At 41.7% G+C, this 67,673-nt stretch overlaps 3 protein-coding genes across 4 annotated transcripts; all 3 read left to right on the forward strand.

Moving 5' to 3' along the window:
* The first annotated feature begins 4,989 nt into the window (after positions 1 to 4,989).
* On the forward strand, positions 4,990 to 5,946 carry LOC105814179 (olfactory receptor 10G2-like). The gene has a single exon (XM_012649082.1). It carries the CDS (start codon positions 4,990 to 4,992, stop codon positions 5,944 to 5,946), a length of 957 nt encoding a protein of 318 aa, XP_012504536.1.
* Positions 5,947 to 14,109: 8,163 nt separating this feature from the next.
* On the forward strand, positions 14,110 to 15,051 carry LOC105814340 (olfactory receptor 10G3). Its single transcript, XM_012649269.1, has one exon. It carries the CDS (start codon positions 14,110 to 14,112, stop codon positions 15,049 to 15,051), a length of 942 nt encoding a protein of 313 aa, XP_012504723.1.
* A 31,783-nt stretch (positions 15,052 to 46,834) lies between these two features.
* SALL2 (spalt-like transcription factor 2) lies at positions 46,835 to 59,361 on the forward strand. 2 transcript variants are annotated; one of them, XM_012649526.1, is made up of 2 exons: positions 46,835 to 47,204; positions 55,995 to 59,361. In XM_012649526.1, the coding sequence occupies exons 1-2, from the start codon at positions 47,132 to 47,134 to the stop codon at positions 58,937 to 58,939; spliced, it is 3,018 nt and encodes a 1,005-aa protein (XP_012504980.1). In that variant the 5' UTR covers positions 46,835 to 47,131; the 3' UTR covers positions 58,940 to 59,361. The 2 variants fall into 2 exon arrangements, with proteins under 2 accessions (XP_012504980.1, XP_012504981.1); XM_012649527.1 differs by lacking the exon at positions 46,835 to 47,204 and adding an exon at positions 55,143 to 55,594.
* The last annotated feature ends 8,312 nt before the right edge of the window (positions 59,362 to 67,673 follow it).

Below are 67,673 nucleotides of genomic sequence, written 5' to 3' on the forward strand. Positions count from 1 at the left end.
CACCTCAGCCTCCCAAAATGCTGGGATTACCAGGCCTGAGCCACCAGGCCTGGGCTACAATTTTACATTTTAATTGCAAATTTAACAAAGAGCTCACAAAATTTCTGAAATTTTAACAATCAGCTATTGTAAGCCAGTACAAATCAACTCCAGCTCACAACTGATGCCAACTATGGGTAAGAGCAAGTTGCCCCAAATGCCTAGATAACACTATTCTCACCTATCTGGTCCAAAGAGCCTACCAGACCTGCCACACCCCAACAAAGAACAAGTATCCAAAGAACACTCCAACAATTTGAAGCCGTCTCTTTCCCTACTGCTATAAGAACAATGGAATCATTCAAGACTTTTTTTTTTTTAATCTTTTTTTGCACAAATGCGAAGGAGTTTGTACCAAGACTTTTCAAACTGGAGATAACTAAATTCACTCAATTGACCTAAACTTAGGGGATTTTTTTCTCTCGGTGTCCAGAAAGTCGGGAATATGTAAGGAAGATTAGCTCAATTATTGAAGATTAAGTACATTTTCAGTGCACTTCTGAGTATAATGTGGGTAAATATGACCCTCACAATACTTCAAAGAAAGGGATCACGGAAGTAGAGTTCATCCAAGCAAATCATGTTGTCCCTCACAGCTCACTTTCTAGATATGCAAAAGTGATTCCTGCTTGCTGTCAAAACAAAAAATAATGAGGATCTGGGGAATGTAGTTCTCATGTGGGAAATGTTTCAGAGTAGAACTCCCAAGAGGGGATTCATTTTCTTCAAATCTCTTGACAGTGTTTTTAAAGACTGGATCAAAGGAGATCTAGCTAATAATGTAACCAATTCAAGATCATAAGTAGAGAAGTCACGCTCCATAAAGAACCTCCAAGGTCAGGGGGTCTCATAGATTCTCAAATCAGTCAATGAGCTGATCCTCTGCAAGATTTTAGTTCCATTCCAAAGCAAGGATTCTGTAATCCATCACCACAAGCCAAAGGGATATTCTGAAGGACCCTTTCCCTACCTGCTCAGCCATTGCACCCAAGATAGACCAGCCTTCTCCAAGATTTTGCTGCTGTGTCCACGTGAGTCCAAGAAGAAAAGTATTCCTAGAGCTGGGTCAATCCACAATAGGAGCAAATACTTAATTTCCAGACTTTAAAAGTTTTAGCAATTTTGTCAAAAACAATATTTAATCTGTCTCTTCCCCCATCTTCTTCCTCAACTCATCCTCCCAGAGTTATTATGTTAGGCCTGTGCATTTTGAATTAAACTAGGCTTTCTCCAGATTTGGGAACTTTCTTCTTTGAATTGAGAAAAAGAATTTTAAACATTCATCCTTTCTTTTATTTTCTTTATTTTTGGGGAGGTGATAAAGCAATATAGATGATGTATCAGATCCAGTGTTACTATGTAAACACAGTAAGAGAGGGGTTCCTTAACCATTCTTTTCCCAGAACACTCTTAGTCAACCTACTTGAAGATTAGAAGGCCTTTGTTGCAAGTTATCTTTTCTTAAGCAAGCTCTTTTTCTTTTAACTTAGAATGAATGCAAAGACACTGGCAGGATAATCAGAGCAAGAAAACCTGGGCTCTGTCTCCCCATTGTGCCCAAACTCTGTTCATTCTCCTTGCTCTGCCTCTCTGCTCAGGCCACCTAATGGCCTAAAAGAACTATGGTCTGAGTCTGGCCCTAAAGACAAACAAGAGTAAACAACTCAATACTGGATCATTCCTCATCTCTCAGCCTTAGTGATTCATATCTGCTCTGAATGGGGATGGCCCAACTCAAAGATGCCCTGTACAAAAACCCCAGCTTAATGCAGACATGCCAGAAAGAGGGCAAACCCCTCTGGGATAATGGGATATTTTACAAAATGAGAAAAGGCACTGCATGCAAAAGGCTCAAAGTGAACTGGCCTCCTAGAGAAGGGGAGCACAGCAAATAGTCCGTCCTATGGTTTCCTATCTGACGCTGTCTCATCCTCCCTTACCTGGCTCTCTCAGTGCTGCCCTCCTTCCTTCCATCCCTAGGAGCCCCTCCATTATATTTCGAGGCCAAAGTCCCTACATTTCATAATTTCCTATTTTAAATGTTGAATCTAGGCAGGGCAAGGTGGCTCATACCTGTAATCCTAGCACTTGAGAAGGCCGAGGCAGGAAAATCTCTTGAGCTCAGGAGTTACAGACCAGCCTGAGCCCTGAGCGAGAGTGAAACCCGGTCTCTACTAAAAATAGAAAAAATTAGCCGGGTGTGCTGGTGCACGACTATAGTCCCAGCTACTCGGGAGGCTGGGGCAGCAGGATCCCAGGAGTTTGAAGTTGCTGTGAACTATGATGACACCACTGCACTTTACCCAGGATGACAAAGTGAGACTCTGTCTCAAAAAAAAAGAAATTGAACCCCCTCCTCCCTCCCCAGCTTTAAGAAAGAAAAAGAAAAGACAGTTCTCTTTTCAAAAGCCATTCTCTCTCTTAGAATGACTCAGTCCTTCTGCAAACATACTCCCTGCCCCTACAGAGCTTCCACCTTCCGGAATTCTCCTCTACCCAGCTCCTCCTCCATATGCCTTCCTGGCAACCCCTTAAACCACCCCAAATCAAAACCACCATTTTCTGCCGACTCTGCCCGGAAAAGGAGCCTCTCTCCCTCACACCTACCCACTGTAAGCACTGTCAGTATCCCTGTCCTGCCAGCCAGGATGCCCAGGGCCAGACAGGCAAGCGGGGTGAGGGTGGAAGGAGCCCTCTCCCAGCAGAGCATTTGGGAAAATGTGCCCAGATTTGCGCATCATAGCCAGGGGAAAACTCAGATTGATGAAGAAAGATAGCATTTTTAATTTGCATAAAGATTTATTATGTATGAACATCCACATAATGATCTTTTTAGTACAATTCTAATATGATTTGATATTCAAAAATCTAGTTTTCATAAAAAATTTTAAAAACATGTCATTTGCCTAAGGTAGAAGTACATTTATAGTATGTATCTCCTCCTCTTCTATCTCTCTGATAGAAAATAAATTTGGTTCATAATTAGTATCATATATGTGCTCTCAAACTTCACCATCTCTTTCTGTTCTAACCAAAGATAGTTACATCCATCCATCCTAAAAGAAATTAAGGTAACTTTCCTTCTGAAAATAAGATAATAAAAATCAAATATAGTCAGCTACTTGTGGACAAAGTCTATAATTAACATTTCTATGGACCCTATACAGTAGGATACATTCAGTATTATCAATAATTACTGGTTATTTTCAAATGCACTTAATTCTTTTTAAATAATAATGGAGATAAAATATGTTTGAGACTGGTGTTTATAAAAGGGAATTTTTCTAATGGCATCCCAGTGTTTATATCTGTTAATGGTCAAGTCTTTGTATAATTAATTTCTTACTAGTTTAATTGTTGCTTCTTAAAAGATACAAAGTAGCAGATACACAAGACGAACAAATTTGGAGATCTAATGCCAAACATGAGGACTACAGTTAATAATATTTTATTATATTCAGAATTTTTGCTAAATGAGTAGCTTTTAGCTGCTCTTGCCACAAAAAAAATGAATAACTATGTGAGATGATGAATATGTTAACTTGCTTCTCTATAGCCACCATTTTACTATCTATATGTATCTCATAACATCATGTTTAAATATACATAATAAAATATATTTTAAAAAACACCAAACAACCACAAAAAAGAATTATAAGATACTTTAAGAGACAGGTAAAAATATCTAAAACACTCTTTTTTGAACAAATCATTCATCAAAGCGAGTTTTTAAGTAACATCTGGCTCAGATGTTCAACACATTTAAAGGGTTTTTGAGAATCCCATTTCTTGGAAGGCAGATATGGTCTTATTAAAATAACAATGTACTAAAGGTCAAATTCTACAATAATCAATGCTGTTATAATCCAAACAAACAAAGCCAGTAAACTACTTAGGTCAACCAATAAATGTAACTAACATACCAGAGCAAATAGAAAACAGGAATGGAGTCTTAGACTTTGTTTACACTAAGCAGAAGCTCGCATTGCTTGAAGTTCAAGGCTAATCCCTTGTCCTACAGTCCTGACTATGTGCCACAAGTCCTGAGGGGTGTGACTGTGCAGGGAAACATCATGCAGGATTAATAGGAGTTGGTACTATCTACTTAGCCAATCAGCCAGCAAATATTTATTAAGTTACCGTTGCCAAGCTCTGGGGCAATTGCTGCAGACACATCACAGAACAAAGTAGACTTGATTTTTGCTCTGAAGGATCTCGTAACTTAGTAGAAGAAACCAATAAGCATTTAAGCAAATAACTCTTATAACATTGTACTACAATTGTCTTTTATAATATAAGCTCTTATTTCCCAAAAGATTGTCTTCTAGAGGAGGAGAACTCTTCCCAAAGGAGGTGACAGACAAAGTAAATCCTGAAGAATGAGGATAAATTAGATGAATCAGGATATTTCTAGGTCCAGAAGGAAGGAGGGCATTGGTGCTCTGGGGAAACTGAAAGAAAGAAGACTATAGAAATACACAAGGGCCAGATCACAGAGGTTCTTGTAGATCATGGGAGAAGACATTTCAAAGATAGTAAATCCGAAACCAACAAGAGGGATGGTAATCATGGAGTAATTGTTCAACACCACTCCATACTACCAAAGTCCATTTCTCTGTGGTCCACCTTTGGAGCACAGACCTTCATATGCGCTTAACTATTAATATTGTTGGGACACAACTCTGTGCCTTGACTTCCAACACACGTATGCGGCATCTCCCACTGAAGGAGCATTTCAGGGCACCTGGCAACTAATCAGCCTCTGAGGTTGTCTTGACAAGCAAACCCAGATGATTGATGGCAAATGCCTTTCACTTAAAATAAAGAAGTCTTCTGTTTACCTCCCAGACTCTACTCATTAGATGAAAGAAAGCATTCTCTTATCACCTCCCCATGTTGTTTTTTCCCTTGTCAGACTTCACTACTCATCTTAGCAGACTACAAAAAGACATGAGAAAGACCAAAAACACATCCCTGGACACCGTGGTAACAGAATTCATTCTCCTGGGCTTGGCCCACCCCCCAAATCTAAGAATCCTCCTCTTCCTGGTCTTCTTCACCATTTACATCCTGACTCAGCTGGGGAACCTGCTCATCCTGCTCACCGTGTGGGCCGATCCGAAGCTCCACACTCGCCCTATGTACATTTTTCTGGGCGTGCTCTCGTTCCTGGACATGTGGCTCTCCTCAGTCATCGTTCCTCAGCTTATTTTGAATTTTACTCCTGCCAGCAAGGCGATCCCATTTGGTGGCTGTGTGGCTCAGCTGTATGCCTTTCACTTCCTGGGCAGCACCCAGTGCTTCCTCTACACCTTGATGGCCTATGACAGGTACCTGGCAATATGCCAGCCCCTGCGCTACCCCATGCTCATGAATGGGAGGTTATGCACAGTCCTTGTGGCTGGAGCTTGGGTGGCTGGCTCCATCCATGGGTCTATCCAGGCCACCCTGACCTTCCGCTTGCCCTACTGTGGGCCCAACCAGGTGGATCATTTTTTCTGTGACATCCCTGCAGTGTTGAGACTGGCCTGTGCCGACACAACTATCAATGAGCTTGTGACCTTTGTGGACATTGGAGTAGTGGCTGCCAGTTGCTTCATGTTAATTCTGCTCTCCTATGCCAACATAGTCCATGCCATCCTGCAGATACGCACCGCTGATGGGAGGCGCCGCGCCTTCTCCACCTGTGGCTCCCACCTAACCGTCGTCACAGTCTACTACATCCCCTGTATTTTCATCTACCTCAGGCCAGGTTCCAAGAGTCCCCTGGATGGGGCAGTGGCTGTGTTTTACACTGTGGTCACTCCATTACTGAACCCCCTCATCTACACGCTGAGGAACCAGGAAGTGAAGTCTGCTCTAAAGAGGATAACAGCAGGTCGAGGGCCTGTGAATGAAAATAAGTAACTACATCTACACCATCACTACCACCCTTTTCTGCTATTGCTGCATGTGACAAATGTTCAATGAATAGATGTTGATTTAAGCTGAATTGAATGTAATTCTACTAGGAAGAAGTTTCTGGTGCTATATTCAACCTCAAAAAATTGTCCATAGCTACACTTTTCTGACCCATCTCTCAAGAGAAAGCATGTTCTACACATATGTTGACTCTGAGGAATGAATGCCTTATCTGGGAGGAGGGAGAATTATTCCAGGCAAATTTGGGGGAAACCAACATAATACTGCCCCATTGCCCTACATCCACTTGCTTCACTCCTAATTTCCCAAGCCTGTAGATATTCAGGATTGCTTTTCTCACATCAAGGCAAATCCATCCTCCCAAGCACTTAGTGTATTCTCTGTATGTATCATCTCTGTTTTCTTCCAGCCTCTCACTCTCCTCCACGTAGTAATTTACCAAATTCTGTTCATTCTGCCTCAGAAATGTCTCTCTGGCTTCTAAAGTGGTCTCCTTGTCATCCCTACCCTCATCCATACCATGACCAGAGTTTTCTTTCTGAAACATACAACTAAATATTCCATTCCTCTCCTTATAAATACTCACTGACTCGCCACTGTATACAGATAAAGCCATATCTCTTAGCTTGGAATTCAAAGCCCCCCACAGTCTGACTCCAACATACCTCATCTGCCAAAATATCTCTACCTCCCTTTTCTTTCCCAGCCCCATTAATTTACCTGCCATTCCTTAAACATCCTCTATACTTCCCTGCCTTTAGCCTTTGTTTGAGTTATTCTCATATCTGGAATATCTTTCCTCCTCCATATCAGTAAACTGGTGTTTTACGCTTACTTGAAGGCCCAGGAAAAAATCTTTATTCCTACAACAAGTTTTCTCTGATTCTCCCAGTCATAATTTATATCTTTCTCCCTAGATTCCTATAGTCTTTTGAATTTTATAATAGCACTTATCATAGGCTGGAGTGTATTATAGCTTAGATTGGAGTTTCTGGAGAAAGGAAAGCATGTTTTATTGGTGTTCGTGTTGCAGCGCCCTTTTCCCCAATACGTAACTAGTAGCCACTTGTAGTGGAGATGGCTAACTGTCCACCAAAATCCATTCTCTCCTTCCCTAGTTAGAGAGCTGTAGCTGGAATGTGGCTGCTCCTCTGTGGACAAGAATTGAATAAATTAACACTTGTAAGCCTTAAACTTGGTAGGCATTCAATAAATGATAATAACATCATTATTCTTATTGTATTATTAGTAGTAGCATAAATATCTAAAGAGTCTACAAAGTATGTGTCAGAAATTTAAGAACAGGGGTCACAGACTGAGATTGCCCGGCCTGGAGGGCCGTAAAACTAGAAAAATTCTCTGATAAAAGGGTAGATATAAATATCCTTATTTTATAGACAAGGAAACTAAGCTCAGAGAGTTTATTTAGAATTTAGCACAAAGATCACACATCCAGTGGATGGAAGAATCAGGATTTAAATCCACTGTCTTTCTTTAAAACCTGTGCTCTTTCCACTACACTATATCATGGTGTCTCTCTAACGGACATACTAGGAGTCAGTTAGGGAATATTGTTTACAGGCAGGTGCATTTACCAGGTAAAACACTGGGTCCCTCCAGTAAAGCCTTTCTCTTTATATCAGCAACATGATGGCCATATATCTTTCTGTCTTTTTTTTCTTTTTTTTTTTTTTTGTCCCAAAATCTTGTCTTTTCTTTTAAAGCAAGAAACAGAATGCGAGTAATCAGAAATCCCTACAGGAGGCAGAGTGAGTCTTTCTACTGGAGTTGACCAACCAAACCAACAAGATACATTTTTAATAAATTGGTTTATCAGTCACGAAAGGACTGGAAGAAACAGAGATGGAGACCTACCAAGTCACCATAATAGTACAGCACACAATTTGGGCCAAATGATGTCTTAATCTCATGGGAACAAAAAAATACCCCAGTCACCCGGGCTGCCCTATGTCCTCATTCACTCCCAGATTCTGACCAGTCCCAGTCTTCAAGAGGCCCCGCTCCACAGCAGATCCTGTTTGCCTAGGCCACCTGGCTGTCATGAGTTTATATATTTTTTTTATTTTCCACATGTAAACATGCAATAGACTTTATTATTTAAGCTAATCTTAATGTATCTCTGTTCCTTGCCACCTAAAAACAAATCAAAACAATCAATAACCACAACAATCTTGATTAATGTGTTCATTTGGAGATGATCTCCCAGGATCATGCAGAAGAGAACAAGAGAAAAAAATTGAGTTTCCCAAATTACTGCTTGGTATAAACATAATATCTGGGTACATGGCTCAATATAATATTGCATTTCTTACTGAAATGATGCTTCCTGGAATATTAGAAGCACCAAAACATAAGAAAAGACCAAGACGTGAAGAGGAAATACCAACATTTTTGCTTGGCTCCGTCTACCCACCTGCAGCAGTCTTGCATCCACACATGTTGTACAATGAGTGTGGTTGACTGTCTGCCATCACAGTTCAAATTATGCTGCAGGATATGTAGCAACCCTCTTTAAATCAGTCCCAGAGCAATCCTGCTTTCCAACTTAATTCCAGGCTATTTGCAAACTAGTCTACAACCAGGAACAGATCACAATCAAAATTATGAGCTCAGTTTCTCGGAAGGTCAAATCTCAAACTTAGCTTGCAATTCCCGAAGCAAGTTATAAGAATGAGTATGGGCTGTGGTTCTGCACGAAAGCCACATACACCTTTTCGACCATTTCTCATCATAGATTAGTCACAAACACATTTCATGCTTCCCCCGATCAGCTCTGTTCACCTGTGGGCCAAATTTGGCCCATCCCTTTTTTTGCACAGCCTACAAGCTAAGAACAGTTTTTATATTTTTTAAGTAATTGGAAAAAAAGCAAAACAAGAATAATTTTTTATGATACATGAAAATTATATGAAATTCAAGTTTCAGTGCCTATAAATAAAGGTTTATTATAATATAGTCATGTCCATTAGTGCATGTATTGTTTATGGCTACTTTCACAGTGGCAGAGTTGGGTAGCTGCAACAAAGACTCTATGGTCCTCAAGGCCAAAAATATTTATTATCTGGCCCTTTTGAGAGAAAGTTTGCTAACCTCTGCTCAAGACATTTTAACACAAAGGTGGTTTGGGAGACCTCCACAAAAGTTTGGGGGAAAAAATAATAAAACTAGACCACGTTCAAGGTGTCCTCTCAAGACACAGACTACCTTTAGACATTTGAAAAAATTTTGGAAAAAGAATTCAGACAAACCAAAAATAAAACTAGAAGAAAAGAAGTCAGACCAAATTCAAAGTATTCAAAGAAACAGGACCAAGCAATACTAAGAACAATCACTGCTCAGGGAGTATGACTTAAAATACTGTAGATGACAATTGGATTGGGTGACATCTAGTGTCCCTCTAACCCTGAAATTCCATATTTCTTCTAGTCTATGAGCATCTTCTTAGCATCTTAGCAATTCAAAGAAATCTGAATTTCATAAAATGCGAATGCAGCAATAAGAAAATATCTCTTGACTAGTAACAACCACATTAGCTTTTTCTTCTTTTTTTCCTCAAATTTGTTTTGGAAGAGAAAGAAAATCACAGATCTGAAGTCATCAACAAGCCCTGTTAAGCCCCACAGACTCTGTCCCACCTGATGTTACAAAATAGGAAAAAGTTAGAAATTAAGGGAGTCTCCTGGGAAACAGATTATGAATATTGGCTTTGCTTTATCACAGGGGGCTAGTACAATATTCCCCGAGCTAAAGATCTCACACACCATAATTGACTCTGAGAAAAATAAAAGAAGGAGTAAAACACAGGAGAGCCCAACTTTAGCAGTTACCTTCAGTAAGAGCCACAACTCTTTCCCCAGTTCATAAGGAAACTGGAAGAGAATATCCACAAATAAACAGGCAAACAATAATTCAGGTTTCAGTAGTTTGGTTCTTTGCTTTGATCCAGCCAGAACTGATTAATTGGGTCTTCTGCCATGAGCTCTTCACAATCACTCTGCTGACCCTGTGAGATATTAAAATCTCTCTAGGAACAGATTTGTGTCCTTTCTCTCAGATTGCAGAAGGATTTTCAGTGGATGCTGACACCTGCAGGTGATGGTAATTCTCTCTCCCACCCCAAATAGCACCTGCCACTGTCCTAATCCCATTTTCCAGAGTTAAATATGACCTACGAGACTGGATCAGTGATGTGGAGAGGTGCTGAAAAGAGAGGAAGATAGTCCCAAATACAGATGACCACAAAGTAAGTTGCAGATGCAGATAAATGTTGGGTCCAAATACTGTGTAAGGGGGTTTCTCCACTTTCAATCACTTCATCTTTCAATATCTTTCCTTGTTTAATTACTCAAGATTGTTCTCTTTCTAGGCCGGGCACGGTGGCTCACGCCTGTAATCCTAGCTCTCTGGGAGGCCGAGGCGGGCGGATTGTTTGAGCTCAGGAGTTCGAAACCAGCCTGAGCAAGAGCGAGACCCCGTCTCTACTAAAAATAGAAAGAAATTAATTGGACAACTAAAAATATATAGAAAAAATTAGCCGGGCATGGTGGCACATGCCTGTAGTCCCAGCTACTCGGGAGGCTGAGGCAGGAGGATCGCTTGAGCCCAGGAGTTTAAGGTTGCTGTGAACTAGGATGACACCACGGCACTCTAGCCCAGACAACACAGTGAGACTCTGTCTCAAAAAAAAAAAAAAGATTATTCTCTTTCTGCTCTCACAAAAATTTTCTTTACTGTTCTGCTAATCTCACTATCCAACTACCATTTATCTTCTTTATATTGAGGTAATCCTATCTCCCCAGGCCTTTAATTGGCTACATTTTTCTCCAAAGTTATTCTTCATCAGAGGTTCATTCACTGCCTGCCTTTAATTCCAACCAGAGAAGATAAGAGCATCTTGGGGTTCTGCGGTGGTGCCACCTTTGCTCCATTCTGTTTGATCTTTGCCAGGTCCCTTCTCCCTGTAAGACAAGTTCTCTACCCAAAATTTGGAAATTGGATGTAAGTAAAGCTGAAATCTGATTTCTCTGTTGGTGAATGTTTTAAACAGGCAATTTAAACTCATTGCTAATAACGGTTCCATATTTTAATTGAAATTGTTAGTCTCATGTTTCAGATTTAGTAACTCAAACTTTTCTCATTGTATATATGTATATATTCATTTCAGTGTGATTCGTCTGTAAATTATTTTCTGTTTTACATGTCTTATTGTGAAATTTAGAAAAGGGCAACAGATTATATAAGCTTTCTAAATATTTGAGACGATTTTGTAAATAGAAAAAGGAAGTGTGCTTTGAGTTGATTTTCAGAAAATAATGAACTTTTTGAAGTTTTCTTCATGGCCATTTGGGAGATGGGTGACAAGACTTAGGGATGTATTTTGGGACCAGAATTAAGTAAAATTCATTTGCTGAAATGGGAATAAGCCTATGATCTTTGCTTCATTAGAAAAGGTGTCTAATCCTCTTGGTAAATCAGTCACTAACCATTTTTAATGATCAAAATTATAGACTTACATTCAGTTTGTGGTCTACTAATGATTCCCGTATCTTTTTCAAACATATTTGTACTAGGTGACCTTTTATATTTGATGTCAGATCAGAATCCAAAAACACATTGCATCAATATCTTCATAGTCCAAATCTCTGTAAAATGAAGCCCCCGGGTATTGGTCCACCTTTTAAGAAATGCTCAATGTGATAGAATGTCAGACAGTGAAAGAAGTTGGGCAATTTCATGAATTCATGATAACAAAATTTGACTCTTCTTTGATTTTAGAACTTTAACTCCATTCATCTACGTTTTGAAATAGGGTAGCAATATCAGTTTAGAATCCTTGACAGAATGAACCATCATACTTTTTTTTTTGGACAGAGTCTCACTCTGTCACCCCAGGTAGAGTGCAGTGGCATCATGATAGCTCACTGCAACCTCAAACTCTTAGGCTCAAGCAATCTCCTGCCTCAGGCTCCCGGGTAGATGGGACTACAGGCATGAGCCACCGTGCTGGTCTCTGTGATTTTAATTTGCATGTCCCTGATGATTAGTGATGTTGAACATTTGTTGATTTATATGTCTGCTTTGGAGAAATATCTATTCAAGTCTTTTGCCCATTTTTTAACTGTGTTATTTGTTTTCTTGCTATTGTGTTGAGTTCCTCATATATTTTGGATATTAACCCCTTATCAGACATATCATTTGCAGATATTTTCTCCCAGTCTGTGGGCTGTTTCTTCACTCTATTAATTGCTTCCTTTCCCATACATAAACTTTTTAGTTTGATGCAATCCCATTTGTCTATTTTTGCTTTTTTTACCTGTGTTTTTGTGGTCTCATCCAAAAAGTCATCACCCAGACCAATGTGATGGAACTTTTCTCCTATGTTTTCTTCTAGTAGTTTTATAGTTTCAGGTCTTGTATTTAAGTCCTTAATCCATTCCGAGTTGAATTTTCCATATGCTATGAGATAAGAGTCCAGTTTCATCCTTTTGCATATGGATATCTAGTTTTCCCAACATCATTTATTGATGAAATGGTCCTTTCCTCATTGTAGAACCACAAAAGACACCAAATAGCCAAAGAAATCTTGCACAGAAACAACAAAGCTGCAGGCATCACACTACCTGATTTTAAAATGTATTACAAAACTATAGCAATCAAAACAGCATGGTACTGGCACAAAAACAGAGACATCGATCAATGGAACAGGATAGAGAGCCCAGAAATTAACTCACCCATTTAAAGTCAATTGATTTTCAATAAAGATGCCAAACCATGAGTTTAGATATCTGAAAATCATGAAACTAGAAGGAATTTTAAAAGTTCATTATTGGCCATGCATCGTGGTTCATGCCTATAATCCTAGTACTCTGAGAGGCTGAGGCAGAAGATTGCTTGAGCTCAGGAGTTCAAGACAAGCCTGAGCAAGAGCAAGACCCCATCTCTACCAAAAATAAAAAAAACTAGCAGGGAATGGTGGCAGGCACCTGTAGTCCTAGCTACTCAGGAAGTTGAGGCAGGAGGATTGCTTGAGCCCAAAAGTTTGAGGTTGATGTGAGCTACGCTGATGGCATGGCACTCTACCCGGGGCGACAGAGTGAGACTCTGCCTCAAAAAAAAAAAAGTTCATTATCTCATCTTTTTTCTTCAGATGAGGAAACACCAATCAAGCAGTTGGACTAATACGTAAAATAATTCTTCTGCACCGAGAGCCATTTGCTTTACTGTAGCCATCCTCTCATCCTGTTCCTCTCATCCTTTCTAATATCCTTGCTTTTTCTTTAATCTCTGACTTCTCACTACAGCCATCCCTCTTTTCTTCCTCCTCTCCTCTCTTCCTTTACTGTGTGCTAAGGCTAAATGATTACATATAAAGTGACTGAAATACAGAGCACCAAGTACCAACCACAGTGCGTGGTGGTGTTAGTCCTCACTTTACTTATACACTTACAGCCTCCTAGGCATTCTCTTCCTGTGATTTGTTAAGAATTTGTAAAGTAGATCTATACAGCATGAAGCACTGTCACACACAACTAGCCATTTAATCAAAATTCTATTTCATTCTCTGTACAGCAAAGGAGCTAAAAGAGCTCCCTCATTTTCTTTCTACGTAGCCCCACTCTGTATAAGTTTATGTCCTGGCAGACATGAGAATGAGCCAGTGGCCTCTGGAAGATTCTGAACTTGCAGAGCATCTAATGAACAAATACCCTTTCCCTTACATGTCATGTTTCCAGGAACCCCTGGCCTGTGCTAATACAACAGTCAATGATTATTTTCGAAAGATTATTGGAAAAATTGCTCTGGGTGCAAACCCCTAGGAGCAAACTTTTTCTCTAAAGGTTCAGAGAGTTTAGGTTTTTCAGGCCAAACGCAACTACTCATCTCTGCCATCATGGCATCAAAGCAGCGATAGACATTGTGTAAGTAAATGAGCATGGCTGTGTTCCAATAAAATTTTACTTACAAAACACCTGCCAGAGAACATAGTTTCTCCCTGTTTGTCATCTTTCCACATAAGAGAGAAACTTCTCTGCCACTTCCCCTAGTTTTTACAATCGTCTTCACTTTCCTCTCACCTCTATGCCAATTCCTGTTTTGTCTATTCTCTAGGTAAGATCTCTTTGGGAGATGCAAAGAGGTAACAGCACAGTGCTGACTGAGTTCATCCTCACAGGAATTCCCTACCCACTCAGGCTAAGGACATTCCTTTTTGTGTTCTTTTTGCTCATCTACATCCTCACTCAGCTGGGGAACCTGCTTATTCTAATCACCGTCTGGGCAGACCCGAAGCTCCATGCCCGCCCCATGTACATCTTTCTTGGTGTTCTCTCCATCATTGACATGGGCATCTCCTCCATCATTGTCCCTCGCCTCGCGATGACCTTCACTTCAGGCATCAAACCCATCCCCTTTGGTGGCTGTGCTGCTCAGCTCTATTTCTATCACTTTTTGGGCAGCACCCAGTGCTTCCTCTACACACTGATGGCCTACGACAGATACCTGGCAATATGTCGGCCCTTGCACTACCCTGTGCTCATGACTGTGAAGTTGAGTGCCTTGCTGGTGGCTGGAGCTTGGCTGGCAGGGTCCATGCATGGGGCTCTCCAGGCCATCCTGACCTTCCGCCTGTCCTACTGTGGGCCCAACAAGGTAGATTACTTCTTCTGTGACATCCCTGCGGTTTTGAAGCTGGCCTGTGCTGACACAACAGTCAACGAGCTGGTGACCTTTGTGGACATTGGGGTAGTGGTTGCCAGTTGCTTCTTGCTGATCCTCCTCTCCTACATACAGATCATTCAGACCATCCTGAGGATCCGTACAGCTGATGGGCGGCGCCGGGCCTTTTCAACCTGTGGAGCCCATGTAACCGTAGTCGCCGTGTACTATGTGCCCTGTGCCTTCATCTACCTAAGGCCTGAAACCAACAGCCCCCTGGATGGCGCAGCTGCCCTATTCCCGACAGCCATCACTCCTTTCCTCAACCCCCTTATCTACACTCTGCGGAACCAAGAGGTGAAGCTGGCCCTGAGGAGAATGGTAGGAGGCCCAGGGACTAAGAGTGAGGTTTAAAAGTGTCTGTCTTTCACTGGGGAAGCCTTCACAGGTAGAATTTATTATAATGTTTAGGTTTCAGTGGGATTTTTTTCCTCTTGCTTTTTCCCTTTTATATATCCTTGTGATGTCAATACAACAAGATCATCATGGAGTACTATTCAGCTTTAAGAAACAATGGTGATATAGCACCTCTTGTATACTCCTGGATAGAGCTGGAATGCATTCTACTAAGTGAGGTATCCCAAGAATGGAAAGACAAGCACCACATGTACTCACCATCAAATTGGTATTAACTGATCAACACATAAGTGCACATATAGGAATAACATCTATTGGATGTTGGGCAGGGGGGAGGGGGGAGGAGGGAGGAGGGGACGGATATATGCATACACAAAGAGTGCAATGCACACCACCCGAAGGATGAACATATTTGAAACTCGGACTTGGTGGGGGCGCGGCAAGGGCAACATACGTAACCTAAACATCTGTACCCCCATAATATGCTGAAATAAAAAAAAAAAAAGATCAAACAGTTTAAAGTAAAATACCACTTTCTCATAGTTTCTTAGTATCCCCTCCAGACAAACAGCTCTCAGCTGCTACAAGCCTCTAGGCTATGTTGGCCAAGCCCTCGTGAGATGGACTATTGTTCTCTTGATGGGGGAATGTTCTTCAGTTCTGTTCCAATTGGATATATACCTCGGGAGCTAGTGCTAGATGTAAAATTGTTGTGTGCATCTTAACAGGCCTGGTTCTGAAGACTTCCTGAGGCCAGCATGGGTTGTGAAGAGGAACTAAAGTGCTTACTCTATCTTGTCTGCTGAAGGAGTAAGCCTTCTCTTAAATTGATGCTTTTATAAACTAAACCGAATTAAACAATCCAGAAGAAAAGATGCAGTAAAGTCTTTTGAAATGTTTCAATGATGAAGTCCCCCACACCAAAAAGTAAAGCTCAATATGAAATTTTCCATTGAGAGATTATAAGGCAATTGAACAGAGCACCAGCAAGATTTATTCAAGTTAGCATTTCATAACAATTTAGATTTGTGAGGTTGACAAGCTTTCATTGAGTTGGCCAGGCCCTAACAAATGTGGACAAACTTGGTGCAATATCTCTGGTTTCAACCCCTTGGCATCTCCAATCTCATTCTGTTACAGTTCTCTCTCATTCTCCAGCTTTTTAAATTGGATGGTTTCTTTATGTATGTGGTGAAATTGTGTTATCTACAAAGCAAAGTCTCTCTGTCATGGCAGATAGTCAGGTTTGATCATGTGAATGTTCATCCCTAAGTGACTCACAAGTTCATCTAATTTATGGAGACAGAAAACTAACCATTCTCCCTTGGATGAAGCTGACCCACACGATTTCTCAGTATTTTGTTCAGGAAACAGACAATATACTCAGTATCAACATCCTCAAACTATACTATTACTTATGAAATATCTTAATCTTTGCAAATATTTAACATATAAAATGGTTGAATAATGAATTATAAAAATAAGCTTAAATCCATAGCTCATGAACCAAAAACATTTTCAAAGGCTATTATGCATATCATTCTTTTTCCAGTGCTTAGCATAATTGCTATTCTAGCTATTACCTTAACAATTAATAAAATAATGTTAAAATGATCCATAGATATATGATAAAATAAAAAAGATTAATATAGAATAATTCTGAAGCAAACATCTGTTTAAAAAGTGAATTGGGCGGGCACACAAGTATAAACCTGACCCCAATATAGGATTAACCCATTAATGCAATTTAGGTTTAAATCATAAAGAAATCAAATAAAAGCAATAAGCTGTAGATAAAGTTACTCCTTTTTTCTAGTACTCCCTTATTAAATTTGTATTAAGCATCATATTAATGTTTTTGTTTATTTTTTTCATATTAACGTTTTAAATAGAGTTTTGGATATCTTCCTTAAAATTACAAAGATTGCTTCATTAGGGTGATAAAACATCTTTTAAGTCTTTATGTAAAAATGTTGTTCAATGCATCTTGAGTTATTCAGTCAACAAACATCTACTGAGTGATTATCACGTGTTTGGTACTGGTCTTGGCACTGGGAGTTCAGTAGTAAGTACAAAGAACTGATTCCTGCTATTGTTCAGTGTACAATTTATGAGAAAAGACAGATAATTCATAAATAATAAACAAACAAGAAAAATACTAGGTAACAAGGCATGCTATGAAGAAAAGGAAATAGGAATGCACCAAGATGCTTTCAGCAGCAAGTAATAAAAAACACAATTCAAAAACTAATTTTTTTTAATGAGAGTCAATTAACTTATGTTCAGCTGCAAAAATAAGGCAATGATCAGGCAGGGTTCAATCAGGGCTCTTGCTTCACTTCTGCGGTTCTCTTGACTTTGCCCCCTCTGTGTTGGTTATAACCTCGATCTTGTAGTCAAATGACTCTAGCACTTTAAGACTCCAAATCTGCATAGGATGTCTTCCAGGGACTCTTTTTCAACAGCAGAGAAACATTCTTGTCACAGGATGAAAGATCAGCCATGATGAAATTACATGATCTTGGATTTTTTAAAAATAATCTCGTGATAAGATACCATGGCACATTCATCAGGATGGCTACAATCAAAAAAAAAAAAGGCAGAAAATAACAAGTTTTGGCAAGGATGTGGAGAAACTGAAACCCTTGTTCACTATTAGTGAGAATGTCCCCTGGTACAGCCACTATGGAAAACAGTATGATAATTCCTCAAAAGTTGAAAATAGAATTACAATATGATCTAGCAACTCCAATTCTAGGTATATACCCAAAAGAATTGAAAGCAAAGTCTCAAAGCAATGCTTGTACACCCATGTTCATGGCAGCATTAGTCAAAAGGTAGAAGCAACCCAAGTGTCCATAAACAGAGGAATGAATAAACAAAATGTGACATATATATACAGTGAAGTATTACTCAGCTTTAAAAAGGCAGGAAATTCTGCTACAACATGGATGAACCTTGAAGTTCGCATTATGCTAAGTGAAATAAGCCAGTCACAAAAAGACAAATACTGCATGATTCCATTTATATGAGGTACCCAGAGCAGTCAGTTTCATAGAAACAGAAAATAGAATGGTGATTACCAGGAACTGGAGGGAGGGAGGAATGGAGAGTTGTTGTTTAATGGGTATAGAGTTTCAGTTTTGCAAGATGAAAAGAGTTCTAAAGATCGGTTGCACAGCAATGTGAATGCACTTAACACTACTAAGCTATACACACCTAAAAATGGTTAAGCTGGTAAACTTTATGTTGTGTGCATTTTACCATAATTAAAAATGAAAATAAATCTAGTAAGGCAAAGGAGAGGAAGGGATATAGATGAAAAAGATGAGTCATATGTTCATTGAACCTGGGTGAATATAGAGGTTCATTCTACTAGTCTCTTTACTCATGTATATTCAAAAATTTTTATAATAAAAGACTTTTGAAAGCCATAACAAAGAAATCTCAGGAAAAAGTTTTCCAAATAGAGGGAAAGGCTAGTCAAGGCTCTTGGACAGAAAAAACTTGGCACGTTTGAAAGGAAAGCTGGTGTTGTTGAAGGGTCCTGTAGGGAGGAGAGGATACATGATCACGCTACAGGGGCAGGCAAGGGTAGATCATATAAAGCCTCAGAAACTGTGTAAGAAGTTTGGATTTACTCTAACATAATGGGCAATGTGTTAGTTTTCTATTGTTGCATGATAAATTGCCACAACCTTAGCATCTTAAAACAACATACATTTATTAGCTCACAGTTTTGTAGGTCAACAGTCCAAGCACAGCATGACTTAGTTCACTGCCCAGGGCCTCACAAGGCTAAAATCAAGACGTTCCTAAGCTGCATTCTTATCTGGAGTTCAGGGTCCTCTTCCAAGCTTACATGGTCATGGCAGGATTTAGTTCCTTGCAATTACGAGACTTGATCTCTATTCCCCTGCTGGCTGTCAGCTGAGAGCCACTCTCAGCTCCTAAAGGTCATCCACATTCTTTGCCACATGCCCTTCCCCCCATCTTCAAAGTCAGTGTGACATAAAAGAAATACATATTTGGTGTCTGCCCCTGGTTCCTGACACAGAGCTCCTAAATCCCTTGGAATTTCCTGGGTGATAGGAGTGTCTTCTGTTCTGATGAGAAGGCTCTTGGTGGACTCCCGGATAGCTTCAAGGCAAGGACTGGTCACTAGAAAGACCAAGCCATGATTAGAAGCTTAGGACTTTCAGCCCCAACACTCACCCCGCATCCTTGGGGAGGGAAAACGGTCTGGATATTGGTAATCAATCATACCTATATATTGAAGCCTCCACAAAAATCGCTAAAAAACCAGTTTCAGAGAGTTTCCAGATTGGCAAACATATCCGCGCGCTGAGAGAATAGCATGCCCCAACCCCATGGAGACAGAGCTCCTGCGCTGGGAACAATTCCAGACTTTGCCCTGTATATTTCTTCATCTGGCTACTTCCCTGCATCCTTTGTAATATCCTTTCTAATAAACGAGCAAACATAAGTGAATGTTTCCCTGAGTTCTGTGAGCTATTACAGCACCTTCTCAAACCTGAGCAGGAGGTTGTGGGAGCCCCCACTTTAGAGCCAGTTGGTCAGAAGTGCAGGTGACAACTTGGGACTTGCAACTGCCATCTGAAATGGAAATTGCATTGTGGGGCTGAGCACTTAACCTGTGGGTTCTGGTGCTAACCCCTGGGAGACAGTGTAAGAACTGAACTGAATTGTGGGACATCTATTTGGTGTCTGCAGAGAACTGGAGAATTTCTAGGTGTGGAAAGACTTACACATTTGATATCAGATGTGGTGTGAGAGTATGGAAGGAAAATAATTTGTTTTGTTTTTGTTTTTTCTTTAGCCAACAACAGAGAATCTCCCTTGCCCGGAGATCCTCTCATGCTTCCGATCTCTCACTCCAGGAAGAAGCCAATCCTTTCTAAGGGTTTCCCTGACTAGGTTAGGGCTACAGACGCTCATCTTTCTATTTTAAGATTCACTCATATGGAACCTTAATTACATGGGCAAAATTCCTTCACATCAGCACCTGGAAAGAATTTTGATGGTGTTTGATTAAATAACTGGGAGAAAATGTGTACAATAGAGGGGGAATATTGAAGGCCATCTTAGACAGCCAATAAGAGCTTCTCGAATTTCTCTATTTTCAAACTGGGTAAAACATGATTTTCTAGAAAAACATGGAATTATAAAAACTAATCCCAGGAATGCTAAAGAGAATCTAAAAGGCCAGTCACCAAAAAGAATTTGAGAAATTTAGCAAAAAGCAATCCCCAAAAAACAACAGGCTTAAATTAATTCACAAATAAATTATATTAAACTTTTCTTTTTTTTTTTTTTTTCAGAGATAGAGTCCCACTCTTGCCCAGGCTAGAGTGCAGTGGCATTATCATAGCTCACTGTAACCACAAATTCCTGGGTCCAAGCGATTTTCCTGCCTCAGCTTCCCAAGTAGTTTGGAATACAGGCATAGCCTACCACACGTGGCTAATTTTTTTGTAGAGATGGTGTCTCGCTCTGTTTCCCAGGCTGGTCTCAAACTCCTGGCCTCAAGAGATCCTTCCTCCTCGGTCTCCCAAAGTGCTGAGAATATAGGCATGAGCCACCATGTCCAGCCTATCAAACTTGTAAGAACTAATAACTCCAATACTATTTAAGCCATCCTTGAAAAATAAGGAGAGCTTTCAAATTATCCGTATTAAACCACTATAACATTGAGAGCAAACCTGACAAAGAAAAAAATCTACAGTTCATTCTCACTAACAAATGGCAAAGCAAACATTTTAAATAAAACAATAGAAGCAATTACAATCTACAACATATATAAAAGACACTCAGTTATTACTAATGCAAGGATACTTAATATTAGAAAATGTATTAAATAATCAACATACTTGTGGACCAAAGGTAAAAGGAATATGATCATCACAGTAGATGGTGAAAAAACATCTATTAAAATTCAACGTCTGTTCCTCATTTATTGAACTCAATAAAATAAGTTGATACTTTAACAAAATATATAGATACAGCTATATAAATATTCTGTAAATTTACATCTATAAAATATTGAAATATCTCAAAACAAAAGCCAGCTTTATGCTTAGTTATGAAATTCTGGAAGCATTCCATTTATGCCAGAAGATGTCTACTATCACCACTATTAAGTAACATTGTTCTGAAATCACTAACCAAAATTATCAGACAAGTGAAAAAATGAGTGAACATTTGAATGCAGTGTCTATCCTCTGCCCCACAACTAGATTCTTTGAATCTAGTTAAAAGCCACTAGATTTTTGCCTCAAGGCAGCTGTTGAGGAAGTGGGTAATTGATTTCACAGAACAAGTCTTAATGCCTTAAAAGTTCATCAGAAAAATGTTTTAAGCTAATTTTTATTAAATGCTAATTTCTTCCAAGAAGAATTATATCACACGAAATGGTTCTAAAATCTATAACCACACTCTAGAACAGCTCTCCAAATGCTTTGGCAGCCTCACGGTATCTGACCTCCCCAGTCTCTGTCACCTGCCTGGGACAGACACTATCCCAGGGCACTTGGACTCTTATTTGATTCCTTCACAGCATAGACTGCAGATAGTTTTCTCCTAAACAGGCGTAAGCATACGCTGCCACTGTGATTATTAATTTTCTTCTGGATACAATAGAAAGAAAATAGATTTCTTTGCCTCTACTTGTGAAATAACTGTGGAATAATAATGCTGAAGCTCTTCTGGCACCTTCTAGAACCTGCTTTCAGATTAGCTGGGAATAGCTCTATCTGAGCCTCCTAGAACAATCAATAAATAGATTCTTCCTGCCCCCTGTGGTCAGCCAATTAAAATAGTAACTCGTGGAAGGACTATCTATTGGAAAGGAGAATGATTAGATAATCACTGTCAGAAAAGACCCAGAAAGAAAAGAAAATCAAGTTAAAAGCCACTAGATTTTTGCCTCAAGGCAGCTGTTGAGGAGTTGGGTAACTGATTTCACACAAGTCTTAATGCCTTAAAAGTTCATCAGAAAATTGTTTTAAGCTAATTTTTATTAAATGCTAATTTCTTCCAAGAAGAATTATATCGCACGAAATGGTTCCATTCCAGACCAACTTTGGGGCACTTTTTCTTTTTTGATGTTTTTTCTTTAAAACAGAGTCTCACTCTGTCTGCCAGGCTGGAGTGCAGTGGCATCATCATAGCTCTCTGCAACCTCAATCTCCTAGGCTCAAGTGACCCTCCCACCTCAGCCTTCCAAGTAACTGGGACTAAGGGCACACACCACCATGCCCAGCTAATTTTTCTATATTTTGTAGAGACAGGTCTCTATGTTGCCCAGGCTGGTCTCAAACTCATCGCCTCAAGCTATCCTCCCACCTTGGCCTCCCAAAGTACTGGAATTACAAATGTTAGCCACCATGCCAAGCCCTCTTTTATGATATTTTAATATTTTATAATAAGGATCGGGATTAGGGGAAATTTCTCACTCACATATAAACTCTTCCTCTTCTTATAAGAACACTAGTCATATTTGTTATATTGGATTAGAGGCCCAAGCATACGACCTCATTCAACCTTTATTACCTCCTTAAAGGCCTATTGCAAAATGCAGTCACATAGGGAGTTAGGGCTTCATCACATGAATTGGGGGTTGAGAGGGTCAATTTCATTCAAAACAGACCCATTTACCCGGGACCAGTTGGAGCCTCGTGAGTATCTACAGCTGCTCTTTTCGAAGAATGCTGGCTCAACATGACAGTCTTTATCTCTGAACTTTTTGTTAGGGTCCAAGCAGACTATTCCCCTTATGTTTATGAGTGTTTCTTCAGGCAGGTGACAGTGCAATCACATAATCTAGGCTCCTGTTTTTTTAGTTACAAACACATTCCAGCCTGTCTCCCCTCGCTATGCCCTGGTTCCTTGATGCACTTACCTCTTTCCAAGTCCCCTGAGGCACATATCTCCAGACAGTCTATACGGATCTGCAGCTTACACTTTATCTAATTGTGTTCAATATGTGAACATTTTACTAGGTTAAAATTAGCCTAGCATTTTAAAAATTAATCTAGCACTTAAAAAGATAGTGTAGGAGACTGGTTAAGAGCAGATTTTGAGGCCTGACTGGATTCAAAGGACTCAAATCCCAGTTCTGCCACTTACTATATTTATGACTTTTTTTTTTTTTTTTGAGACAGGATTTCGCTCTGTCACCCCAGGTAGAATGCAGTAGCATCATCACAGCTCACTGCAACCTCAAACTCCTGAGCTCAAGCTATCCTCCTGTCTCAGCCTCCTGAAGAGCTGGGACTATAGGCACATTCCACCATACCCAGCTAATTTTTCTATTTTTTGTAGAGACAGGGTCTCACTATGTTGCTCAGGCTGGTCTCAAACTCCTGGCCTCAAGTGATCCTCCAGCCTCAGCCTCCCAAAATGCTAAGGATTACGGGCAATGCAAGCCACCACCCAGCCTACTATCTGTATTACTTTAGGCAAGTTATTTAACCTCTTAGTGCTTTAGTTTACTCATCTGATAAATGGGTACATACTGGTGCCTACCTCATAAACAGGGCCAGAACTAGAGTGAGGCAAGAGAAGCACGTAGGGTGCAAAAATACAGTTGTGCAACCCCAAATCTGTGACTTAAATTTTGTACCCCAGGTGCCTCTGTTGCCTCACACTAATTCCAGCCTTGTTCCTAAGGTTGTTGGGAATGTTAAGTGAGCAAAACATGTAGAACAGGGCCTGGCGTAGAGTAAGGGCTATATAAATGTTAGATAAGCATTAGCTATTATTATTATTTTTAGGAGACTATCATGGAGACAGATCCAGTGCAGGGCTTTGAAGAATTTGATAACAAAAAAACAAAAAACAATTGTTGACCTCTTGCTTCACTGCATCCCTGAAAGCAAGATTGATCACCAACAGACCTACTGAAGCCACCCACAAAAATTTGGCCAAAGTTCTCACTCTTAGCTACATCTGCTCAAATTAGCATGGTCTGGTCTGGAAATACAGACTCAATATATGCCACCAGTATTTCTGGTCAGACACGAAATATATGAGCTTCTTTAAGTTGAACTAAGTGAACTTCCTTGAATGGATTATCCAAAACATCCACCTGATGAAAGAAACAATGCTAACTTTTTGTACATAAAATTTTTTGTAAAGATTTTAATTATAAATGCTGTGAGTGGAATAGTTAATTGGTTATAGTAATCTTCTTTCTAGAAATGTACTACTATCTTCTCAATGGATTTGTCTTCATAACATGTGGCTTACTTTTCTACAGTTATATAAAAGTATTCATGCTGGTGATGGGGCTCAGAAAAAAATGTCCTAAAATTAAGGCCTCAGAAGCAAAAGTTTTTCTCTGAACTTCTCCTGTCCTCCTGCCTCACAATTCCATTCTTCCCTGAGGCTAGCCATAGAAACTTCCTCAAGGTGTATCATAAAAGCGGGAACCCCTTTCCCTGAAAGCCAGCCAAAATACCTAAAATTATTCTTTGTAAAAATTGGCCATAAAGAAATTATCTTCCAGGCATAGTGGCTCACACCTATAATCCCAGCACATTGGGAGGCCAAGATAGAAGGATTGCTTGAGCCTAGGAGAGTTTGAGACCAGCCTGGGCAACATAGTGAGACCCCATCTCTACAAAAAAATTTTAAAATAAGCCAGGCATGGTGGCATGTGCCTGTAGCCCTAGCTACTCAGGAGGTTGAGACAGGAGGATTGCTTGAGCCCAGGAATTCAAGGCCCAGTGAGCTATGATTGTGCCACTGCACTCCAGACTGGGTGACAGAGCAAGACCCTGTCTCATGAAAAAAAAAAAAGAAATTATCTGACCTACTTCGTTTGACCGTAGGTCATAAAACACCCATTCCAGAAAGGGTCCTGCCTCATACCCAGAAGAAGGAATGCATGCTCAGAAAGGCCAAGAAGAATCTGGACAGACAGGCCTTGCTGGGTTTCCCCACTCGGTCTGTTAGCATTAGATCACACACTGTTTGTCCAGTCATATTTCTACATGGCTGTCCATACTTTGTTGAAACTAAGCATTAAAATGGACCATTTTTTCTGTATCTTTGAGTCTTCATTCTGAAGGGTGTCGTATATACATGTTAAATAAAATTTGTATTCCTTTTCTCCTATTAATCAATTTGCCTCATGTCGGTGATTTTTCAATGTACATTTAAGGAGCCAAGAGCCTTGGTCACTACACTGGGGGGAAAAGATAGATACTTCTAACCACAGTACTCTGCTAAATGCCAAGGTGAATAAAAAATAGTCCCTGTGCTTAAAGAACTTCCAGTGCAGCCAAGGAAACAAATATGGACTCCACCTTTAATAAAAGGTAAACTGTGGTTAGTAGTATAATCAAAGTATAAACAATGTGCTGTGCCCTTATGGATAAAGGAGAGGTCAAATGTGTCTCTCATGCAAGTACAAAGTTCCATCTGCAAGTATTAATGGAGAAACTGTAGTGTGTTCAGCCCCAGAGATGTGGCGTTATAGAAGGTGCATAAAAGCCTTGATTTCTTCTCTGACTTCCTTGACTACTTAGTTGGAGTAAATGCACATGATAAAGAGCTGCAAACAATGCTACATGTTAGATTGTGGGGAGAATACTAACAGTACTGTAGCCTTTCAGAGAAATTGATACCATCAGAAGCTGGGGTGGAGCAGGAGGGAAGGAGGGCTTCAGGACGTCAGGAGGTACAGAGATGGGAGTGAGTGTGGGAACAGGAGGAGCCTGGCAGGACTGGAGCTGAGGGAGGCAGAGGCAGGGAGGGAAAGGCAAAGCTATTTGACAAACATGACGCCAAATGGAGAAGAGGCCTCAGGAACCAGGGCGAGTACTTTAGACTGAATGCAGTTGCAACTTGAGAGCAACTAAAGGATTTGGACAGATGAGGGACCCGATGCAAGTGATACTAAAGAAACAGTTTGTACGATGGAGTGGAGAATGAAGATGACAGCGAAGGGGCAGTCTGGCAGTAAGAAAATGGGAGGAGTCCTTCAGTTTCCATGGAAATCAATGTTTGAGCAGCAACTCTGAATTCATTTACTGCCCCTCCAGGCTTGGGGCTGAGCCCAGAGACTAGCTGTGAGGAACAGCAGATAGGTGGAGAAAGAGAGATTTATTTGGAGTAGGAGGGTTAGAGGCGATTCTCCAGAGTGAAGTGGTGAAGCTGTGGACTAGGGAGTACCTGAGGAAATAGAAAGAAAATTATGGATACGAGAAGTATCTTATAGCTGGGCATGGGGGCGAGTGCCTGTAGTCCCAGCCACCTCAGGAGGGTGAGGCAGGAGGATGGCTTGAGCCCAAAAGTCCGAGGTTGCCGTGGAGCTACAATGACGCCACCGCACTCTACTCACGGCAACAGAGCGCGACTGTCTCAAACATAAATAAATAAATAAATAAGAGAAGTATCTTAATAAAAGAACTGATTTTTGTTGTTATTTTGGTTTTTCTCAGATTTCTGGGTTTGATTTTGTTTTGCAGAAAGAATGAAAGTAGAAAAGCCTACAGAAAAGGCACAGTTAGGAGGCAGAGGTGCTTTGAGGGAGAAGATAATTAGTTGTGGCTTTTGTTTGTTTATTTGTTTGGGGTTTTTTTAGGTTTTTTTGTTTTTTGGTTTTTTTAGAGACAGGGTCTCACTCTGTCACCCAGTCTGGAGTGCAGTGGCACAATCATAGCTCACTATAGCCTCGAATACCTGTGCTCAAGGAATCCTCCTGCCTCAGCCTCCTGAGTAGCTGGGATTACAAGTAGGAGCTACTGAGCCCCAGCTTAGTTGTGGCTTAGACATGGTAACATAGTGGAAGGGAATAGCAAACCAGTCTCTTCACCCCAATCCCCCACTCTCTCCCATTAGAGAGGCACTGAATCAAAAGAATTTTGTCAAGGCTGACACCCATTATGACTGAGAGTCAGCTATTAAAACTACGAGGATTTTCTATGATGCCACAGGCTCTCCCAGAAGAGTAAGAAAGAATCGTATGCTCCTTGATGCAAGGTAAGATCAGAGGTTTGCTAAGAGAGAGGTACTGTATCTTCAGCATAGATTCAGATGGTGTCAATCTAATTAATGAAAAATGACAACAATATATGACCTTGAGAAGTGGGCTCGCTTCTCATAGATCAACTCTTAGAGGAACCAGCAAGCTCACAGCTCTCACTGGTAGAAAGATTGAATTTAAAGAACTCACTTAAGAAACTGAAGCCTAGGCTGGGCATGGTGGCTCACGCCTGTAATCCTAGTACTCTGGGAGGCCGAGGCGGGGCGGATCGTTTGAGCTCAGGAGTTCGAGACCAGCCTGAGCAAGAACGAGACCCCGCCTCTACTAAAAATTAGAAAGAAATTAATTGGCCAACTAAAAATACATAGAAAAAAATTAGCCGGGCATGGTGGCGCATGCCTGTAGTCCCAGCTACTCAGGAGGCTGAGGCAGAAGGATCGCTTGAGCCCAGGAGTTTGAGGTTGCTGTGAGCTAGGATGACGCCACGGCACTCACTCTAGCCCGGGCAAAAGAGTGAGACTCTGTCTCAAAAAAAAAAAAAAAAAAGAAAGAAACTGGAGCCTAATTTACTGCACTGGCAGGTCAGGGATGGAGGGAGTACCCGTAGGGAGTCCCAAGTGAAGGCCAGAGGCTTGAGGTGCCTTCTCTTGGACAGTGAAAGGGAAAACACAGGTGAGGTAGAATTTGAATTTTTATCTTTCCTACATTGTATTTTCCTTCTGAAGTTGCCCTAACTTTCCAGCTAAGAACATGGCAGGATCTCTGTTGTGTTTGTCCTGGGAAGGCTAAAGGAAGCAAAAAGCAAGAGGAAGGAGATGGATCTGCCCTTCCTTATTCCCTCCCAGCTCTTCAAGGGAAAGGGGGACAACCTACTGAGGGGGCTATAACTCACAAGTAGCAGCAGAAAGATTCACAGCCTTGGAGGAACCAGAGAGGCTCTATGGAAAAGACAGTGGAGCAAACCTTCTGACGTCCCTTTGTTAGCTGCCAAAGGCCGCCCTCTAGCAGGGAAAGGAATGGAAGAGCACTGTTCAGCTCCAGTATTATACTGAATTTGTGCACCAACCAGACATATAGGTAAGAAATGTCTAGTATGGAGTTGGGAGAGATAAAACTAGACCTTAGTTCTCATATTTAGATTAGATGCAAAAAAAATGAGTCAACATAAAGATGATATTTAAATTTTGAAAAAAATGTACATATGAGAAGGAACAAGTACTGAATGCTGCACTGCCCAACCCCCAGGCTGCGAACCAGTATTGGTCAGTGGCCTGTTAGGAACCGGGCGCACAGCAGGAGGTGAGCGGCAGTCGAATCTTCATTTGTATTTACAGCTGCTCCCCATCATTCACATCACAGCCTGAGCTCCACCTCCTGTCATATCAGAGCAGCATTAGATTTTCATAGGAGCATGAACCCTACTGTAAACCGTGCATGTGGAGGATCTAGGTTGCACCCTCCTTATGAGAATCTAATGCCTGATGATCTGAGGTGGAGCTGAAGCAGCTATGCTAGTGCTGGGGAGCGGCTGCAAATACAGATTATCATTAACAGGAAGGTTTGACTGCACAAAGACCATAATAAATCAATTGCTTGCAGACTCACATCAGAACCCTACCAGTGAGTGGCAAGTAACAATTAAGCTGCATCTGGTGACAGGCTTTATAGTGGCAAGTGAGTTGATGTACTTCAGTTGTACAGCTGTGTCTGGTGGCAGGCTTTAAGTCAGAATCTGACACTTATTTAAGTCCGCATGTGGCCCGATCATTGTTTTATTTACCACTTCCATCTGTGCCTCTTTCCTGCACTGTGCACTTGTCTCAGTCACAATTTCGGTAAGCCCAAAAGCTAACCCTAGCGAAAGTGAGTTTAAAAAAAAAATCACTGGAGGCCCGGCGCGGTGGCTCACGCCTGTAATCCTAGCTCTCTGGGAGGCCAAGGCGGGCAGATTGTTTGAGCTCAGGAGTTCGAAACCAGCCTGAGCAAGAGCGAGACCCTGTCTCTACTAAAATTAGAAAGAAATTAATTGGACAACTAAAAATATATAGAAAAAATTAGTCGGGTATGGTGGCACATGACTGTAGTCCCAGCTACCGGGAGGCTGAGGCAGGAGGATCACTTGAGCCCAGGAGTTTGAGGTTGCTGTGAGCTAGGCTGACGCCATGGCACTCACTCTAGCCCGGATAAAAGAGTGAGACCCTGTCTCAGAAAAAAAAAAAAAAAATCACTGGAAATCTTCCTCGAAAAGGGGGAAAGACCCAATGATGACACAGCAGAAGACTCTAAGACTATCAACAAAATGAACACGGTATTTAAAAGAAAATACCAAGAGTCCTACTTAAATTATGGGTTTATTGTAATAGGTGATTCACATTCTCCAAGTCCTCTTTGTATACTATAATACGTGGTGACTGGCCACATGAAGCCATGAAACCTTCAAAACTGCTTCACCACATGAAGACCAAGCATCCTGCATTAAAAGACAAGCCTTTGGAGTTTTTCAAAAGAAAAACTATGTGAACATGAAGAACAAAGGCAATTACTGAAGACCACCACTTCATCAAATGTGTCTGTACTGAGAGCATCATTCATAGTGGCTAACTGCATTGCTAAAGCTAGGAAACCCTTTACTATTGGTGAAGAGTTGATTCTGTCTGCTGCTAAGAACATTTGCCATGAACTTTTAGGAGAGGCTACAGCTCAAAAGGTGGCACATGTTCCTCATTCAGCTAACATCATAACTAGACAAAATGATAAAATAGCAGAGGATATTGAGGCACTATTGTTAGAGAGGATTAATAAGTCACCGTGCTATGCAATCCAGGTTGACGGGTCTACCGATGTTGACAACAAGGCAACAATGCTTGTTTTTTTGCAATATATTTTTCAGGAGGATGTGCATGAGGATATGTTATGCGCACTTTTGTTGCCAACCAACACCACAGCTGCAGAACTATTTAAGTCTTTGAATGATTACATATCAGGAAAACTAAATTGGTCATTTTGTGTCAGTATATGCATGGACAGAGCAGCTTCCATGACTGGATGGATTTCTGGTTTCGCTATTCAGGTCAAAGAGGTCACTTCTGAATGTGAGTCTACTCACTGTGTCATCCATAGAGAAATGATGGCTAGCCAAAAAATGTCACCTGAACTAAACAACATGTTGCAGGATGTGATTGAAATTATCAACCACATTGAAATGCATGTCCTTTAACTCACATCTGTTCATGAAGCTGTGAGGAGATGAACACAGAGCACACAAGTCTTCTCTTATACACAGAAGTGAGATGGCTTTTTAAAGGTAGATCACTGGCCAGAGTTTCTGAGTTATGAGAGCTGCTCCAGAGATTTCTTTTAGAAAAACAGTCACCACCGGCAGGACATTTCACACACAGAATGGGTCGCCAAACTTGTTTACTTATGTGATATATTCAACCTGCTCAGTGAACTCAATCCATCATTTCAGGGGAGAACAACAACTGTGTTCAAGTCAGTAGATTAAGTGGCTGCATTCAAAGTCAAACAGGAATTATGGAGGCGACAAGTGAACAGTGGGATTTTTGACGTGTTTTGAACATTAGCAGACATCGAAAGAGACTGAGCCAGGGCCTTGTTTCTCCCAGCTGGTGCATGATCACCTATCTCAGCTTTCAAAAGAGTTTGAGCATTACTTCCCAACCACAAAAGACCCCCAAACTGGGAAAGAATGGATCCACAACCCATTTGTGAATAAGCCAGGTGAATCAACTTTGTCTATGCTAGAACAGAATCAACCGTTTGAGGTTGCAAATGATAGTGGCCTTAAAAGTATATTTGAGACAAGATCAAATCTCCATATATTCTGGATTAAAGTCAAGGCAGAATATCTTGAGATTGCCACAAAAGCACTGAAAAGCCTGCTTCCATTTCCAACATCCTATCTTTGTGAAGCAGGGTTTTCTGCAGTGACAGCAACCAAAACGAGATTACAGAGTAGACTGAACATAAGCAGCACATTCAGGTGTCATTGTCTCCCATCATCCCCAGATGGGACCATCTAGTTGCATGAAAACAAGCTCAAGGCTCCCACTGATTCTGCACTATGGTGAGTTGTATGATTATTTCATTATATATTACAATGTAATAATAGTAAAAATAAAAGTGCACAATAAATGTAACGCACTTGAATTATCCCAAAACCATTCCCCTCCCCCCCCAACCCATCCGTGCAAAAATTGTCTTCCATGAAACTGGTCCCTTGTGCCAAATAGGTTGGGGGCCGCTACTAAATGCATCACAGTTAAACACTTTCCTAGGAGTGGTTCCTGAATGTTTGCATCCTCTTCCTTTTGCAGCTACTTGATAATAATGTTCACTTATTAATTAGGTCCTCTCTCTTCTTAGCCGTAACTTGGCATTTTTACCACCAGGTGGAGATATCCCACTGCCTTTCACTTACTCACCGTCAAAAAGAAGAGAGGGTCTTAAATGTGGCGGTGGGAGAAGGGGATCAGGTTATTTCATTCTACTAGTTATATAAATAAGCCCTTGCCTTCATGCCCAAAAGCAAAATTAATTTACAGGGTGAGCTTAAGAGGTCAGGCAGTGGCTGCCTCTTCCTCCCTTTTTGTTTTCTTAGTCCTTTGGTTTCCATGGGAATCAGTGTTTGAGCAGCAACTCTGAATTCATTTAGTGCCCCTCCAGGCTTGGGGCTGAGCCCAGAATCTAGCTGTGAGGAAGAGCAGATAGGTGGAAAGAGAGAAAATTTATTTGGTAAATTTGAATCACAAAAGATGCAGGTACAAGAGGAACAGGAACAAAGTAGGGTGCACAGAGGAATATGAAAAGCAGACAATGTTTATTAGTTCAAATTAAATTTGGGATGGCCAGGAACAGTGGCTCAGGCCTGTAATTCTAGCATTTTGGGAGTCCCAGGTGGGAGGATCGCTTGGGCCCAGGAGTTAGAGACCAGCCCGGGCAACATAGGGAGACCCCATCTGTACAAAAAGTTTAAAAATTAGCTGGGTGTGGTGGGGTGCATCTATAGTCCCAGCTACTCAGGAGACTGAGGCAGGCCTAGGATTTTGAGGTTACAGTGAGCTATGATCAGGCCACTGCACTTTAGCCTGGTCAGCAGAGTGAGACCCTGTCTCTAAAAAATAAAAATACTGCCTCATTCTCTTAAGCTAGGACATTGGTCTTTTCTTGCCCTCATTCAAACTGCAACATCAACACTTCTTGGTTCTCAAGCCTACAGGCTTTTGGACTGAAACTTATACCATTGGCTCGTCTGGTTCTTAGGCCCTCCAACTTGGACTGGAACTATGGCATTACATCATCAACTCTCCTAGGTCTCTCTCTTGCTAACTGCAGATCTTCGGACTTCTCAGACTCCTTAGCCCCTATAATCACATGAGCCAATTCCTTATAATAAATATCCCCATATACATATGTATATATATACACACACACACATATACATACATACACATACATACATACGCACACACAAATGATTGGTTCTGTTTCCTGGAGAACCCTGACTAACAACAAGCATATTATCAATCAATATCTGATCATTCTTTGTGCTAAATGTACCATACTAATGTAAGATGTTAATAATTAGAAACATAGTTGTGAACTATATGGGAACTCTCGGTACTCCATATAAATAAATAATATTTGCAATTATTTCTGTAAATATGAAACTATTCTAAAATACAAATTTTGTTTCAAAAATAAATTGATAGCCCGAGTAAATGAATATTTGTGATATTTGCAGAAATATCAATACTTTTTGATATTTGATCTTTCTCAATATTTGCAGAAAGTGAGGAGTTGGCATAATGTTTAAAAATTACAACATATAGGATATACATTTTGCTATATTATATATTTTCTCTTTGCTTAAGTTTCCAGAAATCTTAAAATTAAAATAAGTGCTCTTATTAATGTAGTTAACTCATCTCAGCACATCACATAAATATTTTCTTCTGCCTTCATATATGTATTTATAATTTTATATTTTACTATTTAATTTTATACCAAGTATAATTTAAAAATCTACTTGAAATTATTTTGAAGTAGTTAGGATAACAGACATAAATAAATAATGTTGGTTAAGAAAAGGCACCACATGTACTCACCATCAAATTGGTACTAACTGAGCAACACTTATGTGCACATATGGAAATAACATTCATCAGGTGTCAGGCAGGTGGGAGCAGGAGGAGGGGATGGGTATATTAACAGCTAATGGGGTCGGTGCACACTGTGGGGGGGATGGGCACAGGCTGTAGCTCTGACTCAGATGGTGCAAAGGCAATATATATAACCTAAATGTTTGCACTCCCGTAATATCCTCAAATTAAAAAAATAAATAAAAAATAAATTTTGAGAGCATCGAAATCTTTTCCCAAACTCTTCAATCAAGAGTACTCTGTCCTCTCCCCATAGATCATTTCAGGACACACTCTGTATATTACCAGGTCCTCTCTATTCCATATCCAAAAACATTGGTAGACAAGTATCAGAACCTGCCTAGGGTTCTCCTGACGTGTCCTCTTGTTCCAAAAGCCCTTTGGAGCAAGAAATGAAAACTCCAAAAAAAGAACCTCCACTGTATTCCCCAGGCATGGGATAGTGCCACACATAGTAAGCTCTCAGTTAAATATTTGTTGAACTAGTGAATGACCAATAAGAACAGGATGACCTTGATTAATCTTACTTAGCTCAGGACAAAGAAAAATTATCCTTTGTAGTCAAAATCATGAGAATGTGAATTCACAGATAGAGTCATTCAAAGATTGAGTAGGATGTTTTGTTGTTGTTCTGCTAAAATCGGATGTTTTTCATATTTGCATTACTAATAGCCCCTGTTTCCAAGAGTATTTGCATTTCAGTTAGTTTGGGCCAATATTGGGTGGCAACTCCCAAACAGCAGTCGATCTACATATGAACAGCTTCCTACTTTAAGACAGAATCAAGTCTTCCTTCTAATCCCTTACCTACTAGCCCCAACCCTCTGGTGGTAGAAAACCTCACTTTCTCTCCCACTACCCTGTTTAATTATCACTCTGTAATTATCTATGTGCTTACATTTTTATTGCTTGCCACTCCTACAAATGACAGATAACAAGCTTCTTTCTGTCTTCCTCACTAAGCCATCTCTTTTATAGTCTAAATGTTTGTCTTACTGTTTTTCGAAACCCCCAATTTAAGTGAATTCTTCATGAACCTGCTTTAATCTGCGAACCCTCCTGCCCTCCATTTGGAAGTGACCTTTCCTTCCTCTGAACTTGCATACACTTGATCAGCAGCTCTCATTGCACTTATCACCTATGCAGGACAACATAATAACATTAGCTATCAAATGTTGTGAGCTTGAAAGATTGGCCAGGCACTAGGCCAAATGCTTTAACTGAGTTTATGAGGTAGGTGCTATTGGCCTGATTGTGCATATGAAGAAACCCAGGCACAGAGAAGTAAAATGCCCAAGGTCATGCAGTTGCTAAGTGGTAGAGGCAATTCAAACTCCAAAAGTCACACAGCAGAATCCACATTGTCTTTAGAGCATAGACTTTGTTGTAAAATAAATGAGTTAGAGCCTCTATTCAAGGCTGTATGAACTTTGGCAAGTTACTAACTTCTCTAAGCCTCAATTTCCTAACTGATAAAATGGGGATAATAACATCTACTTCACAGTATTACTGTAAAAGAAAATGTAAGTAAAGAGCCTCAGGTAGGGCTTGTCACAAAAAAATGGACCATAAAAACAAGTAGCTCTTAGCGTTACCTACTTACCTGTTGTATCTCCTGTACCAGATTAGTGCTCCTTCAAGAAGGTCTGCTTTTATTCACTTTGTATTTATGACATCTAGCACAGTGCTTTATATATAGTAATTAACCATAGACATCTGTGGATTTTTTTATTTTTGTTCTTCGATTTTTTTATTTATGTACATTTATGGGATACAAGTGCAATTTTTTTACATGCATAGATTGCACTGTGGTCAAGTCAGGGCTTTTAGGGTATCCATCATCCAAATAATGTAAATTGCACCTATTAAGTAATTTCTGGTCACCCACCCCCTCACCCTTCCAAATCTCCATTTTTCTATCATTCCACTCTCTATGTCCATGTGTACAAATTTTTTAGCACTCACTTTTGAGTGAGAACATGTGATATTTGTCTTTCTATGTCTGGCTTGTTTCACTTAAGATAATGGCATCCAGGTCCATTCATGTTGTTGCAAAAGACACAATTTCATCCTTTTTATGGCTGAATAGTATCCCATCATGTATATATACCACATTTTCTTTATCCAGTCATCCGCTGATGAACACTTAGGTTGATTTCATATCTTTGCTATTGTGAATACTGCTGCGATAGACATACAAGTGCAGGTGTCTTTTTGATATAATGATTTCTTTTCCTTTGGATAGGTACCTAGTAATGGGATTGCTGGATCCAATGGTAGGTCTATTTTTAGTTCTTTGAGAAATCTCCACACTGTTTTTCTTAGAGGTTGTACTAATTTCCATTCCCACCAACAGTGTATAAGCACTCCCTTTTCTCCATATCCTCACCAACATCTGTTATTTTTTGTCTTTTTAATAATAGCCATTTTGACTGGGGTAAGATGATATCTCATGGTGGTTTTAATTTGCATTGCTCTGATGATTAGTGATGTTGAACATTCTTTCAAATACCTGTTGTTCATTTTTATATTTTCTTTAGAAAAATATCTATTCATATCCTTTGTCCACTTTCTAATGGGATTATTTGTTTTTTCCTGTTGTTGAGTTGTTTGAGTTCCTTGTATATTCTTGGGGTTTTTTTGTTTGTGTTTTGTTTTTTTTTTGTTTGTTTGTTTATGGAGACAGGATCTCACTCAGTTGCATGGGCTAGGGTGCAATAGATCATCATAGCTCACTGCAACCTCAGATTCCTGGGCTCAAGTGATCCTCTTGCCCCAACCTCCTGAGAAGCTGGGACTACAGGCATGTGACACCATACTGGCTAATTTTTTTTAATTTTTTGTAGACACAGAGTCTCACTGTTGCCCAGGTTGGTCTTAAACTCCTGGCCTCAAGCAATCCTCCCATATCAGCCTCCCAAAGTGCTAGGATTACAGGAGTGAGCCATCATGCCCAGCCCCTCCTTGTATATTCTTCATATTAGTCCCCTCTCAGATTAATAGTTTGCAAACATTTTGTCACATTCCACAGGTTGTCTGTTCACTCTGTTGATTATTTCTTTTGCTGTGCAGAAGCTTTTTAGTTTAATTAAGTCCCATTTGTCTGTTTTTGCTGTTGTTACCTATGCTTTTGAGGTCTTAGTCATGAATTCTTTGCCTAGACCAATGTCCAAAATAGTTTCCCCTAGGTTTTCTTCTAGTATTTTTATAATTTGGGGTCTTAAGTTTAAGTCTTTAATCCATCTTGAGTTTATTTTTGTGTATGGTGAGCAATAAGGGCTTAGTTTCATTCATCTGCATATGGAATCCAATTTTCCCAGCATTATTTATTGAAAAGGGTGTCCTTTCCCCAATATATATTCTTGTTGGCATTGTCAAAAATCAGTTGGTTGCAAATATGTGACTTTACTTTTGGGTTTTCCAGTCCATTCCTTTGATCTATGTCTATTTTTATACCAGTACCATGCTGTTTTGCTTCCTATAGCCTTATAATATAATTTGAAGTAAGGTAATGTGATGCCTCCAGCTTTGTTCTCTTTGCTTAGGATTGCTTTGGCTATTCAATCTCTTTTTTTGTTCCGTATGAATTTTAGGATTGCTTTTTCTAATTCTGTGAAAAATGACATTGCTATTTTGATAGGGATCGCATTGAATCTAAAGATTGCTTTGGGTAGTATGGTCATTTTAATGATATTAATCCTTCTAATCCATAAACATGGGATGTTTTCCCATTTGTTTGTGTCATCTACAGTTTCTTTCATCAGCGTTTTGTAATTTTCTTTGTAGAGATCTTTTGCCTACTTGGTTAAACTTATTCCTAGATTTTTTTTTTGTAGCAGTTGTACAAGGTATTGCCTTATTGATTTCATTTTCAGCTAGATCGTTATTGGTATATTAAAAATGCTACTGATTTTTGTATGTTGATTTTGTATCCTACAACTTTACTAAATTCATTTATCAAATCTAAGAGCTTTTTAGTGCAGTCTTTAGGTTTTTCTAGATATAAGATCATATCATCAGCAAACAACAATAATTTAATTTCCTCTTTTCGAATCTGGATGCCTTATATTTCTTTCTCTTGCCTGATTGCTCTGGCTAGAACTTCCTAGGCAGAGGAAGTCCTTGCTAAATGGAGAAAGGTATAGATAGAATAGATGGATGGGTGGATGGATACATACACAGATACTTTATTGTCATGGACGTTATTCCTCCCCATTCAGATAATCTCTGAAACGTGTTCCCTCCAGTCCATTTTCTCTTAGGTTAGGTAATCTTCATCTATTGCCCAGATTTCTGGGCATTTCTATTTATTCAGTCTCTTCCCAGTTTTAATCCATCTTCCACACTTTCAGTAGTAGACTTTCTAAAATATAGTTTTGCTCCTTTGTTTAAAACTTTGTTTAAAAACTTCTAATGGCTCCTCATTAGGCTCAAATTTCTTAATATAGCATAAATGGTCTTTCACACTTTAATGCCGACCTTCTTTTCAAACTTTCTTTCCCCATGCACTTCTCTCTTTAGTCACACAAAAATCTTTGATCTCTGTGCTTTCATACATGCAATTTACTTGGCTTGGAATACCTTTCCCTCATTTCTCTATTCATCTATTCATATCATGCATAACACCCATTGTACATATGGCCTCCTCTCTGAAAAGTCCCCCTCAGTTTACCCAGGTAGTATCAGCCAAGTCTCCCCTTCTCGTGGGAATTTATGCATATCTCTATGACAGTTTCTCACATTGTATCATATTTATTCACTCAAAATTGCCCCTCTTCTCAGGGAGAGGCAGGGCCAAGTCTTATTTGCCTTTGTAACCACAGGATCCCAAGTCTCTTCTGTTGCTTAATATGAGTGTGATTTTGAAATATTTATTTTTAAATTCGACTTGCCCCCTACATGCAGATTTGGTGAGTAAAATATGAAATGCATTTAATAAATATTTGTTGACAATGTAACAAATTGAAAGATCTACCTTGGAGCTTATGTCCCAAAAGAAGAAAAGGATTTTTCTGGCCTGGGCTTGGGGTTAAATCCTGAGGTGATTGTGCCATCTGGAGTTACAGAATTATGAACGTTTAAGCTGCTTTGCTTTTTGACTGGACTTGCTTTTGGAGGTCATAGAGATCAGCAGGCCTAAGGATTGTTGATGGACTTTAATATCCTAACTTAATTTAATACAAGTTAAATTTAAATATGCAAATTAAACTATAATTATGTAAAAGAAAGGGTGAAACAACTATGTAAAGAATGCATTGAGGCCAGTAATCCTAGCACTTTGGGAGGCCAAGGTGGGAGGATTGCTTGAGGTCAGGAGTTCAAGAAGAGCCTGAGCAAGAGGAGACCAAAAATAGAAAAATTAGCTGGGCATGGTGGTGTACGCCTATAGTTTCAGCTACTCAGGAGGCTGAGGCAGGAGGATTGCTGGAGCCCAGGAGTTGGAGGTTGCAGTGAGCTATGATGACACTACTGCACTACAGCCTAGGCAACAGAGTGAAACTCTGACTCAGAAAAAAAAAAAAGAATACGTTGATCCCACCCTGGAATTCCATTCAGTGAGCCCAGAGTGAGTCTCTGGGTCCTCTTGTCCTTCTCTAGTATAAACATAAGTGTGATTCTATATTGAGAAATACATATTTTTATGCTACCTAGCTCATAAATGCAGGCCACCTACATCATCTGATATTCAACAAAAGAAATGAGAAGATTCTGTTCCAATACCAGAGCAAAACTAGTCTCTGGTGCATTTCTTCCTCAGAGATTTTCAGCTTTCACTCTAGGTGACTTTGGTCCTATGTGATGCTTTAGAAATGACCCCCATGGATTTATTATTGCAGGACCCTATGTAGAAATCATAGCAATAGATATATTTTATTGATTAATGTAGATGTTCACATATAAAAGCACAGGGTGTTAAAGCTGGGTGAGAGAATCATCTAGTCTAGCTCCATCATTGCAGATTGAGATCTGCAGAGGTAAACATTTGGTAAAATTCCCAAGGTGATTTAACTGAGAAGAGAAAGAGTGTGACTAGCACCTAAGTTCAATAATTTTTCCACTAAAATTGGAAATGTATGTAAAATTAGTTCTATTTGTCAAGTGGACTTTCAACATAAATTCCTGGAGGGTAGAAAGGACATGAGGTCATATTCATATACTTCATGTCCGGCTGGCATAGCATGGATATGCAGTGAACATTTTTAAATGGCCAAACTATTATTTCATATAGACATGCTTTTTATTTCAAAAATTATACTATATATTTTTAAATCCTCTCGTTTTAAACAGGTCTTAAATTTAGGAGATTTCATAGTGCTTTAATGGTTATGACACTTTTTATTTGTTCTAAGATTTTAAGTTATGTAATGTGATTTTACTGAGTTTATTTTCCAAGCCTATGTTTGAGGTACTTTGGTGAGGGGAGGGGAGTGTTCCTTCTTCCATTTCAAGAAAACAAAGGTAATACTGGGATTTCAAGTCGAATTCGTAAAGAGGGACAGCTTAGAAATTGTGTGTGTGCAAGGACAGTGGATGTCTGTAGGGCAGGGATGGAGGTATGGGATACGAAGAATAACTTCCCCTGAGAAACAGGCCGATTTCTCCCAGGTCTCCTTCTTTACCCTCTCTTTTCTTTCAGACTTCCACCCAACTTTTTGTTCAGATTTCCACTCAACTTTTTGGAAATACACACGCACACACACATACACACACACACACACACACACACACACACACACACACGCCCTGGTAACATTTTATATCCTGACCAAAACATGAGAGCAGAGGTCACTGAACCAGATAGGGAAAAGAAAGCCCTAAATCTCATAAACACACAATTTGGTCATTAAGTCCCTCTCCAATCGTCCCTAATTTCTGCTACCAAATCCACTGATCCCCTCTCCTTACCTTTGAGTCTAACTCCTCGATTCCCCAGGCACCCTGTCCACAGTCACTATCAGGTACTCTCTCCCATCTACTTCCAATGGAACCTTCTGACACCAACTGTTACTGCTTGCAGCAATTTCTATGGTACCACCTGCTGCCTTCCTGGCTTGTCTATTGGGATCCCCTAAAAAGCACCACATTCCTGCTTACGAGGAGGGCACACCTGGTTTCACACTTGAGGATATATGGAAATAACAAATGCCTATGAAGGAATATGCATAAGTATAACTGAGAAAAAGCTATTGGTCACAGAAAGCAAATAATGGCTTTCATTTTTATTTATTTATTTATTTATTTAGTTAGTTAGTTAGTTAGTTAGAGACAAGGTCTTGCTTTATCACAAAGGCTGGAGTGCAGGGGCCTCATCATAGCTCATTGTAGCCTCAAACCCCTGAGCTCAAGTGATCCTCTGGCCTCAGCCTCTCAAGTAGCTGGGACTACAGGTATGCACCACCACACCCAACTAATCTTTTAATTTTTTATAGAGATGGGGTCTTGCTATGTTGCCCAAGCTGGTCTCGAACTCCTTGGCTCAAAGGATCCTTCTGCCTGGGCCTCCCAAAGTGCTAGGATTACAGGCATGAGCCACTGCACCCAGCTGGCTTTCATTTATTGAGTGCTTATTATACACCCTATATCCAGTACTTTACCTTAATTATCTCATTTAATTCTTAAAACTAACCTAGGTGCCTCAGTTTCTTATAAAGGAAGATATTAAAATAATGCTTACGGCCGGGCGCGGTGGCTCACGCCTGTAATCCTAGCACTCTGGGAGGCCGAAGCGGGCGGATTGTTTGAGCTCAGGAGTTCGAGACCAGCCTGAGCAAGAGTGAGACTCCGTCTCTACCAAAAATAGAAAGAAATTAATTGGACAGCTAAAAATATATAGAAAAAATTAGCCAGGCATGGTGACGCATGCCTGTAGTCCCAGCTACCCAGGAGGCTGAGGCAGGAGGATCGCTTGAGCCCAGGAGTTTGAGGTTGCTGTGAGCTAGGCTGACGCCATGGCACTCTAGCCCAGGCAACACAGTGAGACTCTGTCTCAAAAAAAAAAAAAATAATAATGCTTACTTTAAAGGATTGTGCCAATAAAAATAACAGAGATACTACCAAAAGATTGGAGTCCAAACAATTACAAAATAGCTGTGTAATAATTAACAGGACAGAATATGTTTTATTGCGTCTTTGTACTACGTACTTAGCACACAGGAGGTGCTCAAAAAATATTTGTTGAACTGAGTGAATGTGAATGAATAAACTCTACCAAGGGCATATTAAAAGGATTTGCCCTTAAAATATAATTAGGAATTAATTAGACATCATCAAGAATTTTCTCAGTACTTAGTCACTGAAGTTTCCCTTTCCTGGGAATAATCTCTAAAATGGGGAGTGGATTATTATCTGACTGAAATAGTTTAAGGTATGAAGTTAGCAGAATGGAATTAGCTCCTAAAATCACAATATTCCCCATAAGAGAAAAAGTTCATAAATTCTAGAGAGGATAGAGAAATTAATTTTTAAGCTCTATCTCTTAAAATTTTACTTATTATTGGCTTTCCAGTCATCCTTGCCTTGTTTCTTTTGCAGTGGTATGGTGGAAAGGACAATTCCCTGAGATAAGATCTGGTTCTGGAGAGCCTTTTAAAAAGTCGTTTAAGCTCTCTAAGATAAGGTCTTGGTTCCTTATCTGAAAAGTGAGAGATTTGGAGATGATCCTTAAGGCTCCTTCTAAACTGCAAAGTCCTGGGAGCCCACCTGTTCCTCTTCGTAAATGTTCCTCCTGAAGGCTCTGACCACATTTCTATTATAAGTTTTTAATTATTCATATTTTCTGTTTACTTCGATCCATATGTTCCAGTTCCTCCAAAGACTTGCCTCTGCCTCCGAACTCTTTCTTTCTTATCACTCTGATCTATTTTCCTTTCTGATCCTCTGCTCTGTTTATACTTTTGTGGGTTATTTTTGCCTTTCTCATAGTCCTCTCCCCTCCCTCGTCCTACAGTTTCTTCCTGATCCCTATCCTTTGAGGATTTTCTCTCTGATGGCAAACCTTAGGATCCCCAGAACTTTAACACATTGTCCTTATAATTTCTCCCTTGAAAACTCTGTCTCCCTCTCTCTCCCTCTCTCTCTTTCTCTCTCTCCCTCCCTGCCCCCACTCTAGCCTTCTCCCACAGGCTACTAGGCTCTTGGCCCTTCCCCCACAACCTCCCCTTCCTGTTCCACTACCTTGTCCTCTTTACAAACTGCCATTTCCCGGTATTTAACATGAGCAACGAGAAATGGAGAAACGAAGGAAAGCAAAAAGACTAAAGTCTGTCCTTCTTATGAATGTTTAAATTCCTACCATCTTTTGCAGAATGAACTCTGAAAAGAAACACCAGGCAAGACTCAGTCTGAATGACCCTCCTTGATCCTCGAGCCCTCCCTCTTCCCCTAAAACACCATGGCAACTGCCACCTGAAAGAGCCTAGGCGGAAATCATCTAATAAGACCAGGGATTGTTTGCCAGTGCTTTTTTATTTAGTAAAGTTTTGCAAAAGACATTTTTCCTTTTGCATAAAAGTGAGCATTTTATTGCCTTACTTCCTTAATGCAAGCAACACAAAGAATGTGTGATAATATATATAATCATAAGAACCATAACCTACCCTTGATATTTACTTGTAAGTCTTCAAATTTTCTTTGGAATTTGAAAGTTTAAGTTATCCTTCAGATCTACAGCCAGAAAATGAGACCCATAACAGAGGCAGACATCAACAGGATGGCAATAAAGTGTCACATTGTGGTGAAAAAACACAGGCTGTCCAATCAGGCATTACTTAGACAAGTTTCAACCCTGCCATTCATCAGCTATGAGACCTTGAGAAATGAAGCTATTTTGCCTCTCTAAGCCTCAGTTTCTTCATTTGTAAATTGGGGTGTTCTGCATGTGTAAGATGGGGATTATGTAATGCTTTCTTTGCAAATGTATTTTAAGAATTAAATGAGATCATGTACTCAAAGTTCCTGATACACAGAATGCACCACAGCTATGATTATTATTATCAATAGAAATGTGGGTTTCTAGATTTCTAGTTAAGTTTTCTTGAAATTAAATCAAGTCATAGGATCATGGGATTCTAACTCTTTGGAAGGTAGAGGAAATGCCTCCACAATGCCTGCACTTCTACAAACAAACCAGAAAAAAAAAGAATGAGAGCAGAGTATTGTCCTGAGAGAGGAGGCATTGAATGAAACGCCCAAAAGTTTTCTGGACTCCCTCATGACTATGGTTTTATTTTTTAGGGCAAAAACCACTATGAGTTTAGAAGCACTTTTAAATAACATGAAAGTTTCTGTATTAATCTTAACAATGCCAACAAACATTTGTCCAACAGTTGTAATACATACATTTGCCGGTATGTTATTTATTCTGTCAACAGGCAGGGCTAGGTTCATGTGTACCTAAAAGCACCGTTAAGCGAAATTGTTTCTAACTCAGCTCTGTGAAAGAATCATTTAAGAGCTTACTTTAAAATCTTAAGTCCCACTCCCAGAAATTCTGATTAAGTAGATCTGGGGTAGAGAGCACAGGAATGTGCATCCTTCATAAACTCCCCATGTGATTACAATGTTTGGGAATCACTAGTCCGAAGGAGAGTTTGGACCTCTGGAATTAGTATTCTTGCCTGGCTCCTCATCTTTTTCATCCTGAGATCTCATTCCAATCACCTTCTCCTTTTCCTCACAGTTCCTGGCTTCTTTATCTGGGGTGTTGTTCTGACATTACAAAACAGCATGTGGAAAACTCTCTAAGAGTCAAACACAATAACCTGCTTTCTTTAAAAAGCATCAACATAGCTTTTATTTTAAGGGCTTAATTTTGACATCAACAAACCTTAACATTCATTTTAACTTATCCAAAGGCAACCTGTGCACACAAATGAAGGGAGCAGAGATTATACTCAAGTGGTCTGGCTTGAAAATTGGCTCCATGATGTAAACACCTCAATGATACTGTTAAGCTGTTCCTGAACAGAAATAAATTATTAGACCAATAGTCAATAGGGAAGCCAAAAATAGGAAAAGTTGATAAAATTAGAAAATGTTATAAGAATGAACCACAAAGCCAGAAGAAAGAGCCTATCTTCACCACCAGCTGCCCCAGTCCAGAATATTCTCCCCAGAGTCTCTCAGGCTTCCACACATGGGAAGGAACTGGGGGTGGTGTGCCAGAATAAGTCGCTCTTTCCTATCCTTTATTATCTCCAATGCCCCGAGTGCCTCTGCAGCTTCTTGGGAATGTAAGCCCTTAGTTTACAAGGCCAAAAGACCATGGAACATTTTCCAAAAATTAGATTATAAATTGAAGAAAGAACAGTATTGTTTTAATATTCTTTTCTGGTATTAAGTTTGAGTCTTTCTCCTCCATTTCTCTCTCCTCCTTTCATTCTTTTGCTCTCTCTCCCTCCCTTCTTCTCTGCTTCTCCCTCCCTCTCTCTCCTTCCCCTCCTCTCTCCACTTCACCACACACAGAAACCCCTTTTCAAAGGGGCTTTTTTCCAACTCAGTGAAGTAAAGTCTTTGCCCCTTTGTGGGGAAGGCTCATTAACATTCCCACAGCAGCATCTCTTCAAGGATTTTACTTTTGTAACTCTGTGGGGAGGTCAAGAGGCCACAGTGGAGAGGTAAAAGGAAAAAAATGGTAAAAGGGGGAGGACGGAAGAAAGGAGAGGAGGGGAAAGAGCCCTTCCTTTCACAATAAGACCTGCAAGAAAGAGGGGGAAAATAGAAAAAATGAAGACAGCCACGATTCAGAAAAGAGACAAATGCGGACCCCCAAATCTGCCTGCTTGGAGATTTGATAGACTCCTGAGAAAAGCAGAAAGCTATGTTCCTTCTTTCTTATCCTCAAAAGGAAATAAATGACAGAAATGGTAGGATGAGAGAGTGACCAGACTCAGTCTATTCCACTGAAGAATTAGAAGCTTTCCTGATCTCAATGTCCCCATTTCTCCTACAATAATCTAGTAATAAAAGATGGCACCTGTCTACCACAAGAAAGTTAACAGTATGCATTAGACAACGTCAGAAACAAGAGTTCCAAAGGAGGAACAACGTGAGGAAGCCACTCAGATTCCTGACACCAAAGGACTGGAAAAATAAAGGAAATTCAGTGACCTTCAAAGCAAGCATCAGAGCACTTCCCCAAACTCTTCAGATGTGCGTACCTGCTTCAGTCATCACCAGCACCTCTCCTACTATCTGCTGTCTTCCTCTCCCTTTCTTAGTATTGCCAAACTAGCCTGGACTTGAGTAAGGGAAGAAATGCATGGACCTTCAAATTTGCACCCAAAGTTGTAAGTGAGCTTTGCTTTTCTTTGCTTTGAAGATACAGCTAGCAGAGATTTACAACACTAAACTTAAAAAGGGAAAATAATTCCCACTTTTCCAATTGATGGTGTTTCAGATGCTCTCTCATCTCAGCCGAAAGAGTAAAAGATAAATAATGTTAAAAGAAAGAGACCTAGGCATTATAGCTAGAAGGTAAGGCTTATCTGGAATATTCTATGCCCAGCAGCTCAGTATTACTCAAATTTAGGTAGGACCAGCACAGCCAGAAGTTAAAGAACAATAAATGAATCACCCTTAGTGTGCAGGCTGAGCAGGAGATACCTGGTTGTTTGCCAAATGATGTATTGTGGAGAAGGAGGAATTCTTAAAGGTCCAAGCTCATATCCACGAGGGAATCCTCTACACAGAATCCTTGACAACTATCTTCAGCCTCTGTATGAACAATTACAGAGAGCTCACAAATTTACTGGAGAGTCCATCACACTATTAGAAGCCTCTTTATATTGACTGAAAGTACTTCCTTGCAGCTTCCACCCTGCGGTACCTAGGGAACTCAGGGAAGTCATATTCTCAGAGACATCCCTTCAACTCTAAGAACTGGACAGGATTGAGAGAGACAGAAGTCCACTGGCCTGGTGACTATTTTAAATGAGATTTTTTAAGATCAATCACTTTTTTTTTTCCATGCTAGCAGTCTGGTGGCATATTGTGTCTTTACCAATATAAGAAAAAGAATATTAGATTACTGTCAGATGTACTTGGATTCCAGGCTTGTCTCTGTTACGTCACAGCTGTGCAACCTTGAAGAGGTTACTTAACCTCACTGAGCCTTTTGATTCATCTATAAATACGAGTAGTAAAACCTGCTGTGCTAATCTCAGAGTTGTAAAATTTAAAATAGGTCACATAAATGAAAATATTCTATAAATTATAAAGAGCCATACATATATTAAGTTATTATTATAATAACTGTCTTCCATTAATCTTTTTGCCAACCTTTCATATCCCCATTTTCCACTGAAAGTACCTGACTTTTTGGTCTCATATCAGGATATATCAGAAAGTTCTTATTCCAGTTTATACCCCAGAAGCAGCCACATTATCAAACAGAGGGGCATAGAATTATGAAAGAACCAAAATGCACTGTGAAGATCTTGGAAGAAGAGTCAGAAAAAAACAAGCAAGGGACAGTCTCTGAGCAGACAGCACAGGGAGAGGCCTGGAGCCCTGGCAGGGAGGAGAGGGTTAAATCCTTTCCTCTGCAGTACAAAAGAAAAGAGTGTGCGGAAAGATTAGGATTTTTGCTTTTACAATGGGAGCTGCAGAAGCGTAGGGAAGAAGCTGAAGAAAAAAAGGGGGCGTCTCCCCTTTAAAGACTTGCAAAGATTGAGAGAGAAAGAGAGAGAGTCAAGAACAGAGTCAGAGAGAGAGAGAGAGTCTGTCTGTCTCTGGGAAGGGAGAACATCTCTGCTTCACAGTGATTTGCACTGGGGGAGAGGCATCAATTGGCTTCAGACCCAAAGGGGAGACTGGATCAGGTCACCCCGGTTAAGACTAAGTGAGCGTTGCCCCTCCCTCTCCCACCTCTCTCTACCCGGGAATGTCTCGGCGAAAGCAGCGGAAACCCCAACAGTTAATCTCGGACTGCGAAGGTCCCAGCGCGTCTGAGAACGGTGGGTGCCTGAGGAGGGGTGGGGGGCCGCTGAGTCCCAGCCTGTCTGGGTCAGGCCGGAGCAAGGGGAGGGCACTCGGGCCACGGGGCGAAACCAGGAGGGCGGACTTGATCACTGGGGGTTTGAAGGACTTGAGATGTGGGAAGTAGAGAAATGACCTGCGCTGGGGAGAAGCCCCTCTCCACTTTACTCTACTTGGGATTGAGTCTGTTTGTGTTTTCCTTGTTTTTCTCTGGATGAAATGGAGTTTTCAAACTGGCTCTGTCTCCCCACCCAAGAGTTTTCTCCTCAGGTCCCCCTGTGCTCACTGGTCTTTGTGCCGTTGCTAAGTAACGGCCTCAGACCTGAAGACCGTCTCTTAGGGGTGGGATTTTCCCCCCTTTTCTTTCTGGAGAGTTGGGTTGCAAGAGAATGAATTGGATAAACGTGAAGTTTCCCCTGAGGGAGAAGAGAAAAAAGTTTCTCATTGTTGGGCTAAACTGAGAGCTGATCAGAGCTCCCAGAGGAAAAGAGCTAATGTCGGTCAAAATGCGGCCTGGTTTGGGGTGTATATCCGTGTCACCTGCAGGAGAATTGGAGGATACGTCTGGAAGAGGGGTTTAGGTTCGTGCTTCAAGGGAGACCAAGCCAAAAAAAAAAAAAAAGTGCAAGGTAACATACCTGTTAATACATGCATATCATTTTATGAGAATATCATATTTTTAAAGCAACAGATGTCCTTTATGAGGAGAAATAAGTGTACATATTCTTATAACATTCAAGTAAGTGAGAGGCAGACAATAGAGCAAGGAAGGTATTAAGAAGTGACATTGCCCAGAGTCTCAGGGACAGTTGGAAGCATAACCAGGACAAAAATGTAGGTCTCCTGATGCTCAGGACTGGTGGTGCTCACTCCACTAAATCAGGGTTTTCCAAACTTGCCTAATTGTGAGCACATCTGAGCTAGGGTCTCAGAATCTATACCTTTTGCAAGTGTCCGGGTAATTCTTAGGATCGAGCAAGTTTTGGATATACTTGTCAGTGGTATGGCTACTATGCCACACTGTGGAAGTCTAGAAGTCCTGGCTAAGGTATCAACTATTTATTTAGTGTATAATTAATAGATATACTTAACAATGCAGTATAGGATTAAGCACAAGAGTTCTGAAGCCAGACTTTCAGGATTAGCTTTTAGCCAAATCTTGGATCTATTACTTGGTTAGCTGTGCAACTTTGGTTGGTTCATTTTGCTTCTCTATGCCTCCGTTTCCTCATCTGTAAAATAGAGATGAGTATTCTAGCTACCTCATTAGGTGGTTGTGAGAATTGAAATGAGTTGATATGTGGAAAGCACTCGGAAAAATACCTGGCATAAATAAGTGCTTAATACATGTAGGAAAGTACCTAATAAAGTACTTAATGTATATGAGTATTGCTATTATCATTATATGTGAGTGCAGTGGCACTTCCTGCAAATGCTGAAATATGATCAAAGTTCCAAAACCTCTTGGCAAACTTCAGCTTTTCTTTATGAGATCTGTGCCATGAAAAGCTCTAGGATAATATATTTATGGTGATTAAAACTAATCATGGATTAAACTTGCCTTTTCACCCGTTGTAAAAAATGACTTGAAGTCAAATCAGTGCTCCATGTGCTTATGAAACAGCCTTAACAGACATACTATGTTTTGTGTAGAACACATCCCCCCCAAATCTCTGCTTTGCTGAGATCCTACTGTGCCCATATTTAGAGGTTCTGTGGTGGTGGCATCCTTCCCTCCTGAGACACATTAACCCTCCTTAATGCCGCTATAGGCCGGATGTTTCTTCCTTGTGCTCTACAGGAGACTTCCCCTAGAGACTCAGAGCCGCCTCACAGTTCTGATCCCCTGCTGGTGTGATTGTGGAACTATGCTGAACACCACCACCCCCAAACCCTCTAAGAAGCATCCTCTCCTCTCCTTCCTACTTCTCCCATCTGCTTACCCATTCCCCATACCACAGCTGAGGAAAAATCTTCTGTGAGGGAGTCAAAAGGTGTCTTCAGTAACCGTCTTGAATGGATTCTCAAGCCCTTTGAGATACAGCTCCCACTTGGAGGCATGAGAGCCCATAAACACCATAGAAACAGTGCAAGCTTAAACCCAATGGCAGCAACAAATTTCAGTTGAAATTTTGCCTTTCAGCTATTAAAGGCAGAAACTGTTAGGAGCGAGAAAGCAGTATTTACCTCTGTTAAGATGTGCCTTTTAAAAGCCTAAGGGTTTTCTCATCAGAATTCCCCAGAGAGTGAAAGATCCCAGGCAACATTCATGACTTGGAATGTTACAGGGTCTCATCTGCAAGATGAGGTGGCTATATTTGATCATGTCTAAAATTCTTTCCTGCTCTTATAAGCTTATAATATACAAATTTCTCATTCCTGCATTTTATGGAAAGGGTTTCTATTTGCTTATGTGATCTTCAGGCGTCTGACTTTTCCTTCTGCCCAGAACATGCCCCCCAATTAGGTAGGGAGGGCTCTTATTTAGGGGCACACTGTACCCTTTGATGTACCTGTGAAATTATGGGCACCATCACCAGCATCAGCAGACATTTATCTAGTAGTCTAGGGTGCCACTACTGTTTTCAGGAGTCTTGTGCCTTCTTTTAAGCAATGTTTACCATATATAACAAGCAAATGCTAAGCCTTTGTTGTGCATTTTAAAAACTTCATGTCTGCAGTGACCTAAGACGTCACCAAGAAACAGTCTGAAAAAACCTGTTTTCCAGCCCTGTTTTTGCTCAACTTGCCTGACCAGAACACCAAAACCTAACAGAATAGTTATTGCACATCAGTGACAAGCAGGAAATAGTCTATTTATTTAAAAACTCTGGAGAGGAAAAAAAAATTTCTCTCTCCCCTGCAGAGTCTAGAAATCTGGATTAGAGAACATAAGGGATGTGACTGGGGAAAATGCAAACTAGTACATCTGGGAAATAAAGGAAACAATCAGAAACCCAGATATTTAGTGAGAAGGAGAAACCAGGACAACAGCCAAACAGATCTAGAGGGAGAGAGGGGAGAACTTTAGATGGAAGTTGGCAGACAGCAAGACCAGCAAAAGGGGGAAGGAAGACAAAAATAGAGTTTCGACGGTTCTATTCTCTTTACATCTGGAAGTAGAGAGCCTCGCCTCTCAGGGCAACTAAGCCCTGGGCCACTCAGCCCTTTGTACCCCCAAAGTAGAGAATAACTGAGGCCTGGTACAATAGAGCATTAGATAAGGGCTCAGAAAACTTGGTTTTCAGTCCAGCTTGGACCTTGAAGCTATGTGACCTTGGGCAAGCCCTTTCTTTTCCCAGGGTTTCAGCTTTTGACCTTTAATAATAACATTCATCACTAATATTTGTGGAGCATTTAAGTACTGTGCTAGGCCCTTTTTGCATTGTCTCTTTTATTCCTTCCAACTCCCCTATTACTACACCCATTAAAATTTTTTTATTGTAGTAAAGTATACATAACAAACTTTACCATTTTAACCATTTGTAAGTATACAAATCAGTGACATTAAGTACATTAACCATGTTGTGTAACCATCACTACTATCTATTTTTCAGAACTTTCCATCATCAAACAGAAGCTCTGTATCCATTAAACAATAAATCTCTATTTTCCCATCCCCCAGCCCCTGCTAGTCTCTATTCTGTTTTCTGTCTTTGTGAGTTTACCAATTCTAGGTACCTCGTATTAATGGAATTATACAATATATGTCCTTTTGTGTCTGGTTTATTTCACTTAGCATAATGTTTTCAAAGTTCATCCATGTTGTAGCATGTATCAGAATTTTCTTCTTTTTTATGGTTGTACACCCATTTTACAAGGAGAAATCCAGTGTTAAGAGAGATTAAGAAATTTTCCCAAGATCACAAAGATTAGAAAGTGCTAGAGCTGGGACTTTAACTTGGGTCTGAATCACTGTGTGCCATGAGAGAGTCAGATCTCTAAAGTCTCTTCTAGTTCCAGAATGGTATGAATCCCATGTTAAGTGTTCAGTCCTTTGATGTCAGAAAAATTTCCATTAAAAGATCTTTTTTGCGTTTGATCTAAGATAGTCCTAATCTGAAAACAAATATATTTTTCTCACTTAGCAGCAGTCATACAAATTATTGTGCTTCTTGGTCTACTGTGTTGCACAAGCCACGGGTGCATTAGTAGGTATGGTTGGCAAAAGATTGAATGTGTGTGTGCATTCAAGAGAGAGGGATGAGGAAAAAAGATGATATATATCCCTAAGAAGTAGTCTATAACAACAGTTCCAGAATTGGTTCATAATTATGGAAGCTACCAATTAGTATTGGTCCAACGTTAATAGTAAGTAAGTTTAGGAAAGTACTTATTACAAGTGTGCTTGCTTCCTTTGCTGGATAATGCTTGAATTCTGTAGAACAAAACCCTTCATCTTGCAATTAGAAATATGGCTAAATTATCAATTAAAATTTAAAAAGAAAAAAAGAAATATGACTCAAGATGCACAAACCTGTGAAAAGCAATACAGACACTTAAATCTACAACCAGGTTTAAATTACATCAAATTCTATTCATGGAAACAGATTTTTTTACCGGGAAAGGATAGAAAGAAGCTAAAGTGTGATTGTGGACAGAGTAGAGAGAAACCCTGATGGGAAGATTTAGCACTGAGAACTCACTTTGCCTGTCCCAATTTCAGCCAGGTTTAGCTCAGGTAAGTATTGTGAGGAGCAGGGTGGAAAGTTTGATGAGAAGGGCAGTCCCCTGATTTTGTGGTTCTCATCCTTGGCTGAGGAGCTTTATAAACATACTAATGCCTAAATCCTAGCCACAGGAATTTTGAATTAATTGGTCTGGGATGTGGCCTGGATATAGAGATTTTTAAAAGCTCTCCCAGTAATCCTAATGGGCAGCAAAGTTTGAGAATCACTGTTCAAATGTATTCTCCACCCACCCCCCAGGTGCACATGACCCACCTGTTTTTGTCTTTGTTCTGCCCAACCATTCTCTCCCAAGCATAAAGCAGCGGTTTGATGGGGCACCAGGTTTAGACGGGAAGCCACCTGGTTTCCTTTTTCTTTGTCATTTCAGCTCTTTGTAAATTTAAACAAGCATGTCCAGGTCTTAGTCCTATATCCACCCCAGACTTTGCATGTGACCCGGGATAGGTTACCTCACCTTATCTGCTATCTAGGGACACCATTAGGAGTTTAGTTTATTCCTGTGTTTGTGCCTTCATTCATGTCTGTGTAAGAATCCTGCCCCCCTTTTTCAGGATGGGCAGTGAGTGCAAAGTGCTGAGAAATGGAGGGTTCCTCTTACAGGTGGCTGTTGATCCATCACCTTTCACCAGGGACTAAATTTACCTTAAAGAAGAGTGCAGATCAAATTACGCATCAGAAAGCACGTTTCATTAAAGAGCAAGAAAGGGGACAGTGTTTCCCAGGAGAAGATGAAAAGAAAAGGATTTCTTTTCTTGTCAGAAGACTTGACAAAACAGCAACTGGATATCAAATGTTCAATGCTAATTAACAAATGCTTAGAAGAAAGCTTCCATCTGATTCCCTCTCCCTTACTGAGGCCAGAGAGCAAATGGCGGGTAGCAGCCACACAGGGCCTTTTCTCTAGCATTAGGGAAGCCATACAATGTTGATATGCTCAAGAAAACACTGGACAGGAGTCAAAATTCTGAATGCTTGCTTCTCTGAATTACTGTGTGAACTTGGAAAAGTCACTTAACCTCTTCAAGCTTCAGTTTCCTTATCTGTAAAAAATAAACCACATTGCACTAAAGTGTGACTTGCCTAACTGAAAGAGACCCCCTTCTCCCTCATTTGTAAAGGTCAGGCATGGAAGCAGAGCCCATCTGTTTCAGAGCCATGATTCACAATGCTTAGATCCTTATGATTATCTGAAGTTTCAAAACACAATTCAGTAAAATGTTTTCAATTTAAAAACATGGGCAAAATTTATATTGAAAATAAAGTGGATGTTACTAATATTTTAATTATGTTATTTCAGCCCCCGCCAGCAAAAGAATTCTTATCCCTGACATATGCCCATGATATTAGCCAACATCTTACCTCAGAAATTAATAAGATTAACAAGCAACACGGAAAACAGATCTAATTTTAATATATGTATATCAGGTTACTTTGATTACTTTACTACTGACAATGTAAATTCTGTAATCGATAATACTCAGGACTCTCTAAGCTTTAAAAAGGCCCATTTGTACACATTATTTGTCAAAAGTTTTTCAATTTTTTTGTCCCCACAATATTTCTCCGAGGAAGATAGTACAGTTACAATATTGCCACTTTATGAAAAGGGAAATGGTGGCATAGCATGGTGTGACTGACCACAATGTCTCAATTTACCAGCTGGGCAAGAATAGAACTGGGATTAGAACAAGGTGGGTTTACTGATGCCCAGGCAAATCACAAAACCAAGGACTATGGTCACTTCCAGTGTGTAAGATAAAGTATTTTAGGAAGTGAGAAATCCTTTAAGACTCATTTCAGACTGGGCATGGTGGCTCACAGCCTGTAATCCAGCACTGTCGAAGGCTGAGGCAGGATTGCTTGAGGCTAGGAGTGCATTGGTGGCTGCAGTGAGCTACAGTTGAGTCACTGCATTCCAGCCTGGGTGACAGAGCAAGACCCTGACTCAAAAAATAAATAAATAGGCCGGGTGCAGAGGCTCACACCTGTAATCCTAGCACTCTGGGAGGATCGCTGAAGGTCAGGAGTTCAAGACTAGCCTGAGCAAGAGTGAGACCCTGTCTCTACTAAAAATAGAAAGGAATTAGCTGGACAACTAAAAATATATAGAAAAAATTAGCCGGGCATGATGGCACATGCCTGTAGTCCCAGCTACTCAGGAGGCTGAGGCAGAAGGATTGCTTGAGCCCAGGAGTTTGAGGTTGCTGTGAGCTAGGCTGATGCCACAGCACTCTAGCCCAGGCAAGAAAGTGAGACTGTTTCAAAGAAAAAGTAAATAAAAGAGCAAGCCGATATGGTGGCAAGGAAACCTATAAAAAAAGACTCATTTCAAGGTAAAAAGGGGATGCAGAGTACCTGGTCCAGGAAGCATCTTATCCTTACTTATCCTTTCTGAATAGGAGGCTGCCTCTGCAGTGGTGAGCAAGCACTGAAACCAGGTTGGGGCTGAAAGGGGTTTTAGACACTGAGAGGCTGTGTGGTAGCTCCTACTGCATTTTCCCCATTGTTTCAGGAGGGCTCTCCCCGCCTCTCCAGGTTAGAGTTCGGTGGGCCTCCCTAGGTTTCTGCTGGCTAGCATGTGTCCAAACCCACTACCTTAATGGTGACAGTGTGCAAGTGTTGCAAGAGGAGAATAGAGGAGGAAGAGGGTACAGAAGAAGGTAATAAGCAGGAGATGGCTTCTTAAATCAGCATGAACTCCATAAATGAGGTGTTGGCCAGGTAATCTGTGAAGTAGCTTGCATTCAACTATTATTCTGGGGGAGGAGGGACGGGGAGTTAAGGGGCTTAGTGTTCTGCAGAGAGGAGTCCTGAAATGACTTCCTTGGAAATTCTACCTTGCAGCCGCCCACCCTGAGAAACTTCTTTTGTGGATGGGAGTAGGATGGGGATGGAAGTGAGAGACACGGAAGAAAACTTAGGAGTATTTTGGGGTGTGTGCTGGTGAGGAGGAGCGGATGTTTTGAGCTCCCCCTTCCCCTCTGGCCCTCAGACCTCTGAGAAGATCAGACCACCCTCTCTGGAATTCACATTTTCCAGGCTCAGCGGATCCTTTATCCAAAGAAAAATAAGAGAAGACTATCGCCTTGCTCTATCGAGCAGGGCTACGATTCCCACTGTGCCCCTTGAGCTTACAAGAGCGGGGGAGGGCAGGCCTGGGCAAAGACATCTGGAGATGGGGGGAGCTGGCAGAGTACAAGGAAAGGTGGACCCCCACTGTGCCTCACAGCACCTGTCACTGAGCCTCCGGAAATTCTCCTGGGCTCTGGGCCCCAGTCCCACACCCCCCTTGCGCTCCCCGCTCCCGCCTCCTCCAGCTCCCGCCTCCCTACCTACCAGCTCCTCCCCATAAACTCCCCACTTCATCAGCTCCTCCCCCATCTCCCCTCTCCCAGCTTTCTCGCTCCAGCTCCTCCCCTCCTCCGCGCCTCCTCGCTCCCCTCCCCCTCTGCCGCTGCTCCCTGCCCCCGCCGCCGCCGCCGAGCTCCATCTCCGCAGTCTGGGCCGCTGGGTGCAGAGACTGCCGCAGCCCGGGCGGCCACTGCCGCCTCCCTCAATCCCAATATCCATTGTCTGCCACCCCACCTGGCCCTCCGCTTCCCCCACAACCATGGCGCAAGAAGCTGGGAGGAACCCTCGTCTCGGGGGGCCCTGCGGGGAGCCAGCGGAGCTCCGAGGTGCGGTAGGGTCGGGCCGCGGTAGGGTCGGGCCGGGCCGGCAGGGATGGGGGCGGAGGAGATGCGCCGGGGTCAGGACTTTCGGTGGGCGGGATGAAATGCATGATTCTCTGCATAGGGCCGGGTCCTCACACCCATTCCTTGCACTCGCTGGTGGCCTGGGGTAGGGAGGGTGACAGAGGAAAGGAGCAGCATGCGCTTGCCGCCCCCGCCCCCCCACCACGCTGAGGTGTCTCCTGTCCACGCCGGTCAGGACTGAGCTCTAGTCTTCTGCATGGCCTGATGGTGAGCTCATTTCCCCACCCCCAACTAGCGGTTCCTGGGCTCGTTCTTAATTAGAGCCTCTGTATACCCAACCCAACCGCACCACCCACGCTCTCTCTCCTTGTCTTCTCCCCAGGTGATGCTAGCGAGGAGGACCACCCCCAAGTCTGTGCCAAGTGCTGCGCGCAATTCATTGACCCAGCTGAATTCCTCGCCCATCAGAACGCATGTTCTACTGACCCTCCTGTAATGGTGATAATTGGGGGCCAGGAGAACCTCAACAACTCTTCAGCCTCTTCTGAATCCCGGCCAGAGGGTCACAGTAGTCCCCAGGTCATGGACACAGAGCACAGCAACCCCCCAGATTCTGGCTCCTCTGTGCCCACAGATCCCACCTGGGGCCCAGAGCGGAGAGGAGAGGAGTCTTCAGGGCATTTCCTGGTCGCTGCCACAGGTACAGCGGCTGGGGGAGGCGGGGGCCTGATCTTGGCCAGTCCCAAGCTGGGAGCAACCCCATTACCTCCAGAATCCACCCCTGCACCCCCTCCTCCTCCCCCTCCCCCTCCACCCCCAGGTGTAAGCAGCAGCCACTTGAACATTCCCCTGATCTTGGAAGAGCTACGGGTGCTGCAGCAGCGGCAGATCCATCAGATGCAGATGACTGAGCAAATTTGCAGGCAGGTGCTGCTGCTTGGCTCCTTAGGCCAGACGGTGGGTACCCCTGCCAGTCCCTCGGAGCTACCTGGGACAGGGACTGCCTCTTCCACCAAACCCCTGCTACCCCTCTTCAGCCCCATCAAGCCTGTCCAAACTGGCAAGACACCGGCATCTTCCTCCACCTCCTCCTCCTCTTCCTCAGGGGCAGAAACGCCCAAGCAGGCTTTCTTCCACCTTTACCACCCACTGGGGTCACAGCATCCCTTCTCTGCTGGAGGGGTTGGGCGAAGCCACAAACCCACTCCTGCCCCCTCCCCAGCCCTGCCAGGCAGCACAGATCAGCTGATTGCCTCGCCTCATCTGGCATTCCCAAGCACCACGGGACTACTGGCAGCACAGTGTCTTGGGGCAGCCCGAGGCCTTGAGGCTGCTGCCTCCCCAGGGCTCTTGAAGCCAAAGAACGGAAGTGGTGAGCTGGGCTATGGGGAAGTGATGAGTCCCTTGGAGAAGCCTGGTGGAAGGCATAAGTGCCGCTTTTGCGCTAAAGTATTTGGCAGTGACAGTGCCCTGCAGATCCACCTTCGTTCCCACACGGGTGAGAGGCCCTATAAGTGCAATGTCTGTGGCAATCGCTTCACCACCCGTGGCAACCTCAAAGTGCATTTTCACCGGCATCGTGAGAAGTACCCGCACGTACAGATGAACCCACACCCAGTGCCAGAGCACCTAGACTATGTCATCACTAGCAGCGGCCTGCCCTATGGTATGTCCGTGCCACCGGAGAAGGTCGAGGAAGAGGCAGCCACACCAGGTGGAGGTGTCGAACGCAAGCCTCTGGTGGCTTCCACTACAGCACTCAGTGCCACAGAGAGCCTGACGCTGCTCTCCACTGGTGCAGGCACAGCCACGGCTCCAGGGCTCCCTGCTTTCAATAAGTTTGTGCTCATGAAAGCAGTGGAACCCAAGAGTAAAGCTGATGAAAACACCCCCCCAGGGAGTGAGGGCTCGGCCATCAGTGGGGTGGCAGAAAGTGGCACAGCAACCCGCATGCAGCTAAGTAAGCTGGTGACTTCACTACCAAGCTGGGCACTACTTACCAACCACTTCAAGTCCACTGGCAGTTTCCCTTTCCCCTATGTGCTAGAGCCTTTGGGGACCTCGCCCTCTGAGACATCGAAGCTGCAGCAACTGGTAGAAAAGATTGACAGACAAGGAGCTGTGGCAGTGGCCTCTACTGCCCCAGGAGCCTCCACAACCTCTGCCCCTGCGCCTTCATCCTCAGGTTCTTCTGGACCTAACCAGTGTGTCATCTGCCTCCGGGTGCTGAGCTGCCCTCGGGCCCTACGCCTGCATTATGGCCAACATGGAGGTGAGCGGCCCTTCAAATGCAAAGTGTGTGGCAGAGCTTTCTCCACCCGGGGCAATCTACGTGCCCATTTCGTGGGCCACAAGGCCAGTCCAGCTGCCCGGGCCCAGAACTCCTGCCCCATTTGCCAGAAGAAGTTCACCAATGCTGTCACTCTGCAGCAGCATGTTCGGATGCACCTTGGGGGCCAGATCCCCAATGGTAGTACCACGCTTCCTGAAGGCGGAGGAGCTGCCCAGGAGAATGGCTCTGAGCAAGCTACAGTCCCTGGGGCAGGGAGCTTCCCCCCCCAGCAGTCTCAGCAGCCATCACCAGAAGAGGAGTTGTCTGAGGAGGAGGAGGAGGATGAGGAAGAAGAGGAAGACGTGACTGATGAAGATTCCCTGGCAGGGAGAGGCTCAGAGAGTGGAGGTGAGAAGGCAATATCAGTGCGAGGTGATTCAGAAGAGGCATCTGGGGCAGAGGAGGAAGTAGGGGCAGTGGTGGCAGCAGCCACAGCTGGAAAGGAGATGGACAATAATGAGAAAGCAACTCAACAGTCTTCTCTGCCACCACCACCACCTGACAGCCTGGACCAGCCTCAGCAGATGGAGCAGGGAAGCAGTGATGTTTCAGGAGGCAAGGAAGAGGGGGGCAAACCCGAGAGGAGCTCAAGCCCAGTGTTAGCACTCACCCCAGAAGGGGAGGGCACCAGCACCACCTTGGGGGAGGAGCTGAGCTTTCAGGAAGCAATGAGAAAGGAGCCAGGAGAGAGCAGCAGCAGAAAGGCCTGTGAAGTGTGTGGCCACACCTTTCCCACCCAGGCAGCTCTGGAGGAGCATCAGAAGACCCACTCCAAAGATGGGCCACTCTTCACTTGTGTCTTCTGCAGACAGGGCTTTCTGGAGCGGGCCACCCTCAAGAAGCATATGCTGTTGGCTCACCACCAGGTACAGCCCTTTGCCCCCCACGGCCCTCAGAATATTGCTGCTCTTTCCTTGGTTCCTGGCTGTTCACCTTCCATCACTTCCCCAGGGCTCTCCCCCTTTCCCCGAAAAGATGACCCCACGATTCCATGAGCCTGTTTTTCTGTACCTGCTGCCCTTTGATCCAGGGAGCAGAAACCAAGAGCTCCATAGAGGACCTCCAAGATTTATGAGCCTTTATTTTGTCTTTTCCTCTGAGTTCTTCCATGCTGTGTCCCTAGTGGCTTTTCTCTAGTCCTTTCCCTAAGCTTGGAAATTATTGTGCTTACAAGAGGATGCCCCCCTAAGGAATTTTTCTCCCCTCTTCATTCTTTGTACCTGAGGAAAATAGACTCTCTACAGCTTTCACATTCTCAAGGTGAATCCTCTCCAGCTTCCCTGGGGTGACTCTTCCCTCTCCTCTTTCCTTCTCCCTTTCCCTTTGGCAGGTGCACCTGAGCTCCCACATTTGGAATTGCAGCCCAGCCCAAAGGGGCCGGTAGCTGTCTCTGGGGGGCACAGCACCACTCCTCTCTAGTGACCAGGTCGACCTACAGGACTTCTTGTCCCAGGACCTTCCTGATCAGCTGGTAGGGGTAGGCCCTCTATCCTTCTGGAACCAGTACATGGTTTTCCTGTCAAGTGGCCTGCCCACCGAGCCCTGGAGTTCCAGCCTCACCTCTACTAGCACTTCAGGCTTGGCCTCACCAGTGCTGTTTAGCCCAGGAACTGTGGCTGGGAAGGTTCCTCCAACAACGGCATCCAGAGAGGCCAAGGAGAAGACAGCCCCCCTCCTATTTCAGCCTTCTGCCTCCAAGGAGGTGCCTGAGAAGCCCATCGTAGATGATAAGTAGCAAACTGTACATTCCATCTTCTGTCCCCTGTTCCAGAAGGTGCCGTCAATGAAGTTGCTACAGTAATTGGTGGCTCAGTCCTATGGCTCAATGCCCTAGGAGGTAGGGAGAAATGAAAGGCATAGGATAATTTTCCCAGTAAATCCCTTGTCACATTAAGGCAAAGATGTTGGTTGGTCGATATGCTAAGACACCTCCAGTTTCTCATTCATCATGGCCTCTTAAAGTTGGGAAACAAGCTAATTTCTTGCCAAGAGGTCTCCCGTGGGATATTTTGGGAAATGTGAAATTAGTTGCTATCTTTGCTGAACATTGTTGGTGAGGGTGGTTGAAGTAATGAGGGAGAATTGAGGAATGTTGCTAAAGCACAGAGCTTGCTGGGAACCTATGTGATTAAAAAAGGGACATGATGTAAAGGAGGGGACCTCAAATTCTTGTGAATGTGGACATTCTCGTGCATATTCTTTTGGGCTAATAGTGACATAGAGTGCAGCAGTGCACCAGAGATCATGGGATTTCCTAGCACTAGTGTGCTTCTAGTTTTAGATAACTCCCTCTGTTATTCCCTGGCCCCTTGTATTTCCTCATCTTCCTCTCCTGAAATCCCTTTCCTCCCTGTTTTGCCTATCCATGGGCTGGGGCTCATGTCTTTACCACTGTCTGGTTCTTAGGGTCCCAGACTTTGTGGAATGAGTTCCAGGTGGTATCCTCCCTGCCTCTCTGTCTTGTAATGAGATGTAGTATTTACTCTTAACATAGGATCATTTGGAACAGGAGTTCTGAGGAGGAGACAGTGAGGGTTTGCTATTGACTGACTTGAGTGATGGCTTCTCCTCCAAAGCTGTAGGCTCCAGAGCTTCCTAACATAGTAAAATGTCAAGAGCAGACAGGGGAGATATTAGTGTCTTTCCCTCTATCATTAAAGGTGTTTTGACCAAATATTTGTGTTTCTCCTTATTTCATGATTAAATAGCCAGCTGGGGTGTGATATGGGCATTCCCTAACATTGAGATTCCCTTCCCACCTACATCTCCTGCCAAAGCTGAACATATGGTGTTGAAATATTTAGTTTATTCAGGCTTGTCCTAAAACAACCTTCGATTAATGTAATTTCCTGGTGGAGTTTGTGTTCTCAAAAGGTAGGGATTTGCCCACTGTGCCCAGTCATTGTCTAGGAGGTTTTCTGTTTGCCTAGAACCTTCCCCCAGCAGGCTTTTATGTTTTGCTTTGTTTTGTTTGGACATTGAAAGCTGTGTCCTTATCAGTCTTTCCCAAACCCCAGGCTAGCCTACTGACATCAGGGACTCTGTAGAACCAACGTGAATTAAACTTTATGATCCTTGAGATGTGATGTTATAATCAGAAAGCAAAAAGAGAGGAATTCAACCCTAATAATTTCTACTGACAAGATAAAGGAGGATTCTTATCATTAAGAATGCAGAGGAAGCACATGGGGATGAGGTGAAATGAAAGATTTTTTTCTTTTTTGAGACAGTCTCACTCTGTCACCCAGGCTGCAGTGCAGTGGTGTCATCATAGCTCACTGTAACCACAAACACCTGGGCTCAAGTGATTCTCCTGCTTCAGGCTCCCGAGGAGCTGGGACTATAGGAACATGCCACTGTGCCTGGCTAATTTTTTCTATTTTTAGTAGAGACAGGGTCTCAAGCTTGCTTAGGCTGGTCTCAAACTCCTGTGCTCAAGTGATCCTCCTGCCTCAGCCTCCCACAGTGCTAGGATTATAGGCATGAGCCACTGCACCAGGCCCCAAAAATGTATTTTTTAAAAATTTTGTCTCTCCACATGATAAAGATTTGTAAGATCTCACTTGTCTAAAGAATTTAATTTTGTAAATTCTCTAGATTTTTTTTTTTTTTTTTGCATTTGTAAGATTATAACATCACTACATCTTAGTGCTAAAGGGATGGAACTGGTAAAATGATTTGCCAAAAGTCACTCAGCCTATTAGGGACAAAGTTGGATTACGAACCCAGGTCAGCAGAATCCCTTACTTAGTGATCAGAGATGGTGTTCAGTTTCTCCTACATCATTAAGACTCCTGATGTGAGGCTTGTTGTAAGACAGAGGGGAAGGAGGTAAGTAAACCTACTCTTGGCTTAATTCAAGGTAAAGCTAATGTTTGATTCTAGCTGCCCCCACCAGAGCAATACAGATCCCCTTTAAAATATAGCTGGTGAATAGGAACACATGGGAATCTTTAATTCCTGGCAAAGCTTTGTAAATCTGTTTTTCCTTTCAGCCTATGGAAAGAGGTGGGTCACCAATCCTTCCATCCCCATAACCTCTCCCAGCCCCACTGGACATAGATAATACCATTTAACTAATTAAACCAGACTTGCCTTCTCTTTAGGTGCCAGTTCCCATTATGGTAACAGCTGTCAGTGAGGCTTCTATTGATGGATACTTCCTTGGGCAGGCCAGCACTAAGCCTGACTCCCCACCCCCCTTTCTCACAGCTTTACTTTATTTTCTCGTCTGTCTCCTTTTCATTCTTCTTCTGTTCTGCTTTTCTTCTTTCATTGACCTTTCCTATCTGACAGCTTTTATTTCTTTTTCTTTTCTCTCTTCACCCCTATTTATTTTTTCTCTCCTTAGAACCTTTAATTTCTTCCTTATTGCAAGTGATCCTATCCCCACCCTCAGCCCCACCATTCCCCACTCTCACTTTTCACTGGATCATCTTTTTGGAAGTTGAATTCACTCTAACTTGCTGGAATGAGTATGTAAATAAGTGCTGTTTGCAAAACACCTATTTTATGTGAAACGAACATAGAGGATCTAGTTCAAACTGGATGAATAAAAGCATCTCTATTGTAAGAAGCAAGAGACAGCTTCTTTGCTCATTCATTCAGTTGATTTTTGAGGATTTACTTTGTTTCAGAGACCAAGTGTTGGTTAGGTACAAAGGTGAATACTGCCATGCCTCGCTTAGTGACAGGGATATGTTCTGAGAAATGCATCATTAGGGTGATTTTTGTCATTGTGCAAACATCATAGAGTACTTACACAGACCTAGATGGGATAGCCTATTACACACCTAGGCTACATGATACAGCCTATTGTTCCTAGGCTACAAATCTGTACAGCATGTTACTGCACTGAATACTGTAGACAATTATAACACAATGGTAAGTATCTGTGTGTCAAAACATAAAGGTATAGTAAAAATATAGTATATGGTATAAAAGATAAAAAATGGTACACCTGTATAGGGCATTTACTATGAATGGAACCTGGAGGACTGGAAGTTGCTCTGGTGAGTCAGTGAGTGACTGGTGAGTGAATGTGAAAGTCTAGGACATTACTGTACACTAATGTAGACTTTATAAACACTGTACATTTAGGCTACACTAAATTTATAAAAAATAAAGTGATCGTACCATAACATTATGATGGCTATACCACCACTAGGTGATAGGAATTTTTCAGCTCAATTATAATCTTATGGGACCAACGTCCCACATGTGGTCCATTGTTAACTGAAATTATGTGACACATGACTGTAAATAAGATATACTTCTGACCTTAGAGGAGCTCAGTCTAGGAGAGAAAATGTAAACAGGTGCTTTTTTTTTTTAAGGTAACTATGTTACCCAGGCTGGACTGGAATTCCTGGGCTCAAGTGATCCTTCCATCTCAGCCTCCTCAGTAGCTGGGACTTACAGGTGTGACCACCATGCCCAGCTTTAAACAGGAACTTTGGTGGTATTCATTTATGTTGGTAATAAGTACTATGACAGTTTTGAATAATGTCTTGTGGGATCCCAGAGGGGGAGATAAGTAACTCACAATCCAAAGAGGAAGAAGGGGAAGGGGACATGCAATTCTATTGAATTCAGCCTTCATACTAACCACTCTCAGATATATTAACTCAATCTATGCAGTTACCATTTAAAAACCTATATTAAAAAAAAAAACAAAACTATAGAAGATCCATCATGCCCCCTCTGGCAGACACAGAGATGTGCTGCTTTTGAAATGCTACTTCAAGAAACAACTGGCTACCTGCAAGGATCCTGGTTATCCCTGTCCTCTTCTTCAGCCCCAGCCCCAAACTGAGCATGGTACAAGTGCTTGGCCATTCCCATGGAACTTAGGACTCTAATGAACATCTTTGCGCTGGAACTCCCTATTGAGCTGACAAAGACTTTGTCATGTCTGCATCTCGGTTTGACAGCTCTCCCTGCCCAGTTCTGCTTTCTCCTTCCTTTCTTTTTACAAGTATTACTCCAATAAAACTTTTGGACTCCTGTCTCGGCATCTGCTTCTCAGAGAATTCACCCCTGAAAAAGGTCCAGATTCTATTGGAACATTTTTGTCTCTCACAAACTCCTGCACCTGGAACTCTGGTTACCATTCCTGGAACTTCTTAGTCAACCAATGAACATTTTTCTCCTGATCCTCAAAACAGATTTTACTATTCTTATTCTCAATTAGGCTCAACTTTGACTTCCCTTTACATTTCCTTGTCTTTTCTAACTTTTAGTAACAGTAGATTGGCTAACCCTTGTGGACATTTTGCTTTTGGTCAAATAGTAAAAAACTGAGTATGAACAAGATTTAAGACAAAAACCCATTCAGCCAAAGAACCAAGTAAGCAATGCAGCATTTGGTCTGTACTGTGGATGTTTCAGTAATGCATTGCTATGCAAGTAACCATTTCAAACCTTAGTGACTTAATATTTATGTAACTGCTTATGATTGCATGGATTGCCTGGGCAGGCCCAGCTAGGATGGCTTGTCTGTTTCATGTGGTGAGGGCTGAGCTCACTCAGGCAGCTTTAAATTGGGCTGGGGATACAAGATGTCCTCACTTCTGGCCCCTCAGAAGGAGGCTGGAATGCTAGACCTCTGTCCTTTTCTTTTATCCAACAGGGGCTCTCTCTCTCTCTTTTCTTTCTTTCTTTTTTTTTTTTTTTTGATACAGAGTCTCACTCTGTTGCCTGGGCTACAGTGCCATGGCGTCAGCCTAGCTCATAGCAACCTCAAACTCCTGGCTCAAGCGATCCTTCTGCCTCAGCCTCCCGAGTAGCTGGGACTACAGGCATGCGCCACCATGCCCGGCTAATTTTTTCTATATATTTTTAGTTATCCAATTAATTTCTTTGTATTTTTAGTAGAGATGGGGTCTCGCTCTTGTTCAGGCTGGTTTTGAACTCCTGAGCTCAAACAATCCGCTGGCCTCGGCCTCCCAGAGTGCTAGGATTACAGGCGTGAGCTACCGCGCCCAGCTTTCTCTCTCTCTATTCAAGGGGTCTCTCTTATCAGGGTAACTAAACTCCCATGAAGGCTCAGGGCTCCAAGAGGACAAAAATAAAAGCTGCAAGGCCTCTTAAGGCCAAGGCTTTGGAACCAAGGGAATATCACTACTGCCACATTCTGTTGGCCAAAGCTAGTCAGAAGGCCAGCTCAGATTCAAGAGGGAGGAAATAAACTTTACTTCTTGATGAAAAGAAGTCACACTGCATAAGGGTGTGTGGGGTGGGAAGCTTTGTTGTGGCCAACTCTGGAAGCAATCTACCACAGCAGATACAAAAAAAAGTTGAGAAGTGTAATACAACTGGCACTCATCTGCTCACAATTAGATTTACACTCTGTTTTGACTAGAGGAAGTCTGAGTGTTTCCCTTCTCTGCACTGCTGAGGGTTGTGGGCAGAGAAGAAAGCAATAGTTTTCTCTGAGCAGCAAACTGGCCATGAGGCATCTAGGAAGAATTCCTTTATTTGTAAGCATATGCTAAATGGCCCTCCTGTCCTTCTAAAATTTGCACAATTTATTACTATAATAATTAACCCAAAGTCAATGTGAAAGCAAAGACTTCTCTGGGAGTTGCCTTTGATTTGGTTGACTTTCAGGAGTAACTGTGCTACTTCCTTCTTTTCCTCTGTATGTGAGGGGTGGCAATCCAGACCTTAGGTATCCTAAATTCTATCAGAAACTAAATCTCTTCCACTAGGAAATTCTTCCTTTCCTAAAAAAATTCGCTTATAATGTGTAGGGGCTTGACCTTTAAAATCCTGTCTTTAAGATGAATCAACCTCCTTCATCTTCTGCAAGGCTATATCCAGTACTCTCTTTCTCCATCAAGATTATTTAATCTTATTCCTGTATAATTTCTATATATTTCATTTTTATGTGTTAAAGACCTTAAAAGAACAGTGATTTTATAAAATGAAAAACACAGATTTGTGAACAATTAACTTTTAACAATTCAATAATATAGCAATAATGGGATTATCTCACTTTAGTAATAATACATATCTAAATATAGGGTTACCCAGGATATACCCCAAATGAAAGAACAAAAGCAAAAAGAGCCCCTTGATAATTTTCCTGGGGGCAATTTTTAGATCCAGGTTATTGAAGGAAGCAGAAACCCTAAGTACAGCATTCTGCTTGGGTAACCTTCCATGACCTCACATCTGTCAACTCTCCCAAGAGTATTTCAGCTGAGGAAGATAGTAAGATTATAAGCCTATATTCATTTCTGTATCCTCTACTTCAATGCTCATGTAGAAAGTTATACATCTCAAAGATACTGTAAATTCTCTAAGTAAATTAAGTTCAGAAAATGAGATGAAAATGAATATTTTGATCATTACTGAATCTCTACAGTACCTAGCACATAGTCCTCACTCAATAAATACTTGCTGAATAAATGGGTGAAACTGTCACATTCCAATAACATACATATTTCTTCTCAATGGCCCCTTCGTATTCACCCCTTCCTTTCCATTCTATCCATAACCCGCTTTTAGTTTGTTAAAGTTCTTATCATTTCTTTCAGGAAAATCCCAGGATAGGACAGGAAAACTGCCCTCCAAACTGAGATGGTGCAGAGAGACCAAAGAAATGACTCAGACCAATTCAGCTTGGCAAGTTAGATGAGTTTATTAGAGCTTACTTACACAAGGCTCTCATTCCTGGTCAAGATAGGAATCCTCTGAGCACTCACTCCTGGGCAGCAGCAGGAGTTCTTCAAAGAGTAAGATCCCACACTGCCTGCCCACTTGAGTAGCCTTAAATTTCTTTCTGGTAAGTGATGTAGAGCTCTCTCTCTGCATCATTGTATATTTACATACAATATAGGATTAGCATGCACAGTACTTCCCTTTAGGTGGGGACTTTAGTATTACAATTAACTAAAGGGTACTAAGGCAACTAAAGCAGCTTAAAACAGTTCAAACTTATTTTAAGACTTATGTCCATCTATGCAAAAGGAACCACTTAAGAATACTTCACTTTGTGCTTTGTATTTCTTTTGGCTTTTTTGTTTTGATCTATATCTCTAAATTCAAAAGAAACCTGCATGGAGTTCCGTTAAACTCACTGGCTTTTAATAGCCAGTGGTGGGGAGCTTGTATTTTTCCCTCATCATCAAACGGGTAGTTACAATGGACTATCAACGATTTTCCCTGTCTCTAAACTCTTCTTCCTCCCCACTTTAATCCATCTAGAACACTAGATTAATCTTAAAACATTCCTCTTCACAAACCCTAAATGTTCCCTGTTGTATTCTAGAATACATTGCAAGCTCTTTGCTCAGGTGACATGTACGTTCTGCAATCTGGCTCAAGTTGGAAACCTAAATTTTCTCCCAATATTCCCAAATATAACTATGTTTAGGCCATGCACAGGCCAAGGTGGGAAGATTGCTTGAGGCCAGTTCAAGACCAGCCTGAGCAAGAGCTCTATAAAAAATCTCTATAAAAAATAGAAAAATAGAAAAATTAGCCATCTCTATAAAAAGCAGAAAAATTAGCCAGGCATGGTGGCACATACCTGAATAGTCCCATCTACTCAGGAGGCTGAGGCAAGAGGATTGCTTGAGCCCAGGAATTTGAGTTTGCAGTGAGCTATGATGATGACACTGTATTCTAGCCTGGGTGACAGAGCAAGACCCTATCTCAAAAAAAAAAAAAAAAGGCCGGGCGCGGTGGCTCACGCCTGTAATCCTAGCACTCTGGGAGGCC

Source organism: Propithecus coquereli, unplaced genomic scaffold (genome assembly GCF_000956105.1).
Source record: "Propithecus coquereli isolate 6110/MARCELLA unplaced genomic scaffold, Pcoq_1.0 Scaffold3, whole genome shotgun sequence".
Lineage (NCBI taxonomy): Eukaryota > Metazoa > Chordata > Mammalia > Primates > Indriidae > Propithecus > Propithecus coquereli.

Bases quoted from the DNA above. Each gene is read 5' to 3' on its own strand.
- LOC105814179 (XM_012649082.1), top strand. From the start codon at position 4,990: ATGAGAAAGACCAAAAACACATCCCTGGACACCGTGGTAACAGAATTC.
- LOC105814340 (XM_012649269.1), top strand. From the start codon at position 14,110: ATGCAAAGAGGTAACAGCACAGTGCTGACTGAGTTCATCCTCACAGGA.
- SALL2 (XM_012649526.1), top strand. From the start codon at position 47,132: ATGTCTCGGCGAAAGCAGCGGAAACCCCAACAGTTAATCTCGGACTGC. The intron at 47,205-55,994 runs GTGGGTGCCTGA...TCTTCTCCCCAG, and splicing joins TCCCAGCGCGTCTGAGAACG to GTGATGCTAGCGAGGAGGAC.